At 36.6% G+C, this 72,089-nt stretch overlaps 5 protein-coding genes, 1 long non-coding RNA gene and 1 pseudogene across 11 annotated transcripts in view; 2 read left to right on the top strand and 5 right to left on the bottom strand.

The window, feature by feature from the left end:
• Positions 1-1,741, bottom strand: part of LOC126599961 (CDPK-related kinase 7-like) — a 6,242-nt gene extending 4,501 nt beyond the window's left edge. Inside the window, exons 1-2 of one of the 2 annotated variants that reach the window (XM_050266444.1) lie at positions 760-1,741; positions 10-137 (exon numbers count right to left, since the gene is read on the bottom strand). In XM_050266444.1, coding sequence (XP_050122401.1) covers positions 10-137; positions 760-1,248 — 617 coding nt within the window. In that variant the 5' untranslated portion in view covers positions 1,249-1,741. The remainder of the gene's footprint in view (positions 1-9; positions 138-759) is intronic. The other variant, XM_050266445.1, reaches the window with a different exon arrangement.
• A 20,646-nt stretch (positions 1,742-22,387) lies between these two features.
• On the bottom strand, positions 22,388-23,219 carry LOC126599025 (fruit protein pKIWI502-like; annotated as a pseudogene).
• A 4,688-nt stretch (positions 23,220-27,907) lies between these two features.
• Positions 27,908-32,084, top strand: LOC126600731 (cytochrome P450 714C2-like). 4 transcript variants are annotated; one of them, XM_050267372.1, is made up of 4 exons: positions 27,908-28,384; positions 28,495-29,976; positions 30,988-31,168; positions 31,458-32,084. In XM_050267372.1, the coding sequence occupies exons 3-4, from the start codon at positions 31,061-31,063 to the stop codon at positions 31,716-31,718; spliced, it is 369 nt and encodes a 122-aa protein (XP_050123329.1). In that variant the 5' UTR covers positions 27,908-28,384; positions 28,495-29,976; positions 30,988-31,060; the 3' UTR covers positions 31,719-32,084. The 4 variants fall into 4 exon arrangements, with proteins under 4 accessions (XP_050123329.1, XP_050123330.1, XP_050123331.1 ...); XM_050267373.1 differs by lacking the exon at positions 28,495-29,976 and having other exon boundaries at positions 27,908-28,356; XM_050267374.1 differs by lacking the exon at positions 28,495-29,976.
• An 894-nt stretch (positions 32,085-32,978) lies between these two features.
• LOC126598820 (transcription factor bHLH106-like) lies at positions 32,979-34,925 on the bottom strand. Its single transcript, XM_050265184.1, has 2 exons — positions 34,421-34,925; positions 32,979-33,706 (listed from the first exon to the last, which is right to left on the bottom strand). The coding sequence occupies exons 1-2, from the start codon at positions 34,715-34,717 to the stop codon at positions 33,281-33,283; spliced, it is 723 nt and encodes a 240-aa protein (XP_050121141.1). The 5' UTR covers positions 34,718-34,925; the 3' UTR covers positions 32,979-33,280.
• A 15,349-nt stretch (positions 34,926-50,274) lies between these two features.
• LOC126600307 (uncharacterized) lies at positions 50,275-51,537 on the bottom strand. The gene is made up of 2 exons (XR_007615414.1): positions 51,327-51,537; positions 50,275-50,879 (listed from the first exon to the last, which is right to left on the bottom strand). It is a non-coding gene; the product is annotated as an uncharacterized LOC126600307 (long non-coding RNA).
• Positions 51,538-61,385: 9,848 nt separating this feature from the next.
• LOC126599024 (uncharacterized) lies at positions 61,386-62,444 on the top strand. The gene is made up of 2 exons (XM_050265411.1): positions 61,386-61,866; positions 61,978-62,444. The coding sequence occupies exons 1-2, from the start codon at positions 61,386-61,388 to the stop codon at positions 62,442-62,444; spliced, it is 948 nt and encodes a 315-aa protein (XP_050121368.1).
• A 6,170-nt stretch (positions 62,445-68,614) lies between these two features.
• Positions 68,615-72,089, bottom strand: LOC126600258 (probable auxin efflux carrier component 1b). Of its 2 annotated transcripts, XM_050266844.1 has the most exons (7): positions 70,413-72,089; positions 69,902-70,178; positions 69,730-69,815; positions 69,470-69,627; positions 69,288-69,364; positions 69,069-69,173; positions 68,615-68,750 (listed from the first exon to the last, which is right to left on the bottom strand). In XM_050266844.1, exons 1-6 carry the CDS (start codon positions 71,539-71,541, stop codon positions 69,107-69,109), a joined length of 1,794 nt encoding a protein of 597 aa, XP_050122801.1. In that variant the 5' UTR covers positions 71,542-72,089; the 3' UTR covers positions 68,615-68,750; positions 69,069-69,106. The 2 variants fall into 2 exon arrangements, with proteins under 2 accessions (XP_050122801.1, XP_050122800.1); XM_050266843.1 differs by having other exon boundaries at positions 68,615-69,173; positions 70,413-72,087.

Raw genomic sequence — 72,089 nt, 5'->3', positions numbered from 1 at the left:
ACAACTTACTCCATCGCTACATAAACATTGTCATCGTCTTCATAGGCTTCATAGAACTGCACTAGGTTCTTATGAGTTAGAGCCCTTAGGATCTTCACTTCTCTTCTTACATCCTCTATACTAATTGCCGTGGTCATCTGCAGAAACATAACTCATTAGGCTAATGAAGTGGAAGGAAACATGGGTCCCCTAGAGATCCTCACATTGTAAGAAAATGACTATAGCAATAGAAAAAAGAAAAATTTATAAAGATTTTGTCTGCGTTGAAGTTTTGATAAAATGTCATTACCATTACTACATACTTACAACTTTCCTTCACATCAAGCCAAACAATATAATGGTCCTTCGCTAAGAAAAAGTACTAAAGCTATTAGGCACAATACTGCGAAGCTGCACTGGCTTCACTACGAGTGAGCACCAATTATACATTCTATATCATACTCAACGGACAAACAAGTAGAAAACATGCAACAGTTCTGATATTTCCAGCACAAAGCAACACAGTCAAAACTTAATCAAAGCCTGAGATGTTAAAGATAGCGACAGAGTTCGATAAATTTGTAATATAGGATTAGGAGGTATGGCCTAAAAAACATTAACAACAGGAAATTAAGGTCATATACATATTGGACAGAAGCAATACAATCAAACTCCTATCAGAACTAAGACAATTCAGTTATGAAACTGCATTTGAAACAATAACAGAAAACAGAAACGTAGTTATTCAATAACAAAAGACATAAGGCATGAAAATCCGACCTTTGACTTTGGAATAACCTTGACAGCCACATCCTGGCCCTTCAAGCTTCCCTTCTTGGCCTTGGCAGAGCAAGTATACCCGAAATGTCCTCGCCCCACCTCGTCACCAAGCTCATAATGGCTTCCAAACTGTTTTGAAAACCCGAAATTCTTGTCCAAGGCAACCTCACACTCACTTCCTTCAGGGATTGAGGCCTCATTGGGCTTCACAGAGCCGTGCCTCCGAGCAAGCAATGCCCGAATGTGTTTCGCCGGCGACGGAGGCGGGAATGGCCGCTTAAATAACCGCAGAGGCGTGGAGCTGACGCTGGAGTTGGCAGGAGAGTTCTTGAACAGACTTGGCAATGGACTTGGGCTGTAAAATGGGAAGTTGGAGGATTTTGAGGACTGGGAATTGGGTGCATCAAAAGCCTCGTTTTCGCCTGGAATTGTAAGGTCTTGAGAGTGGGGTTGTGGGTTTTCAGTGGGTTTTCCATGACAGAGTCCCATGGGTTAACAGCAGAGCTCCAAAAGTACAGTGAGTGAAAAAATATAATTTACAGAGAATATATTCAAGGGAAGGGAGAGAATTCTTAAAGCAGAAGGACTGAATTGATCAACAAAAACCCAGAAAGGATATCAATCAAACTCCCAAGGAATTTGTAGAGCAAAAGAGAGATGCCCAAGAAGATTAATCTGAGAAACTAAAGGGAAAAGCAATGCAACTTTTTTGTGATGATACAAACAATGACTGAGAGTCTGAGAGAGAGGTGATGGGTGAAAAAAAAACTGAACAGGAAGGAAATTGTAGGTGAGGAGGAAAGGGAACTGATGGTGGGAAGCACAAGCAAAGGGAAAGAAAACCCAATAAAAGAAAAATTGCAGGAGGAAGGAAGGAATAAGATGAGAGGGAAAAAAGAAAGTGGGGAAGAAGATGCTTGGCAGAGGCAGCAAGAAAAGAAAAGGTAGGAAAAAGGAAAAAACCGGATTCCTCCTTTTTCTGCTTTATGTAAGCTTTTACTGATATTGGTTTCTACGTGTATGTGGCAATGTCACTTTATTCTTAGTAAACTCTTGTACAACGGATTCACTTTTTTGTATTATGTTGCGTCTTGATCTAATACTTTTAATTTACATTTAATATTATGAAGAATTTTTTACAAGTTGAAGTCTCTACCACCTCACATGTTGATATTAATTTTCGTATCAACATCTTTTCTTTTTTTCTTCCTTTTTTTTTATCCCTCTCAACAACCCTCTATTGGTGTCTAATAATAATAATTAATAATAATGAATGATAATTATAGAGAGAAGTGGGGTTTGGGTTTGGGTTTAAGTTTGGATTCTGCCAGCCTGTCGTTTTCGATCCCTAAAAACGAAGATAGATATGTTACCTTGTAGTTTTCTGGGTAATATTTTTTACCCAGAAAATTTAAATTTTAACCCAAAAAACTGATGTTTAGCCAGAAATTACTAAAGAATGAATTTAAGATTTTTTTTTCTTAAAGTAACTATTTACAAATTAAAAATTATGTAGAATATTCTAATTTAATTTTATGAACATTTTAACCTAAAAATATTTAGATTCCAATAAATATTGAAAAATCATTAAACCGGGACCATAAAAGTTGTGGAACACTATGAGAAAAAATTAAACACATGAAAAAAAATTAATTATTTTAGCCATTGGATTTAAATTTGGACTTTTTACCATTGAATTTAATCATATTAGATTTTAGCTGTTGGATTCAATGATTTTATAAATATAAAACTAAAAAAAATACACATATATGGTGGGCTAGCCAGCCCACTAACTTAGGGGAATTCTAACCTAAATTTGCCTCATAATTGAATTTTTAGTTAAAATTTTAAAACCATATTTGGCTCAAGGGTTGAAGCAAGTAGGGGTAAGTTTAGAACCTAAAATTTGAGTTTTACTCTAAAGGTTGGAGTAGGTGGGGATTTACATTTCTAAATATAATGATTTTGAAGTACAAAATTATGGTTTTTATTTTTACAGACATCTAACATATTGTATGCCTCATACAAAATCCTCTTCATTTCTCTTAATATAAATATAAATTAGTGTAAGATACCGTCATATCAAAGGAAAAAAAAGAAGAAGCATGTCATACCATAGGAAAACTAATGAAAAATGCTTGAAAACTTTGAATTTTAATGATAAGAACAAAATAAAGGGTAAAGTGAATAGTACCAGGTTTGACTATTTAGTGTAAAAATGTAATTTTTCGTTAAAATGAACAATATTGTGAGCTTTTCATTAAAACTTCCATAATTGTTGTGGGGTTCATTGAAGTGAAGTGAAGTGAAAAAACTTGAAATAATTAATTAATATTTTCTAGTTTCTAGTCCTTCCAAATATAATCCCACACCAAGAAGAAACAAGCTAGTTTATTAGGTTACTCAATAGACTAAACACACCTAAAAGAAATCTTCATGGCCAATACGTACCACGCAGTGACGAATTCTGTCGTGATTATATTAAAGTCCAAATAACGACAAAGAATTTAAATAATCAGATTGGGAAGCTCTTTTTCCCAGGCAAATGGACAAAGAAGATGGATGAATATTTTGGATCTCCGAGATCACTTTATCGTGTTTGTTCATTGTACATTATCCGGTTAATTTTTATCTATTACTATTTGTATTTAATTTTAGATAAAAATTTTGAATAATTTCTAAATGAAAGATGACAAATGAATGTACACAATAAAATTAATTCTTGAGATTTTCTTAAAGAGAATCAGAATTGGATGATGCTATTATAAAGAAGATGATGTATTTTTGCTCCCTTTAGGCTTTATTGTACGGTGGAGCTCTGTGCAAAGACCAAAACAATTATTATTCCTTGATGCTCTCCTCTTTTACCCCTTCTTTTTCTATAGAATATAAACAAAGTTTGGTACATATAAAAACTCATGCTGGGTAGACTTGACAAATGGATCGGATTTGTTGAATTCGTGTTATTTTTATGTCATACTTGTTATTTTAACGAGTCATGTCGTATTAAATATATTATTTTTAATAAATTCTTAACATGTGATCCGATAGCGATCTGATTCGTTATCAACTCGTGTTATTTCATGTCGAGTCAAGGGATTGTGAAAAAAATTGTCTAAAGAATAAAAAGTTAGGAGAGAGAGAGTTGTTTGGTTGGTATAAAAATTGGATTATAAAATTGCATGTGGAACATGCAAGAACATGGAATGCAGATTTTTCCAAGCCATGCAGTGCTAGGATTGCTTGACTAAGAAGACAATGGTTGCCCATAATTTGGACAAATATTGATTGTTTTTTTAGAGCATCCAATACTTTATCTTATGTATGTGTACGTGTGTGTTGGTGGTCACCACAAGTCCAATGAGTTTTATTTGATTCTTAAAACTTTTTTATGCAATTATTATGTGAATTATGGCCATATGGCAACCTATCCATCTTGATTCTTGACAAACGAAAACTTGATTATGTTTGCAATGGACCTATAATTCGAGTAATTAACATCGTTTGTTCTGAATTACAAAACGGAGATATTTATTTAATAATTTCACTATCATACGGCCAAATGTGGTCAAATATAACATTTTTTTTATTGCGTATATAAAATCGTGGGATGATAAATGCATTAAAAACGCCTATACTGTAACCGATCTCTAAATCTAAAGTCTAGCAATGGATTTATTTTTCTTTTTACAAAACAAGTATTTGTCGGTTTGCCTCTTGAACTTGTATAGAGCTACCAATTTCTCTCTTAAACTTAAATTTTAGCCGATTACCCCTTATCAACTTTTATAATTGGCAAATTTCTCCCCTAAACTTCAACTTTAGCCGATTACCCTCTAAAATTTTATAAATAGCCAATTTCTGCTATCGTTTTTAGATTTTAAAAATTTTCATCCAATTTTCGTCCATCCTATTTTTCTTTCTTTTTACCCCCATACAGTTCTCATGTGTTGTCTGCGTTCTCAAAATAGATGAAAAATTCGATGAAATTTATTAAAATCTAGCGTCAGGGGGAGAATTGGCTATTTACAAAAGTTTAAAGGATAATCAGTTAAAATTTAAATTCAATAGAGAAATTAGCTAATTATACAAAATCAAAGAAGTAATTGACTAAAATTAAAATCCATTAAAAAATATAGATCCATACAAATTGGGGAGCAAATCGATAAATATCCCTTTACAAAAAGGTGTAATAATAACAAGGTATTGGAAATTTTGTTAATGGCTTGAGAAATGTCACTGTTATCCTCACAATGTTAATTTGGTAGACCCCACTTTATCTTGAATACATGATTAATATTGAAATGTTAGGTCTTAGGTGACCCCCTACTACAAGCCAAGTCAGTTTTTATTTGGGAGTTTCTAATCATTCATTCCTCTCTTGCATTGTATGACCGTTTCTTCTCCACAATTTCCTTTGCTTTGGGGAGGGTGGGCGGGATGAGCAATCATCGCTAGCCACGTGTAGAAATGGTGCAGGCCGGTTTCTTTGACTATTCTCTTGCTTACAAAGGTTGGAGAGAGTGTAACCGGAACATTGGATGATACATCACGTGTTATTATACGAATGGTGAGATATATGTGTTAAAAAGTTAATAACTTAAAATATAAAATGTCCCACCACTTATATAAAATCACATAGTGTACCACTTATGTTCTGGTGACAATGAAAATTTTCTCCAAAGGTTGTGCTTTGTTCGGCTTGGACATTCATTGGGATTGGAGATTCTTTGGCAATGTATTCCTCTGCCACTTATTTGGCTTAGAAAATTTAAGATGATTCTCAAAAGTGGAACTCTCTAGGGATTTTCTGTCACTCTATGTCCATAAACTTTTTGTCACTTTACGGTTTTGCACAATGTTTTACAGTGTTAACACGAAGATTGACATTAAACGGTAAAATGATAGAGAAAGCATAAAAAGTATCACTTTGAAACAGCCGCCTTAACATTTCTCGAAAAAGACATATATTGTATAATTTTAGGACGCATGTTTATATTGTAAGAGTATGACCTCTTAAATCAAAAAGTCGTACTCTCACCCCAAACATAAGTCCCTATGTTGCTTTACACAAAAGAACAAACATAAATAAAATTTAATTTTACATCAAGGAGTGCAACATAAATCAAGTCAACAATGGATCAATCACAATAAATTAAAACAGAATTTGTCATTAACAAGAATTTAATGTAAGACTTCTCACTTATAAAGGATAAAAAATATTACTCTACAATCACTTAGAAGTTTATAGTAGGATCAACTTTTACGTCAAAGCACAAAAATTCAATAAATTTTAATATTCAAATTCCACCTAACATCGGTGATTTTGTGGTGAAGAATAGAAGGGAATACACAAAAATTGAACCATTCGAACTGCTGCTTTGCTTTCGTCAATTGATATTTGAAACGAGAACGTCAATATAATGTTATTAATATGGTGATTTATAGTTGCAATATCATTGTTCACGTCATCCTAGTCACTTCGTGTATTGTAGTGGGTCACCTTCAACCCGCTTCTATACATTTCATCTGTCTGATTAAAATCAGACTCCACCTACAACCTCTGTATTAATCTCCTTCAAAAAGCGCACTCATTGTAGAAACGTCCAAATGGAAAACAAATTAGTGACAAGCTCTTTGAACACCCTAATTTGAGTCCGATTCACACTAATTCTCCTTTCTCCTAATAAAAAAGTTTAATCCACTAACAATATCGTTTTACTTGACAGTGACAAGCTGCCTTGGGCTAGTCTGGATCTTATTGGCCTTTTCTATACAAAGGCTTTAAGACAAATGTTAATGGGCTCTTTAGTGTAGTTTTGTCCAAATCTGAATAAATATGGGCCATAAACTAATGAGGGGCCTTTATGCGTCTTTTATTATATATTAGTATGTTATATGAGCCCGTTTGATATGGTTGGAATTCTGAGTTTTGGGATTTTGGATCTTACAAAATATTAAATTGGTTTATGCCCATTTTAACTATAATTTGGGCTCTAATGGTTTTAATTTAAATATGCAGTTTCACTTCAAATTCTTTTTTAACAAACGATATTATCTATACTAAGGAGGAGGGGAGGAGTTTTGTCTCACAATGGGCTAGCAATAATGTGGTTCAAATTCGCTTTTGGCGAGAATCAAACCTAAAACCTCTTATTTACAAGTGGAGGAATCCACTAGACCATAGTACTAAATGGTCACTTCAAATCTTAGATGAGTTATTTGTGGATATCTCTTTTATAAGGACCTTTAGATTCATATAGTGTAGGCCCCTTGTACAAAGGGATCCCCATTTTTTGAAAAAAAAAATGGGGATTAGGTGTGGGGCCCACTTCACATCGAATTTCAACAATCCAAACCGTTTATTTTGTTAGTCTCGATTCGTAGATTATCCTTACAAAAATTCAATTCAATACGAAACAATTTGCCTATTTATTTATCAAGATCAAATTTCATTGTTTCTTATATAACATATTATTTATTTGTTTGTACTATACCCAAATTTACATTAGCTACTTTGATTATAATTATTTCTTCTCTTGCATTGTGTAGACACTTCAAGCACAAGCTTGGTATAATGCCAAAACCAAAAACAAAAACAAATCATTCACCCGGTGGGCATGTTGAAATATTGTCAAAGATTGTCCTAAATTCAGAGTTGTGCTTATCGGTCCAGAAGTTGTCATGAACAGCACCCCTCTACACTCTTCACCCAATCATAACTCTATGCCTGATCATGACTCACATGTTCATGAAAGCGACACAGAACAAGTGCCGAAAGCAACCCCTGAACAAGGGTTGAGATCGACCTGTTATCTAATTAGGCTTACCTGATCCACGAAATTTTCCCCACTTCAAATATTACTACTAGCTTGTGCCAAGGTGTCTCTCCATGACTAAACGATTGGTTGAGTATTCTCCAACGACTGGACATTGATTCTTTGGTTCTTTTCCCACCAATTTTCTCAAGAAAAAGGGTATGAATAAGATTCTACATTTATTGCAACTGCATCTCATTACCCGTAATTGGATTATGCGTAAGTTCAACCCAGCTAGAACACAACGTAACATCCTTCAATAAGCATCCAATTCGTACCTGCATCATTAGTCATTTTGTTGGAAACCAATTGGTTGAAACTTTGAGAGAAATATTGGAATGTGGTTGAAAGTATTTGAGAAAATATGAAATTGTGGTGTAAGGTAGAAGATAATGAGAATGTTTTTATAGAAAAGTAAAATCATTTTTTTTCAGATTTTTTATTAATTTTTTACATTTTTTATTAACTTAATTAATTTTTGCAGTTGGATTAAAAAAAATTGAAATCCAACCCTTCAGATTGTGCCACGTGGCACAACGGTAATATATCTATTTCTTTTTTCTTTTTTCCTTATTTTTAAAGGCAAATAATGTGGATCATTGATCTAAAATCCAACGGATAATATTATGCCATGTCATCTAGCCATTAGGGGGGGAGGTTTGAATTTTTTTTTATCGTCGCAAATCCAACGGTCCAAAAAATGTATCCGTTGAAATCCAACGGACGAGAATGTGCCACGTGCCCCTATAAACGGTAACATTTCAGACCTCTGGACCGCGGGCCCCATCGACTGACAAGCTGTCGGTGACGCGCCCCCACGCACATGTGTACGACATGAGCCTGATGCAAATTTTTTAATACGTGGCTGACGTCACCCTGGTCAGCCTTGCATCATCTGGCCTCAGGCACTCAGGCCTGCGATTCAAGCCCACCCTCCTACTCGGGCCCTCCCTTAGCCTAATCGCCAGCATGGGTTGGAGCAATGAGCTAGGGTAATTGGGTAGGAAATTCTGCCAGTCAACCGGGCTATTGAATACAGTGGAGTTGCTTTTATCCTCGTAGCCTTTTTTTCCCAACCCCTTCGTCTCAAGTAAACTAAAATAAAATTTTACTTCTTTCTCTCTCTTCCCCCTTTCTTTCCCCTTTCTTTCCTCAGTACGTAATATCCACTATTTTACTTTTTTTTCTCTCTCTTCCCCCTTTCTTCCCCCTTTCTTTCTTCATTACACAATATCCACACCCTACCATCCAATCTTAATAGGAACCACGAGGCCACAACCCACCCCATCAACAAAAACAAAATCTAATTTTGGGTGAAATTGATAAAAGTTGTTTCCTTCTCTTCTATTTGGGTCTGCAAATTGCAATTTCCTTGAGGATTTGGGCGTTCATTGTTCCAGATCATGTTCATCGTTATGGCGTCGTTTCAAACCCCGGGCAATTATTGTTTCAAATCGCAGCACTTGTCGTTCAGTGCTATAACATCATTTCATATTGCCAAGGTGGTGTGGTCTGTGCTTTGAGAGAAACAAATACAGAGGGGATTGATCGATGAAGGTATGAGTTATTTTAGGAATATACATGGGTATTTTGGGTAGAAAACTTTGATTAGTGATGGAGCCCTCTACTCGGATTACAATTAACACCTCTTCAGAGGTAATCCAATTACGGTACCAATTCCGATGAATCATGAATTGCACTCCTAAAATTGGGTGGACCCCACATAAAATATGATTCCCCAATTGCTGGTAAACGGCAAATTGCTTCGGGAGGAATTCAATTCCGCTTCTTTCCATTCCACTCCCGATTGGTAAATACGCCATAATATTGGAGATAGCCTAATGCACATTCTAAATTTGTTAAAGTTTATGTGGGGAAGTAATTCCACACAAGCATAGAATTGCTTTGGAATTTCTATAACTAAAAATGAAAAGACAAGTAAGACCATGTCGCTTCAATTTGGTGTGAACCAAAAGCTCTCCGATCCTGCGTCGGGCTTAGAAGAGGAGATGAAAACTAAGTGCTTTTTCTTGGAGTAGGATTCTCTCCCCTCTTTTTCCCCTCCCCTTCCCTCCCCTCCTATTTGAATGGTCACGATTAATCCACGTCAACATCTTATATTAATTTTTTATAGAAAGAGAAAGATAAAATAGATAATGTGAGAGGAGTGAGGGGATGGAAGGGGATGGAAAGAGGAGGGGAGAGAATCCTAGTCCCTTTTTCTTTGGGCAAGAAGACCAAGCTCTACATTTCATGGCCAAGGAAAATTACTAATCATTGATGGGTGACATGCCTTTGGCAAGTTTGAGATTAAAGATCATTCATTAGTGTAAATTTTATAGGCTCAATGTGGCCTACCATTATTATCACCAATATTTTTTCAACTTAATCACCTATTACTAGGTGTTGTTTAATCACAAAAGGTATTAGATATATTAGGATTGGAATCTCCCATGTATTAATTGTATATTATTTTGTTGTATGACCGATGGGAGATCCTATTCTCCACCAATTAAAGCATGCATGTCGCTTCTTAAGTGGTTGGTTTGAACTCCAAGTTATCCCACCCATTTTAGTTTGTAACATTTTACTAATGAAGACATGATGAGGGACACCAATTAAGAGGCTCGTTTATACAAGACAATTAACTTCATCCCATGTCATGTATGACTTATGTCTGGCCCATGATAATAGGGATTGTTATACCTCAGTGATCCAATGGATATTTTCATATCGAGCCTTGCTAGGTTAAGTCTCATGCATCTCCAAGCCAATTTGCACTTGTAAATGCTAGCTATGTGTTTAAAAATTATATTATTCTTCCAATAAACAATTAACATGTAGTAAAATAGTTTTCTTACCATGCACAATAAACAAACTAAATGATTTTTTTAAGAACAAACATGTACTGTAGTGGTGGTGGTGCTCCAATATTCGGGAATGTGTTACTTGCAAAGAAGGTTTTCACATCATGAATATGTGACTAGGTACGTACGTGTGTGTACCTAAACTACATACTAATAAAACACCATTTGTCAACCAAAAACTAATAAAATTATTATTTTACCCTTTAATACAAAATTGAAAGGAGATATTAGAAAAGAAAACAATGTGGGCATTAAAGTAATTTTGTACAAACAAGTTTTTACTGTTTGTTTTCTAAACCTCATAACTGCCAACATGTTAAAAACAAATAACTCCTCTCATAAATAAATTAAAAAACAAATATTAATAATATAAAAAATATATTTCTCAACACACAAAATGTGCGATCTTTGCTAGTATATATATATTAGAAGCCTTTAAGGGAAGATATCTCCATATTTTATAAGGATGATCTATGAGGTGCAACTTGTAAAATATATGGTTCGGATTGATGAAGTTCGATGTGGAATGGATCTCACAACTAATCCCCATTTTTTTTCAAAAAGGGGGAAAATGGTGATTAGTTACCGGACCCACACCACATCGAACTTTAACGATCTGAACCGTTTATATTTCTAGTTGCACCTCATTGATCATCCTTACAAAATATTAGCCAAATTGAAAATATTTGAGACATATAATTGAGTTTAAAGAAATTGATGAACATTTTGTTCTCCAAGAAACATTAAAATTTCATCGTGATAATTAAATAGACAAATGGTTTCAGATTGAATTGAATTTTTGTAAGGATGATTTATGAATCGAGACTTACAAAATAAATGGTTCAAGTCATTGAAATTCGATGTGAAGTGGGCCCAATAACTAATCCCTATTTTTTTGAAAAAAATGGGAATCCATTCCTTTAAAGGGCTTGTGTGTGTGTGTGTAGGGGTGGATTTTTTTGCCAAATTACTGTGCCAACCGAATTGCCAACCGTGCCATACCGATTTTGTGCCAAATTTTTTGTACCAATCAGTAATGGTACGATATTGTACCGTACCGAAATTTCATGGTATGGTATTGGTAATGGATATCATTACCATGGTATTACCGTACCATACCAAAAATACAATATAATTTATAATTTATAAATTATATAATAGATAATTATATAACACAATTTTATAATATTCCAATAATTTGAAAATAAAACTCTACTCACATTAGCATTGTTGTTGGTGACTTTGATGATTGATCTCTTAAAATTGTGGAAATCAAACACAAAAGAGTTCCTAATTCTTTCACAAATAGCCAAAATATCTTTGTAACCCCCACTTCTAATGTTGCTAGTGAAAATGCATTTAGCTTAGGGATGAGGGTTGTGGACCATTTTAGGGTATCCTTGACTCCTAAAATAATGGAGGCACTAGTGCGTACTAATGGTTGGCTTAGGGCAGATGAAGTAAACTTCCACAATGAACCAACATAAGATATGCTTCAATTTTACAAGGAAATGGAAGAAGAGAAAACAAGAAAGATATGCTTTAATTTTTTTGGTAAATTTGTTATTAAATGGTTTTCAACTTTAATTCTTCTTGCTACTAATTAATATGTTTTCTTTGTTTGTAATGTAGGCTTGACACAAACTCAATCTTCTACAAATTCAATGCCTCCTCCAAAAGCTTCGACATCTCAAGCTTGAATAACTAATCAATGAATTCTCCTTTTTGAAGTTTACTTCCAATTTTCATTTGGTTTGAAACTTTAATTTCTATTTGGATTGTTGACTTCTATTTGTTTCGGTTCGTAACTTCTATTTGGATTGTAAGCTTAATTTTCATGATGAATTTTGATGCATCATTTGAATTATTATGTGTGTGAATTGTGAATAATGAATAATAGATGAATTTAATCTATAATGTATGAGATAAAGGTACCAAAAAAAAAAGTTTTGCCCTTGAATTGGGTTAAAAAAAAACAAAAACAGATTTTGTCCCAAAACAAAATGGCAATTACCATTGTCTTACCATGCCAACCGAACTTTTGGCAATACCAAACTTTGGTATGCCGAAAGTTTGGTATGGTAATGGTAATAGATTTTACCAAACCGAAAGTTTGGTACGGTAATTGGTACAAGGGTTTTGGTACGGTAACCGTACCGAACTCACCCCTATGTGTGTGTGTGTAGGTCTTTTAAGGAAAGAGATACTTAACTTTTGAAAAAATAATGGGGATTAATTTGTGAGACTCACTCCATATTGAACTTCAAAATATATGAACCGTCTATTTTGTAAGTCTCTTTTCATAGATTATCCTTGGAAAAATTCAATTTAATCCGAAATATATGCCCATTTGGTTGTCACGATGAAATTTCATGAATATAGTGGTAATCAGTTTCTTTGAACTCAATTAGATGACTCAAATATTTCCGGTTTGACTAATATTTTACAAAAATGACCTATGCGGTTCAACTTGCAAAATAAACGATTTGAATCATTAAATTTGATGTTATGAGCCACACAACTAATCTTCATTTAGAAAAAGAGGGATCATTTTCCTAAAAGTCTACGTATCTATATATGCGCATCACTGTTGAGAAAGAGAGAGAGAGAGAGAGAGAGAAAGAGAAAGATTGTTACATACAAAAACACAGTCTCAAAGAGCATAGCTAAGCATTTGGAATAAGTGTTGAGTACCACATTGGTTATACAAAAAGAGAAATAATAGTTTAAATATCCTAACCCACTCCAACTAACACCGAGGCCTTTTGTGATAAAACCCCACGGACGGGCTTGTACTGCCAATTGATTAGGTGGGTCCCATTTGGCCCCGCGCGATGGGCGAGACCTGACATGGCTCCACGTAGGTTAAAGTTGCCACGTGATTAGGTGGGTCCCCATTTGGCCCCTCGTGTTGGGTGAGCCCCGACTTGGCTCTACGTGGCTGTTGATGTGTACATCTTCGCATGTGACCCACAAAATGGGGTCTCACGTGCGGAGGGCGTGTTGGAATCCCACATCGGCCAGAAGGAAAGGAAAGAAGCACTTTAAATAGAATTACCCCACTCTAACTAACACCGAGGCTCTTTGTGATAAAACTCCACACCTGACGGATTGTGCAGGTGGTAATTACCAAGTTGGGGACAATATCGGTGTTGTTGGAAGTGGGTCTTCGGCCCGTCTCTCTGATAATTCCACATGGTATCAGAACCAGGGAGTGGGCCCATATTGTACTGTCACATAATAGGTGGGTCCCCTTGGCCCTGCACGATGATGGGTGGGTCCTCTTGGCCCCGCGCTTAAGGTGAGTCCCCTTGACTCTACGTGGTTGCCGATTTTTTATCTCCACGTGTGACCCACAAAATGGGGTCTTACATGCGAGGGCGTGTTAGAATCCCACATTGGCCAGAAGGAAAAGAGAGAAGCACTTTAAATTAAATTACCCCACTCTAACTAACACCGAGGCTTTTTGTGATAAAACTCCACACCTGACGGATTAGACAGGTGGTAAAATATGGACAATATCGGTGTTGTTAGAGTGAGTTCTCAGCCCATCGACTTGAAAAATTCTATAATAAGAAGGCAAACAGTAGTAGCTAGGGTTTGTTGAGATCAGATTGAGAATAGAGAGAGAATTAAAACCTAGAGGACAAAGGGGTGGGAGTGGACTGTGGAGTGGGAGGGAGGGCAGAGACTGAAATCACGTCCCTGACAGGCGACAAGGCCACCCAAAGAACAACGCATTTATCTGTTGCTGCCATTTGTAAAAGGCCATTTCAACTTTGAATATGCAATCATCAGTCCCCCACTACACCAATATCTCTCCCTTCCTCCCAATAACCCATCATCATCATTGCCCTTTTTTTTCCTCTTATGTCAAAACTTAAAACTTAATAGATCTTTGGTGCTTTTTGCCAGCCTCATTTTTGCACACTTTTCTACCCTTCTCTCTCTCTCTCTCTCTCTCTCTCTCTCTCTTTCTCTCTCTCTCATTTTCCAGCGTGATGAACATTATATTTGTATGGCAAGTAGTGTTGTTTTGCGCTTATAACAATTTGTTCCATATGGTCACTCCATGCATGCAATTCGAGTTAGATCATTGGTCCCTCCATTTGTCTAAGGGATAATACTTGCATTCCTTTTAGGGATGAGCTTGTTCTCCCTTTGCGAATAACGTTTATTGACCGTACAAATTTTATAATTGGAATTATTCAATTTCACAATCTTCTTTTGACTTCCACCAATACAAAAACTCATTTCAATAAAAAATCATTTAGTCATTCAATATATAAAACAAATTAACGGTGTAAGTACCAAGTAATATATTCATGATGAACTGCAGATTATTTTAAACGTTTGGATGATTAAACGATCTCTGATTCGACTGATTTTTTGTAGGATTAAGCTTCAAATGAAATTAATAAATTGAATGGTTCCGATCTTTGATTTAATTCAGTCAAAATACGCTATTCACAAATGGTAGAATTTATCCTTCTCTAAGTATCAAAAAATCTTACTGCAAAATGTTACAATATTAGCCTCTTTATCTACCCCTAAATATCGTTATAGCCATAATTTTTTTACATGCCACTCTGTGGGCTGGTCTTTTTCTTACTCAAACGCCATATCGATGTCACATGGGATGTTAAAACATAATTTCTTTAGGATAATGTTTGCATTCCCCCCTTGGGATGAGCTCATTCCCTACTTGCAAATAATGTATCTTCACTACATAAATTGCATAGTCGAAACCACTCAATCTTTTAATCTTGGATTGAAGACCATCACTATAAAAACTCATTCGAATCGGAGATTGTTTAGTCTCACTTTTTTTAATATAGTACGAGATCGCATACAACTAAAAATCACCTAAAACAAACGTTCAGGGATTAGGCAATAAGATAAAATTCTTCAACAATTAGAAACGTATCATCACGATTTAGCGGTTATTTTAGCTCTAATTTTGATGATTTTTTGCAATTACATTGCTCGACCGTAGAATAATATAATGAACTAATCCGATCATTAATAAAATATTTACACTAGTGGTTATCTCAAAAATATTAATAGAAGGAGAGATAAACTCTAAGTGTTTGTTGAATCTTTTGTGTTGATGGAATACATACTCTACTAAGCTAATTTCAAGTTTCAACAACCCAACTGTCACACCTTTTTTTTAATATAGTACGCGATTGTTATGCCAAAAATCATCTAATATGATGTGATATAAACTAACACACAAATTAAACCCTCTTTTAGATAATTGTAGTATGCGTAAGTAGGGATCGTTCTAGGCCCGGGATTAGGAGGGACTACTAATCTACTCAAATTAGACTTAATTATACTTAACTAGACTTAAAAATACTAAACTAGACTCTTATGACTCAAAACTGACTCAAACTACTCAAAACTACACAAAACAAATAAATTGACTCAAAACTAACACTAAGGATGACTTTGGACGAAAATTGAACTAAAAAGACTCAAAACATTAAAAAGACACCAATTGGACAGATTCTAACCTAAGAACATGAAATATAAAAGGGGGTTTTGTTTTCGACAAATTTAAAGCTTAAACTAAGTTACTTGCAGAAAACAAACTAATTGCTATGAATTTAGGGTGTTTTAAGGGTGAATGGCTAGCTAGAGGGTCCTTCTCCACACATGACACATATACATACGAATCGATTTCCAGTTATTCTTCCTATAAACCATGAATGACAATGCCCCATATTAACCGTGAACAACACTAATTAACCTTCAGATTTTCCTAAGTTCATTGAATTGGACTCAGCGTCGCAACCAAATTATTCTTATCAAGTTCCCTACATGAACAGCATGATAGAGATACATATCAAAGAGCATTAAGTTCTATGAAAATCATAAGCATTGACAAGGCATTCGTAACTATGAACAACATGATACTCCTGCCAGGAATTCACTTAACACGATCATGACCAGTGACCTCCATTACTTGTAAATATAAGTTCATAACTATTAGGTGAAACTCACTTATATTTTAGCATCAAATTCATGCATGCAAACTAAATAGGCCTCCTTAATCAACATACAAGAATAAGTTCTGAATTAAACAGTTAAGCAAATTGCATTCATGATTCATGAAATCATAATTGAACGTAATCAATTCATATGCAATATATGTTCATGGCTTTGAATTCGCCTCTAGCCAAAATGAGTTTAGTTCCTCATGTTCGCACTTAAACAAAGATAATTTAAATTAAACATTGAAAACAAAAGATAGAATACACCTAAGAATGCTCCAGCAATCCAAAGGTCTTGAATGGTAGGGCACGACAAAGGGTCTCCTCTCATTTATCCTTGCAAAGTTGCAGCACAAGAGGGATTTTCTGTGTATGATGGATGTGTGGTGTTTGGTGCAAAATTGTGGTGAGAGATGGGTAAATTCTTAGTGTTGCGGCAATTGTATTTATAGGGAGAAGGGAAGGCAAGGCATAAGCTGAGAAGGAAAGGAATTAGGACTCCAAATTAGCAAGGATAAAGGACACTTCTCATCAGATTCCAGGGAGAAAAAGGAATAGTCCTTGCAACAGGAAATATAGCTTCTAGAAGGGCTAGGTGCAGCACCAATTTAGGGATAGGGTCTTGGCTTCTAGAAACCTGATATTTAGGTTATTTAATGTGAAATTGATGCCTCATTGCAGCTGGAATTAAAGTAGGATAAGATTAGGATAGGATAAGATAAGATAAGGTTAATTTGGATAAGATAAGGTTGGATAAGGTTGGATAAGATTTTGGATAATGTTCCTTCCTTCTAGCTGATTCCTTATCTTCTTTGTCTTGAATTTATTTTCTTCATCTCTTCGGCATATTCCTAGCCTCTTGAACTTCAAAAATGTCCATCCACCTTGCTCCATTCATATGCTACCATTCTTGGCCCAAAACTACTCCAAATTGCACTTTCTTACCAACTTTGTCGTTTGAACCTAAAAACACATGAAAATAGCTTAAATCACCATAATAAATAGAAACTAGCTATGAAAAAGCAAGAAAACAAGCTAACTAAGTCGCATAAATATGCTCCTATCATAATACAAACTTTTAGAGATTAGGTAACGGGATGAACTCCTTTGAAAGTTAGAAACGTATCACCACGATTTAACGGTTATTTTAACTCCAATTTTGATGATTTTTGCAAGGATGCTAATTGAAGGTCTTTTAACCATTTTAAAATAAATAAATAAAAGGGGAAAATTGAAATTTGGTATTTGCGCTACAAAATTTACAACTATCATCGGCAAACTTACCTAATTTCCTCGGGATCAGTACTAAATATCTTAGGCATGCCCTCAAAATTCCCTATTTTTCCCAAAAAATTAAACTTTTCTCTAGATTAAAGGGTTTGCTCGACAAAATATTGTAAACATTCGTCGGGCAAAAGTCTTTTCCCACCATTTTTAAATAAGGCAGTCATTCCTGTGTAATCTTTGCCCCGACAAATTAGTTAGTTTGCCCAACGAATGTTTTAGGTTAGATATACGTGTCAAATTTTTAAAATCTTTGCCTAATTAACAAACCAATTCATCGAGCAAAGGTGACATGTCTTGATCTAAAATATCCATATGTATACCTGAGTTGAGATGTGTTGGTCGATACCTGAAGAGTGACGTAGCCATAAAGTATAATTGATATGTAAAAGTACGAGTAATTTTGAACTTGAATTAAGTAAAACAGGGGTGCACAATGTGAACGGGTAAGAACCCTTATTACACAATATTAATGTCTTGGAAGGGTAGTTATTAATGCAAAAAGTAAAAGAAGCCTACTTTGACCGTAGCACAACTCATCTAAAATCTGAAGTATCCTTAAGTAGCTCAGTTTCTATGTCTTAAAAGGGGAAAAAAGCAAAGGTGAGTGAGTCTATACAATGAATTTTGGTAAAATCGTTTTCGAAAAGTGTAACCCCTTGCTATATTAATCTTTATGAATTTTAATGGCTTTTGATAATTTAGAGGAAAAACATATTATAGTAAAACAGTTCATAATAATTAATTTACAAGTTTGAAAAATGTGAAAAAAATATGCAAACGTTCGTGATTACATCATTTACGCTTTGACGATAGTACATCATCGTTTGAATTTTTTAAACTCTCAATTTGACGATAGTCACATTGTCGTTTGGATTTTAAGGGTTCTAGGATTTAGAGTTTTAGGGTTTAGGGTATGTTGATACTAATTTAATATAATGTTTTTCATTTGATTATTGAAGTAAAATATATTTCCTTTAACGGATAATGAGTCCGATCATATTACCTGTTAATTTTAACGAGTCGGGTCCTATTAACTGTTAATTTTAACAGGTCAAGTTCGGGTGGGATCAAATTACCGTTCATTATAATGGGTTTGACACCACATGATCCGTTAAGATATCTAGAACGTCACAAAAATGATATACAGACATGACAAATACGACACAATCGCCATGTCTACTTTTGTCCAACGAATTCTTTCGTCAAGCTTGTATTTTGTATTTTTTTTTTACTTTGAATTTATTGCCCAAGACTGTTCTGTCGAGAGAAATATTTTTAAATTTGTTTTTATTTTTGGAAATGCGACGAAATAATTGCGTCGGGCCAATTTGGTTCGTCAGGCCAAGTTGGCCAATGCACTTTACTCGAAGAAATACCTTCATCTGTCAAACCATATTTGCCCGATGAGTTTTAAATATTCGTTAGGCAAAAGTTTGAGTGATGACTTTTGTCTGACTAAAATTGCCCAGCGATTTTTCATCCAGCAAAAAACTAGGCTATGGAACCTTATTTGGCTCGACAAAATAATTTCGTCCGGAAAGGTTTTGTTTTTTTGTCTTTATTTTCAACTATTTGAAGTCAATTAGTGAAATTTTTCTACTTGCCCTTAAATTGTTAACTTATAATTTATACAAGTTTTATAACTCTGCCCATAAGCTCGACCGCTCAAATGAGTTGGCTAAGATGCCGTAGGATAAAGTTCTCCCAAAGTAAAAGCCTCACTTCAACCATGGACATAAAACTACTAGCTTTTTCGAATGAGAGCTCTTTTGGGTTTTGTGATCAGAAAGGAGCTAGCTCGGATCTCGCACATCGAATCAACCCATTTGATGAACAAATTATTTCAAAAGCCATAAATATTGCAGTGAGTTTAGAATAGAGTCTACTTCCATGATTCCATCGTTTTATCTTTCTACTAAAGAAATTAAAGCTTTGCAACTTTTGATTATCTTCTGGTGTTCCCTTGCGAAGGAACCAAAACCAATCCATAATAGAGCACTGCGATTACATCATATAAATTAGCAAAAGGCCACACATTTTGTGTGAGAAACATTTTTTTTTCCTCAAATATTGTTTTTAAAATAGAAGGATAAAGAAAGAGAGTGAGAGAGAACGTGAGCATGTGGAGAAAGGGGAGAGAGTTTACTTTTTTTTTTTGTTATTATTAGAATATGTTAGAATGACATGTAGATGAGGTTTTGAAAAAAAAAGTTAAATTTTGATTGTGTGAAATTACATTTCTGCCCATATTTCTTATTCTTGTTCATCTTTAATTGGAGGGTTATTTCATAGAATTTTGGTTGACAATTAGGATTCTATTACTATGTAGTTTATATAAACAAAAATCCAGAACTAATTTTCTTTTTTCTTTGTTCTACAATGAATCAAGCAATTTGTAGATAAAAAAGTACTCATAAAAGAATTTTGAAGTAAGTAATAAAAAAATGCATGCTTTGGTTCCTTTGTCGTGGACTTAGACGTGGACAAAAATAGTTGAATCTCCAGTACATGTTGTTAGTGGATGAGAGCAATTTAATTACACTAATACTAGAGAGACTAAATTTGTAAACAAAATTTTGGAAACTAAAGGATATGGATATTGATGATTGATTTTGTTGATGCACAAAACCGGAGGTCTTGGAACAACGTAAATCCGACCGTGAATCTACATGTAATGTAAATAACACAAGATGTATCGTGGTTCACCCCAAGGTTTAGGCTACGTCCACACTGATTATTTATTTATTTGAGGGAGAGAGAGCTCTAAGAGTGAGAGCTTTGAGCGAGGAGATGAGCTTTAGGAATTGGCCTCCTCTACTTGTGAAGGTGAGGGGTCCTTTTATAGAATAAGGAATCCTCACTTATTACATATTTGCCCATTCCTTTATCACATAATTACATTTAAGTCCCCCGAGTATTTGTACGAGATCTAAATACGAGGCCCTAAATATGGTATAAACAGTAGTCCCCCAAGTCTTCAGTCAATAGAGTCTTTTGGCTGGAGACTTGAAATTCAGTCCATGTGTGGGCCGAAGTAACTAGATGTTGTCTTAAACTGATGCTCGATGTGAGGTGGTGCTCAATCTGAAATGATGCTCAACTAGAAGTAGCACACGCTGCGAGGCTGCTCGGCTCGTGGCTTATGTTGCCTTGGTTGGCTCGGCTTGTGGCGTTTAAAGGTGAGGGAGTCCCTTTTATAAAATAAGGGCTCACTCCTCAATACATGAATGATGGGCTAGAGTTGATGCTCTCTAATGATGGTGAAGGAGTCCCTTTTATAGAATAAGGGCCCGCTCCTCAATACATAAGTGATGGGTTAGAAGTGATGTTGGCGGCGATGCGGTTGCTCAGCTGGCGGCGATGCTCTCTAATAAAAGTGAGGGAGTCCCTTTTATAGAATAAGGGCTCGCTCCTCAGTACATAGATAATGGGCTAAGTCCCCCAAGTATTTTTTTATGAGGCCTAGTTGAGGCCCAATATATGGTACATAATGTAGTCCCCCAAGTCTTCGGTCAATAGAGTCTGTTGGCTGGAGACTTCAAATTGAATCCATGTATAGGCCGAAGTGGCGGTTGTTCGGAGGCGGTATTTGTATACCTTGCACTGAAGCTTTGTAAGTGAAGTTTTGAAGTTGGAGCTCTATAAATGAAGCTTTTAAAGCAAGAGCTTTTGTAAATGAAGCTTTTGAAGCTGTTTGACTTAAGTGATGCTCATGAATGTTTGATTGACATAAGTGATGCTCATGGATGTTGACATGAGTGATGTTCATGAATGTTTATGTATGATTGATATGAGTGATGCTCATGAATGTTTGTGTATGATTGACATGAGTAATGCTCATGTATAATATGAAGTACTGGGCGTACTTTTGATCACCTGGTTGGTGGCATGAAGGAGAGTACGGGTTGTACATTTCATCACCTGGTTGGTGGCATGAATGGCTAGTTGCCAAATGATATTAAAGTACGGGTTGTACATTTCATCACCTGGTTGGTGGCATGAGTAGCTAGTTGCCAAATGATTTTAGAGTACATGTTGTACATTTCATCACCTGATTGGTGGTAATAGCGGCAGGTTGCTGAATAACTGTGGAGTATTGAGCGTACTTTTAATCACCTGGTTGGTGGTAATAGAGGGCCTGGGTCTTTTGGGCATATGGGCCTTCACCCATGACATTGTAGCCCATTATTTTTGGCTTTTTTTCTTTTTTAATTACCCTCTGATAGGGTTTATACATATTACCCTCTGATGAGGTTTATACAGATGTCTCCGAAAGATAATAAAAATAAATTACATCATTCTGGTGGGGTGTTTATTCCTTGCTTTTACAGTGTCCCCATGTGTCTTCCTTTTGCTTTCTCTTTTGCTTTCTGCTTTTCTCGTAATTTTCTCAGAAAAGTGGGTTTCTTCACAGTTGTGCTGGGGGTGGAGCTGAGTTGGTTGATGATTATCCCGTCACTTCACCCATCATTAGTGGCTGTCTTTTTTCTTTTTATTATTTATTTATTATTTATTTATTGCAGATGGCAGACATCATCATGGAGAATAATAGGAATATTGTAAAGAAAAACTTATCTTCTTTTCCGCGGGAGAGGGAACCACCACATGCATTTGCAGCAGCCACCGCCATTTTCTTTGTTGCTTTTCTTAGTTTTGATTATGCAATGGACGGTTCAGTCATTTGCTTTTGCCCGCATAGAACAGCAGCTGTGGAGAGAGGATTATCAATTTGCTTTGCTCTGGAAAAAGCAGCATGCACATAACTAGTTTGTCCCGTCCAACCATCATATGGTTGTGCTAATACTAGCACAATCTCAACACCTGAAGATTCCCAATCCTTAAATCTATCCTGATACACCATTCTGTCAAGGTTTCTAGCGCCATAAAATAGCTTCACGGCGGATCTCTTACCGACGCAAAACCCCAATTCGATCAGAGATCAGATTGGGCTGATTCCAGATCCTGTGGCGAATATGAGATATGTAAGGTAATTCTCTGGCGGTTCGATCTGATCAATGTCGAAGCTTTTCCCCATAACTTGGCTGAGCTCCACCACGTCCCTTCTCTTGAGCCTGCACAAAAGCTCTGTCGTGGAACCTGCTTCACCAAAAATTAAACATGCCTTTTACGAACACCAACGATGGAGGCGACGCGATGGCCGGAAACGAGGGCTTCGATTCGTTAGGGACGCGAAGCTGGAGGTACTGGTCGGCTCGCATGTGGGACGAAGCGAGGTCGGGGGCGTCGGACAGGTCGACGTGGACGTGGAAGAATGACTCTGCTAATCTTGTGATGCAATGGATGGCTCTATCTCGGAGAGAGGGGTCGGGGACCAGAGCGCGGTGTCTTGGCGTACGATGGCGGCAACGCTGGCAGCGAAGTTTTAGGTGGTGGGGGTTAAAGACTTTGAGAGAGCTACTTGAATCTCTTGGAAATGGCGGGATGAGGGAGGCGGGTGGCGTTGTGTCTGAGAATTGTTCGTTTTCCATCTCCTGCCCCCAATATATGATTGAGCTTCTGGTATCTTTCTTTACAGACTGGAAATTGGTTGGCAGCAGCTAAAACAATAAAGGCAGGAACAGAAGCAGAAGCAGTAGTAAATCTATGAGCCCTTCATCCAACCCGTATAGCTCGATCAACAATGCTTTTTGTATTTTTCTGTCGTACTAGATAGAAAGTAAGATTTCTATAATTTTGCACTGGGAAAGCTTTGGGTTGTTTGGGTTTTTGCAGATTTTGATTTTGTAGATTTTGCAGATTTTGTAGATTCACAGTGGAGGTGAAAAAATGAAAGAGAACCGACACAACTTTTCGTATTGATTCCCACAGACGGCGCCGAATGTTGATGCACAAAATCGGAGGTCTTGGAACAACGTAAATCCGACCGTGAATCTGCATGTAATGTAAATAACACAAGATGTATCGTGGTTCACCCCAAGGTTTGGGCTACGTCCACATTGATTATGTATTTATTTGAGGGAGAGAGAGCTCTGAGAGTGAGAGCTTTGAGAGGGGAGAGGAGCCTTAGGAATTGGCCTCCTTTACTTGTGAAGGTGAGGGGTCCTTTTATAGAATAAGGACTCCTCATTTATTACATATTTGCCCCTTCCTTTATCACATAATTACATTTAAGTCTCCAGAGTATTTGTACAAGATCTAAACACGAGGCCCTAAATATGGTATAAACAGATTTATTAGTTAAGCATTGATCAACGTGCTTATTTCTATCGGTGACACATCATTACGTTTGCAAATTTGGTCTCCTGATTTAGTTTATCTAGCATTACCCATTTAATTATAAATCTTTTACATAGATAAAAAAATAGTTAGTGTGGATAATTCAGAAACTTAAGGCAAGTTGTTAGGCACTAGTACAAAAACATATTTGCACGATGACAATTTGCGTGACGTAGCAAATTGCATCACACAAAGTGTGTTTGCACAATGGTGACAACAAAACGTTATGCAAAGACATTTTGCGCAAAGAAATTTTGCGCGACGAAGACTGTCGTCGCGCAAAACAGCTTTGTGCGATGAAGGTGTACATTCGTTGCTCAAAATAACTTTGCGTGACGGAGGTCCACCTTCATCGCGCAAAGTCACTTTTTGTAGACCTTAATGAATGGTTCCAAAACTAAATTATTTCTTCCTTAAGATTTTGTGGTATCCATTAGTGTAAATATTTTAAATCGAAGATCGAATTCATTCATTGTAGTCATATAGGATCAAGGAGTGTAGATCAAAATCGGAATTAAAATAACCATTAAATCGTGATTTTTGTTTATAACCATCGAAATTTTTTGTCCCGTTACTTGATCTCTGAATGTTTGTTTTTTGCGAGTTTTGGCATATACGATCTCGAAGCATAGACAAACAAGTTTGACGGTTGGATCGTTGAAACTAATTTCGTAGAAAGCGTATCCCATCAAAATGATAGATTCACTAACACTTAAGAGTTTATTTATACTTTCATTATGTATAACATAAGATTTTGTGGTATCCACTTGTGTAAATATTAAATTGGCGATCGAATTAGTTCATTGTATTCATATATGATTAAGGATTGTAGCTGTAAAAATTCATCAAAATCGGAGTTAAAATAACCGTTAAATCGTGATTTTTCGTTTATAACTGTTGATAGGGCTTTTTACCACCTGCAAAAGTAGGGATAAAAACACTTAAAAATACTTGCAAGAGTACAAGGTTATCGTAGTATAGTAGCTCAAGCAAAATCGATCTCCACAGGGATTGAATGAATAATTTATGTTAAAACCAAATCTTACTTAATTATTTGAAAACAAAGTTTAGAAGAGGTTGATTTTATGACCTAAAATATAAAAAACGAATTTAATTATTATTTGAAAAAAAAAGTTTGGAAGAGGTTGATTTTATGACCTAAAATATTAAAAATAATTTAATTAAAAATAATTATATAAATTGACAACGTAAATAAAACAAAAGAAAATAAATTTGAGCACTAGGGTTCCGCCGTCATCTTAACAATCCTACGTAGTTATTCTAATTACTTATGAATTACACATGCATATTTTGAAGGTTAAGTTTTTCTAAAGTATGTCCTACTTGGAATCTCCAACATGGAACGTATATCAACATGCAATCCGTTCGTGGCGTCCAAATCGAATGTGAACATGCAAGACTCATTAAGTTTTGTGAAAACCTTTTGAAAAACCATACAACCCTTAAGACGTGTCGTCCATCCTAAGAAGTTACACATTTTAACCACAAGAAGCTAGCGCCAATTTCAGGAACAACCCTCCGCCAAAATTACATCAAATTACTTTTCTAAATACCTTAATGGTGACCAATCACTAAGACAAATAGATAGTTTAAAGCACAATGATTAACCATTCAAAACCTGCATGCATAATATCATAAGTAAATTGAAAAGAAACTACATATTCTTACTAAGGCTCATGGCCTCGCCCTAACAAATGAAACTAGTTACGAATAATCATAAAATAAAATATTATTAGAAACATGGATAGAAAACACTTTGAAAATAAACTTGAATCGTCAAATCTCTCTAAAGCCAAAGTGCGTGTGCTTGCACCTCATTCTCTTCTCCCCCCTCTCTTCCCTAATGGCTAAAAAAGCCTTATTTATACTACTACAAAATAAAATCCTTTCTAAAAAAGGTCTTAGAATAAAACTAGGAAACATAATAAAATAATAAAACAGAAAATAAAAGGTTTCCTATTTAAACTAAAATTCGGACTTATCAGAAAATCACACTTTTGACTGACCAAATAAACTCTGATTTGGTCCCAAAAGGTATAACATCCCACATCGTCCAGGGGAGTGGATCCTATAAGCCTTATATGTATATTCTCATCTCTACCTAGCACGAGGTTTTTTGGAAGCTCACTGGCTTTGGAGTTCATCGAAACTCGAAAGTTAAGCGAGTAGCGCACGAGAGCACTTCCATGATAGGTGACTCACTGGGAAGTTTTCGTGTGAGTTTCCAGAAACAAAATCATGAGGGCGTGGTCGGGACCCAAATCGGACAATATCGTGCTATGATGGTGGAGCGAGCCCGGTATGTGGTGGACCTCGGGCGGGGATGTGACAAAATGTCTCTTTTTAAAGCTGAAGACGCCTCCTACCAATTCTCAGAAGGAATCTTCCTAAAAATACATCATCGTGACCTTCAAAATACCCAAAACGTCCAAAAACGTCAATCTAGAAAAGCTGCGTGCTGGGCATTCTTTTCTTCATCACGGTCAAATGGCTTGGTAGAAAAATATGAAATTTTGACACAATCATATTGAAAGGCACGTGAACATCCTCCAATTAGAATTACTCCAAAATTCATCCGTTTGATCACTTTTTGCTCCAGAGAAAGTCAAATGTCCTACATTGTAAATACATAACAAAGTATCAAAATTCTACCAAAATGACTAATAAATTAATATTAAGAATAGGGTCAAATATATAGTATAATATCGCCTCATCAACTATCGAAAAGTTTTGTTCCGTTACTTGATCTCTGAAAGTTTGTTTTTTGCGATTTTTTGCGTATACAATCTCATAGTATATACAAACAAGTTTGATGGTTGGATAGTTGAAATTAGTTTTGTAGAATGCTTATCCCATCAAAATGATAGATTTACTAACACTTAGAGTTTATTTATACTTTCATTATGTACATAAGATTTTGTGGTATCCACTTGTGTAAATATTTTAATTGACGATCAAATTAGTTCATTGTATTTATATAGGATCAAGGAGTTTAGCTGTAAAAAATCATCAAAATCGGAGTTAAAATAATCGTTAAATCATGATTTTTTGTTTATAACCGTCGAAAAGTTTTGTATCGTTACTTTGATCTCTGAAAGTTTGTTTTTTTTTGCAATTTTTGGCTTATGCAATCTTGAAGTATATACAAACAACTTTGACGGTTGAATTGTTGAAATTAGTTTCGTAGAATGCGTATCCCATCAAAATGATAGATTCACCAACACTTAGAGTTTATTTATACTTTCATTAAGTATAACATAAAATTTTGTGGTATCCATTGGTGTAAATATTTTAAATTGAAGATCGAATTCATTCATTGTATTCATATAGGATCAATGAGTGTAGCTATAAAAAAAATCTTCAAAATCGGATTAAAACTACTGTTAAATTGTGATTTTTTGTTTATAACCGTCAAAAAGTTTTGTTCCGTTACATGATATCTGAAAGTTTGTTTTTTGCGATTTTTGGCTTATGCAATCTCAAAGTATATACAAACAAGTTTGATGGTTAGATCGTTAAAACTAGTTTTGTGGAATGCGTATCCCATCAAGTTCAATGATATATGTATTTATAAAGTAGCTTTAATTTTATTTATTTTGTTAAAACACTTAAGAAATTGAATGATATATATATTTATTAAGTGGTTTTAAATTTAGGGTAAATTACATAATACCCCTCAGGTTTGAGGTTTATTATAACCCCATACAACATCTTTAAAACATTCTACTTTCATACCTCATGTACTATTTTATTTCAAAATAATACATTCGTTAGATTTTTCATCTATTGGTATGTTAAATGCTGACATGGCTGCCACATTTGTGCTGATATGGCTACTACGTGGCAAATAAGAATAATTTTTTATACATTAAAAATATTATAATATTAACCTTATTTTAAAAAAAAAAAAAAAAAAAACAAGAACAACCAGAAAAATCCAAACCCAGAAATCCTTCCTCGTCGACATCAGACCACCCTTTCCCCTTCAACAACTCCATCTCTCGCCCTTCAACGTCTGAGCATCTTTCTTCAAATCTTCCTCGATCTCCTTTTTGATGAGTGTTGATAAGAACTCAGGGGTTTCTCCTTCTCCTTCTTATTCTCCGGACCCGAACCTAAAGCCCCTCTCCTCTTACCAGCTTTGGCGAGTTCATGCCATTATTACGCTCACTCCTCAACGCGGACTAATTCGCCTTCTTCTCCTCGATTCTCACCCTCTTAGCACCATCGCCGTCGCCGATTGGAGTCCTCTTCGTCCTTAGACTCCACGACTTCGTCTTTGGCGGCTCTAGTGTGAGCGATGGCACGATCAGCTGCATATTCGTTTGATGGTGGAGCTCATTGAGATCGGAGGAAAAGAGGGAAAGGGTAAGTGTACAGGATGTTAGGTGGAAAGGTAGGTTGAAGGCTGTAATTGAAGATCTGCAATTACAGATCTACTTTTTGCTTTTTACATCTTGTTTTTCATTTTAAAAATTTTAATTTGGTTTAATTGATTATTTCCAGTATTGAAAACTGGAAACGAGAGAGCTCTGCGGTGGTGATGGGGGTGGTGGCTAGGTGGGAAGATATGGGTTTTTTTTTTTTTTTTTAAGTTTTCTTTAAATAGAAGAGAGGGGAGATGTGGGCGATGATGATTTGAGTAATTTGGGGGGAAATTAGGAAAATCGAAAAATAAGCAAAACCTAGTTTGCAGAATCGAAAAATGAGTAGAACCTAGATGGGGATTTGAGTAATTTGGGGAAAATAATTAGGGTTCTTACCTTTGAACTTCATGTGCAACTACATCAGTTTTTGGGTGTGATGTGGTTTTATATAATGATTAAATTAATGGGAAAGCTTAATTGCAATAATTAAATTTGGGAAAAATGTTGTAACTTTTGTGCTAGGGTTTGAAAAGATGGAAGATTGGTTGTTGCGGTTGGCTGTGATAATGACAGTCGTGGAGGCCATCGAAGGAGGAGTATGAAAGAGTGGGAAACTCTCTCTCTCTAGGTTCTGCCTGGCAGACTCTTTCTTGGAGCTTTATGGCATAGCTCAAATTGGGTGGTAGTGTGGGGGAGGAGAGATGTTGGAGAATGAGGGCGGAGGGGCAACCATGGAGTTTGGGCTCTGCATTTGCAGCAGGTTGGGGTGGAAATGGTTGTAGCAGCAGAAGTCAGGGGGGAAGATTTTTGGGTTTGTTTGCACAGGGGGGGGGATGCGTGGAGGTGGGTTTCAATTTGGTTTTTATTTTTTATTTTTTTAAGGATAAATTATTATACTATTTTTTAAATGAATAAAAAAAAAATTGCCACGTGGCACATATTTGGTAGTCAAGTTAGTTTTTTAAAAGATTAATGGATGGAAAATGTAACGAATGTAATATATTGAAATAAAATAGTAGTTGAGGTATGAAAGTGAAATGTTTTGAAGATGTTGTATGCGATTATAATAGATTCCAAACCTGAGGAGGTACAGTGTAATTTACCTTTAAATTTATTATTGTAGTTCGGATCGGGTTTTTGTTAGAAAAATATATTATTATGTTTTATATAAAAAATGAATTTGAAAGGAGTAAAGTCACATTTTCAGTAAATTTTATAATATTTAAAAAAAAATATATAACTTGCATGACGTCGTTGCGCGACGCACCAACCAATTTGTTACGCAAAGACTGTTTGTGTGATGCACCAACAAATGCGTCACGCAAAGGTTATTTGCATGACGTCGTCATAATGTGTACTTGCGTCGCGCAATTTGTTAAAATTTTGGTGGTGCAACTGTAAAAAATAGATGGTTTTTTTAAATTTTCCCAAATTTGGAAAAAAATTTCCCAGATAGCAAAAACGCTTTCACAGACGTCTCTCTTCACTGTCTCACACTTGGTCTCTCTCTTCCCTCTCGCTCATCTCGCCCTCTCTCTCTCACTCCGTCTCTTTTGTTTTCTTTTCCGTAGCCTTCCTCCTCATCTTCTTTCCATCCCTCTCGACCGCACCCAGACAGCAGGTAACTATATTTTCTTAATTCTTAATTTTTCTTCTTTCTAAGGTCAAAATCACGCTTTAATCCCTTAATTTGAAGATTTTGGTATTGTAATTAGATTCAATTTGGAAAATTAAATTAGAAAATCGAATATTAAGATGTTGATGGTGTTGTGAGAGGAGGGCACGGCAATTCGAGTCGGAGAGAAGGCTACCAGCGTTGAAAAACCCGATTCGGTTCGAGTTCCGTCGGTTGTCGGTGGCTGGTGGTGGTGTGTTTTGTTGGTATATATAAATATGTGTATGTCTCTGTTTTGCTATTTTTGTTGTTGTTGGTTGTGTGGTTTTAGGGGAGAGGTGAGAGAGTTGGAGTTCTTTTGTTTGAAGAAATTTCTTTGTAGTAGGATTCATAAGGTTAGAATTTAACTAGCTTTGGGTGTCTGGAACAAGAAGAAGACGAAGAAGAAGAATAAGGATTTGTGCAAATTTGTGAATTTTAAGCAATGTATCAATGCAATTCAAATTAGGGGTTCAAATTGTATGTAGGATTTGGGAGGGTTTTGATGGAGGAGGAGAGAGAATGAAGGAGAAGAAGAAGAAGAAGAATTAGGGTTTTAGTTGGAGGTTTTTCTGTTGTAACTGGAAAGGGCTTTCCAGAATTTCAATTTTATGATGAAAATATTTATTCCAATCGTCGTTCTATCTCCCGACTAATCCATCCTCGTGCTTCATATCCAATTATGTGACATTTTGTTATATTTTCTTCCTACATTACATTGCTAGGTTTCGTGATTGTTCGGGTTATGAATTTTGTACTTATGCATAATATTTTTCTGGTATTGGTAAATCATCTTTCGACTACTTTGCTAGTCGTGAGGTGTGTTCCAACTATTGAGGTGTCGTTCTATTAGGGGATTGGATGCATTTGTTTGCACCATTTATTTTTCTCATCACACTACTCCTAAAATGGTTTCCAGATTTTTTCTACTTTACCTATTACTTTTTAACTTTTAATTTGAATGGAAAAAAAAAACAGACCGCTTCATCGTTGATAACTGCAAGAACATACCGGGTATGAAACCACAGCAGTTTCAGCCACATGGTGCCTCATGCTGTTGGCTTCAAACCAAGAATGGCAAGAACATGTGAGAGCAGAGGCCCTTCAAGTTTGCCAGGGCCACATTCCAGATGCCAAAATGGTTCGCAACATGAAACAGGTATACGATCTTAATAAACGTGTGTGGGAGGTGAAAAAGGGTGTGTGAATAGCACTACCCATGTTTTATTATTAAGACATAGTACAATATAACTCCCTGATTAAGATATACGTTTTACATGATCAACGTCTAGAATTTTCCATGTTCGAAAACTACATGTTTTGAGATAATCTCAAGAAAGTCTTGCATAGTAGTATACAACGCCCAGTCTTTAATCTCATTTACATTTAAATTTTTGGGTTGCACGTATCAGTTACCATAAACTTGACTGTTTGAATGATGTGTGCAGCTAACAATGGTGATTCATGAATCATTGCGCCTATATCCCCCGGTTAGTGTGGTGTCAAGGGAGGATTTCAAGGACATGAAGTTCGGGGACATTCAGGTTCCAAAGGTTATCAATGTTTGGATAATGGTGATAACATTGCACACTGATCCGGAATTATGGGGACCAGATTCGTATGCATTCAACCCCAACAGGTTTGCGAATGGGATCACAGGCGCTTGCAAGCTTCCACACCTGTACATGCCATTCGGAGTTGGTCCTTGAGTGTGTCTCGGACAGAACTTTGCCATGGTTGAACTCATAGTATCCAACTTCCCCTTCTCGCTTTCTCCCAAGTACCGCCATGCGCCTACTCTTAGATTGGTCGAAGAGCCAGAACATGGTGACGATCTCTTGGTGAAGAAGTTATGACAAGGAGCAGCTAAAATTTTGCTGGAAAATAAGAGGAGTTACTTGGGTTCCCTGCTCTCTAGAGTTTTAGTTTGTTCACTTGTAAGCTTTTTATTTATATCGCTGGTTCCAATTCGGCTTGTTTATTTGTACTGCTTCTTGTAGTTTTTACTTTTATGTTCGAACATCTTGTGTGTAAATTTTCATATATTTTATAATTAAATATTTTTTCTTGGTTTATTAATTATTGTTTATAATTTATTATAATATTTATAAAAAAATAAATAAAAAGTATTTTTGCCAAAAAAGAAAAAGAAAAAAAAGACTTTGCGCGACACAGGTTCTCTCGTCGCGCAAAGGCCTTTTGCGTGACGCAAGTGCTGTCGTCGGGCAAAAGGACTTTGCCGACACAGGTACTGTTGTCGCGTAAAGGCCTTTTGCACGACACATGTTATCTTTTCATTGTGCAAGCCCTGTTTTTGCAGACTTTGCACGACGGTTTGTGCACGATGAAGATGTCGTTGGGCTAATTATCAAGCAACGTTTTTTGACTTTGCGCGACGAAGGTACATGCGTCGCGCAAACTGTTTTTTGTACTAGTGAAAGGTCCTCCTTGGTTGGTGTGAGAATGTTTACTCTTTCTCAGTGTCAACATATCATCTCTCATTGAAATCCATATATATGTACCAAAAATTTCACAACCCCTTACATGCTTTCTTGAGAATCAGTTTATATAAGGTCAGAATCCAGATTTCAGAGGAGCTCAGCTAGCTCTCATATACATGCAGCAGAGACAGCTAGCTAATACTCTAGTCAAATGTATATAATTGTTTTACGTATGTAATTTCCAATTTTGAGCTTGTAGACTTACATAAGCATTTATATATCTTACCGAAAGACTTACATGTCACGCATATACTGGTATCATTGTGTTCCATGCTAACAATACAATGATGTGTAAGTTTTTTTTTTTTTTTTTTTTTTTTTTTTCTATTTAGTATTGTACTATTAACACGGGACACTGCAATACTGCAATACCAATATGCATGTGCATATAAGTTGTTCGCAATAAGCATTGTATTCAACATTAGGTGCACTAATATCTATCTACTTCATGATCATAAACTCGTCAGATTCTTATAATTCATCAAATATATTTCTGCAAACTTACATGAATACAAATATCACATGCATGCATTGCAAAAGCGGTACTTTCAAAATCCAAAACCCTAAATCAACAAATTGAACCCCGTTGATTACTTTCATTTCCCATCGATGTTTCTCATGGGAATTAATTAAAAACAAACCCACACAACTAATTCCAAATAATATTACATATATATATATATATATATATATATATATATATAAGAAAATACATATATAGAATAGTAGCCAAAGTTTATATTGAAATTAGGAATAAGTACTACTACTAATTATAGGACTATTGTGCCGTCTAATACGCGTCTTCTTTTCGATCTTTCACTAGAGTTGGAGCGTTCAAGTAATGACTTCAACGCATTCTGCAAGAAGTTGACTGATTCAATCGTGTGATCTTTATCTGCGGCAACAATAAGCACGTTGCGAATTCTTCCCCCAAGAGTGGCAATTTCAGCTTTGATTGTCTTCAAATGGAGGGATTTTAGAATTTCAATTAGGTCAGGTAGGAGGTCGGAGCGGTCCTCGCAGCACAAAGAGGCCTTGAAAACAATTCTTCCGTCGTTTGTATAATCATTAGAAGAAAGTACAGTGATTTCATCAGTTTCAGAAGGGAAGGTCTCGAGCTCTGCGATCTCTGACGTTTGTTGTTTCAGCTCTTTTACTCTCTGGACCACCTTGGCCAACAGGGAGGCTTTGTCTGTCTGAAAATTTTGTTTAAAATAAAAAAAAAAATTAAAGGAGGAAGAAGAAAGATAAGAAACCCTAGTTGTGAAAAGCTCAGCAACTTTCCCAGATAAGCATTTACCCTAAAGACCAGAGTCTGACTACAACACCATATTGATCCCTTTTTCTTTTTCAGAAACGGAATGTGCCACCGTACTTACAATTTGAACAATCAAAAGCTTCAAAAGACTGAATATATCCCAGACTTAGATTCTCAATTGTAATTTGTAAAAGCAATTCGTGACCATAAATTCATAGGATTCTTGTTGGTATTGAGTACGTAAGAATGAATTAATTAATATCTAAATTAATTAGTACAAAAAGAAAACTGTACATTAAGTCAATGAATGTAAAATCTATGCTTCCTTGGTCAAAAGTAACATAAAGTAGGATTCCAGGTCCAGTAGTAGTCTCTTTTCTCGCCAACTTTTTTGGTTCTCACCAACAAAACAGTAGTCAACAAAGAGAAAAAAATGATTGTGGAAGTGAAAAATGATCGATCTAGCGGAAAAGAAAAGTAAACTAGGAGGCGTCAAAGCTCAAAATTTCAAACTTCAAAGCGAAACCAATAGTAAATTAAACAACAACAATATTATAACCGGTTAACTTTGCAAAAACAAATTTGATAAATATTACCACAAAAATAAGAACAACAAATTTGATAATAATCGAGTATGTATATAGATAGGTACCTTGGAATTGCAAGGAAGAAGGCCTCGAAGCTTATCCAGGTGGGAGTTGATTCGCTCTCTCCTTCTTTTCTCGGCCTCCTTGTGATTCTTGAGAGCAGCAAGGGCTCTATCCTGAGGCGAGGCGTCATGTTCAGTACTAACCCCAGACAACTCCAAAGGGTAATAACTATAATTATTAGAAGAAGAGCTGCAAAAGCTCTGCATAGCTGACAACTGATGATCATTATTCACGCTGATTAAGCCGTTTTGGGCAAGAAATCGGTAGAGTTCTTGGCTTTGATGATTACCCGGCTGCATGTTTGTGTGTGTGAGGAATTAGGGTTCTTTCTTGTGGTTCTGATGAGTCTTCTCTCTGACTGGTTTCTGTTGTTGTGTAATTTGGACCAACCAAGTGATAGCTATATAAATGAGTGATGTATATGATATGAGTAGTGCTGAAATGAGTGTTGAAGACTTTCGGTGGTTTACTCTTTTCTCTTTAGGGTTTTTTATATATCCGTGAATTTTGGGGTGCAAATGGGTTCCAATTGATTTCTTTACTTTGTCCTTTATTGGGGAAAAAGTGAACTTCTTATATGATATGAGTGAGGAAAAATGCTAGTTGGGTATTCTATATTTTTCTTAAAATAATATTGGCTACTCAAAGAATGAGTTGGAGTTCTTTCTCAAAATTGTTCGCCGATTCATAGAACTTCATACTTATAATCAGAATCGTTCATATTATAAATCATTCTATAAATATCGCCTCTACAAAAAATCAATTAAAGCTGAGGTCATTTAGTCATCGAACTATACAACAGATGAACGGAATTTGTAAAAGTATTACGAACCGGTTACATATTTGTTGGAATACACTGAATAAACGACCTTATTTTTAGTTCATTATTTGCAGAGATGATCTTTATAGAATGATTTATAATATGGACGGCTTTGATCATTAGCACAAAGTTTTATGATTTGAACACAAAGAGTCTTGAGTAGAAGTTCTTACTCATCCTAAATAGCCAAGCATTGTTTTTTTTTTTTTTGTATCACAAACGACAATACTACTTTAATCTATACTAAAGAGATTATCATATTCATCAAAACAATCTATCACTTGCAATCCCATATTTTTATTTCTTCATGACATTTGCCATATAATATTATTAATTAGCACATCGTTGCTTTTTACAAATAAATTGATGTCTATAGCATTCTATATTTTTATTGTATATTGATAAACTTGTCGCAACCCAGCATTCCAGCAAGACCAAGCTTCGCATTTTCAATGTTACAATGTGTACAACATGACCCACCTACTATTTTACCATATTAATTTCAAATTAATGGCACCTACCTTGGATCCAAGGTGAGCGTGTGGTGCGGGAGGTGAACGATCACGTGAATGCTAGGTCCTGTCCTTGGGCAGAGCACTAACACCGGGGTGTAGATTTATGAACTATAAATGCATCTAATATGGCATATACTACTCATAGGCAACCTGTATGACAATGTCGGATTTGCTTAAAACATAAATGTAGTCATGCCATAACTCAATCATTTCAACAATACCATAAACTCACCTGAACTTACCTGTGCGTCCTGCGTTCACCTTCGCACTTCAAAGCATTCACAATAATTATGTGCAGGTAATATACCTATGGATATGGCATAATGCAATATGAAATTCAACCATATCATAACATTTCCATATATATATATATGATAGGAGCATATTTATGCGACTTAGTTGGCTTGTTCTTAAGCATTTATGTTGTTTTTCTTTAGTTATTTTAGTGTTTAAAGTCATTTTCGTGCAATTTCAGGTTTAGAGACGAAGTATGCAAAGAAGTGCAAAATGGAGCATTTTAGAGCAAAATTGAGCTGGAATGGAGTGTATGCTAATGGAGCACAAGGAATGGACGAGTTTGAAGGTCAAAGGAGCTTAAGAAATGAAGAAATGAAAGTGAAGAACAAAGAATTCAGATTTGGAAACCAAAGTTTCTAAAGTTGGAAGTTTCTATTCTTGGAGGTTTCCATTTTCGAGAGTTTCTATTCTTGGCTTTGGGCTTTTAGATGACCTAAACCCTAATTCCTTGTGGACCCTAACCCTAGCCGCACCTAGGCATCTAGAATATCTGATTTCCTTGCCTTGCAAGGCATTCTAGAAGGCCCATCTCTAAACCCTAACCCTAGCCGCACCTTAGGCCTTATTCCCACTAAAAATCTGATTGTTTTAACCTAATTTCTGGTGGATTTGGGCTTCTAGAAACCCTAATCTGATTGCTAGGGTTTTGAAGTGCCTATATATACTCATTAAACCCTTTTGGCCGGATATATCACCTCCCATATACATGATTCACGTCAGAAACAAAGAGGCTCTCTTTGCCGCACCTTTCCACCACCATATTCCATATTTTATGCCCAAAATCATCCCTAGCCGCACCACCCATCAACCCTACACCTTTCCATACCATTCCCCATCCATTCTACACCATAAATACCACCCAAAACCTGTTCTAAAGTTCTCTGCCGTAGCAAGGAGGAAGGAGAATTCTTGGATGCGCTTGCTGCCAAGTTGGAGCGTTCTAGGTGTTTTCTTTCTTTGGATTTTAATTTCTAAATTTATGTATCTTTGCTTTGCGAGTATGAGGAACTAAACCCCCCTTGGCTAGGGGGGATTCGAAACCATGTTTATGCTTGCTATATGATTTGATTACTTCTAATTGCGTTTCATAAGTTGTGAATTCAATTTACTTATCTACAAGAATTAAAACTGATTTGTGTATGTTGGTTGAGGGTCGACACTTAATTTGCATGCATGAATTTGATGCTAGGATATAAGGAAATTTCACCTAATCGTTATGGACTTATATTCATAAGTAGTAAAGGTTGATGATCTCAATCGCGTTAAGTAAATTCTTGGCATAAGTTTCATGCAATCATAGTAACAAGTGCTTCGTCAATGCTTATGGTTTTCATAGAACTTAATGATTCTTGCTTGTATCTCTATTATGCAATCATGTAGGGGACTTGTGGGGAATGCTTTGGGTTGTCGTATGCAATCATCCAATTCAATAACGTTAGGAAAATCTGAAGGTTAATTTAAGCGGACCTAATTAACTTGGGGCGTTGAGAATTCATGGGTTATTGAAAAGCAATTGGAAATCGTTTTGAATGCAAGTATAACATGTGTGGAGATGAACCCCTTAGCTAGCTTTCTATCCATTCACTTTCACCAAATTCGTTTTAAAATCTGTTTTGATTTACAAGTTTATGTTTTGTTTTCAATTTCGTAAAAAACAAATCCCCCTTTGTTTTCAAGTGTCAAATTAGTTAGAGAGTGTGTTAGTTTGTGTTTTTAAGTGTTTTGAGTCAAGTTAAAACCTATTTTCGTCAAAATCTTGTTTAGAGTTCAAAACTACCCAGAAAGTGGTTTTAAGGCAGTTTTGAGTGTTTTTGTGTTATTTTGAGTCTTTTGGTTTGTTTTGGTGTTTTAAGTTATAGTTTTACATTATTTGAGTCTAGTTTAGTGTTTTAAACTTTGTTTTTACGTTTTTGAGTCAGTTTTCAAGTGATGTAGCAATCCCTCCTAATCCCCGGCCTAGAACGATCCCTACTTACATACTTACTACAATTGATAAAAAGAGGGTTAATTTGAGTGCTAGTTAATATCATATCAATATATATATATATAATATGGCATAAAACGCATAAGCTGTAACGCCCCACTCTCGAACTATTACTTCAGGGAATAATTATCGGTGATAAACCCAACTAAACACTAGTTTAATTAACTATCATTACTTACTATTTTTCACTTCAATTTCTCGATTCCTCACACATTGATTTATGACCAAAATTTAACCACCAAAACGGAAGGTTAAATCTCACACTTTCCACCAATGTCCTTCACTTTGCTCAATTCCCCAAATAAGGCTTTTGTCTCGATTATTTAATCTCACTTATTGTATGACTGCATCTAACGTCTCGTTAGACTGCCTACGTACCCTAAATAGGGATCAAGCCATTCGTAGTTTGCATTTCTAAAATTCAAACCAAAACCGAATATCTTCATTTAATCCAACATCTACTACAATCATACTAATGTTCAAACCACAGCAGTTAGGTCTCAAAAACATAATTAGAATAACGAAATTCGTATAAAAACACAATGTCGACTCCTTGGCTGTGCGCCGCCGCACCAGCCGCCATGGGCGGCGGTCGGCAGTCCCGGCTTATTCAAAAAACTCAACTATTTTTAAAAATTCTCAAAAATTACAGAAATGAAGATCTCAAAGAGTAGAGCAACCTTTATATCTGCGGCCAAGGCCAATTTGGCCGGAAAACACCTCAAACTGGCCACGAACCACCGGAAACCCTTGTTTTGGATGTTCTTGATTCGTCTCTAAAACAAATCAGACGCACCAATCAATGAATGGGCTTTGTTCCAGACCTCAAGAGGAGTCTAATGGTGGTATTAATTGGATGGAATCACTTCAGAATTGGGGGAATCGAAGACATGGATTCATCGCACCCACCTGTGCGGTTTTCCCAAATTCAAGGCCAAATTTCATGATTTTTGGGGTGTAATAGGGAGAGGGAAGGTCATGGAGGGTTTCAAAATGGTGGTTTGAAGTGATTTGCCGGAAAAAAGGGCTAAAATTCGTCGAAAATGGCAAGAAAACCCGATCGGGTCGGGTCGCCCACTCACGGGTCAGGCCGCACCCCCTTCTCTCATTTTCTCTCCTTTCCTTTCTCTCCCATTCGTCCAATCCTCATCTCCTTCTTCTTGATAGGGCAGCAGCCCTCTCCACTTCTCTCATCCGATTAGGCAGCTCTACCCAATCTCTTCATCCCCCCTTCCACCAGCTACACACATATATCAATAAAATCATTTTTTGTAATAATAATAAAATATAGTGTAAGATAATTAAAATAGTGATTCATTCCAAATACTTTCAGGTTTGTAACTCAACAAAACTTTTACCATAACTCCAATTTCACTTTTACGTGTACCTACGCGTCCGTAAGATCGAGCTCTATCCAAATATGTCAAGAAACATGACAAAATATACGAGAATCACATACGTCCTCGAAAAACATGCTTTGTCGCTAGGGTATTTTCGTAATTTTACAAATTAAAATTATAAAACCATAACTTTCAGGGATGGGCTGTTACATTATGTCTTACCTCAAAGATCATTTATATTTCTTCACTTTCATCCTTACTTGGTGTATGATCCATTAGGCTCCAATTAGCGAGGCAGTGGGCGATTGTTACTCTTAATGATCGATTGTGAATTGAAACAACATTTCAATTCTCCCTTTGTTGAAGATTAGTGTTTGCTAATCTTCAGGGCTTCCACAAACCATGAGTGAAACCTAGCAGTATGTCATGGCTACCCAAGCTAAGTAGAAGTGGTTGGAGAACCTATCCAGTTACAATTACAATGCAATATGGTCATTCTCTAATACAATACTCTTAATCACATTGTTTGAGTGATAGTTTGTTTCATGTCTACTATCCAATGTGATACTTATTTATATGATTCAATTGAATATGATTTGGAACATACTTCCTAAGTCATATTCGTATGCTTTGGCCAAAGACTCCCGAATCATATCTTAGAGTATTCTCCTTCCACCATGGAAGGTTAGAGATCCCTTGTTGTGCATTCATATGCCTACATGACTAGATAGCTTGACCCCAACAATGCCATGGACACTCTTGATGGAATGCCTTTGACATGATCAAAGATCAAGGACCTAACCATTAGATATCTATGATGTCTCAGGTCAAATGACTACTTTGCATATTGCAACTAACGAGTTCTTACATGACATGTATGTTCGAACTATCTTTTTATCGTTGTTCAGTGTACTCGATTACTCTTTCGAGCACCTATGTGTTCGTCTTAGTGTCCAACACTAAATGACTTGAGATTAGTCATACTCACGCTTGAGTTGACATAACACATACTAACCTTAGCAGATTGTCAATGCCCAATTGGCAATCCTATGGCTATGAACTTTTTAGGAATGAACATAAGAGAAATGTCTCGTTAATCTAACTTACTTAAATCTCTTATCTCTTAGATCAAATACATTCCTTGGATTCCCTTATTGCTTAAACACATGATACAATAAATAGTGATTAACAATAAGCTTTGCCCTTTATTAAACATATAATAATTTAATACAATAAGTATTCCAAAAGCTATTACATCAAATGAGTGGCTTTGTGGGCATACTTCCAACAATCTCCCACTTGCACTCAAAGCCACCTTCCCATGTATCTAATACCCATCTTTTCCATATGGCGGTCAAGTTGGATTTGAGACATTGGCTTTGTCAGTGGATCTGCTACGTTATCGGCTGAGGCAACCTTGAGGATGTTGACTTTCCCCTCGGCAGCATATCTTCTAATGATATTAAAGCGCCTGTCAAAATGCTTGTTTTTTTATGAGCCCTGGGTTCCTTGGCTTGAGCTATCACCCCACTATTATCACAGTACAAAGTTACTGGTGATGTAATGGTTGGAACCACTCCAAGTTCAGTAATGAACTTCTTCATCCAGAACGCTTCTTTGCCGGCTTCAGCTGCAGCGACATATTCTGCCTCCGTTGTGGAATCAGCAATTACATCTTGTTTCTTGCTTTTCCAGCTAACAACCCTACCATTTAGAGTGAATACATATCCGGAGTTGGAACTTCTATCATCGACGTCAGATTGGAAATTTGCATCTATATAGGCTTCCACTCGCAACTCTGTTGCTCCTCCATAAACGAGGAACATGTCCTTAGTTCTTCTTAAGTACTTAAGGACCGTCTTGACAGCTACCCAGTGTTTTGATCCTGGGTTAGATTGATATCGACTAGTAATGCTCATAGAATATGCGATATCAGGCCTTGTGCATATCATGGCATACATGAGACTTCCTATGGCGGAAGCATAAGGAATATCACTCATCTACCGTATCTCTTCAGGAGTCTTAGGTCCCATGGACTTAGAAAGGTGAATTCCATGTCTCACAGGAAGAAGACCTTTCTTAGATTGTTTCATCTGGAACCTACTTAGCACCTTATCTATGTACATAGATTGGGATAATCCGATTAATTTTCTGGATCTATCATGATAGAGCTTTATCCCAAGTACATAAGATGCATCTCCTAAATCTTTCATGTGGAAGGTTTTGGACAACGACATTTTTACAGAAGAAAGTACTGCAGTGTCATTCCCGAATAGTAATATGTCATCTACATATAACACTAGGAATACAACTGCATCCCCAACGACCTTTTGATAAACACAATTGTCGTTTTCGTTTTGAGAAAAACCAAACGATTTGATTTCAGTATCAAAACGAATGTTCCAGCTCTTGGAGGCTTGCTTAAGTCCATAAATGGACCTCTGAAGCTTGCATACCTTAGTCCTTTCAGACTTGGACACGAAACCTTCGGGTTGAGTCATATAGAGCTCTTCCTCTAGGTAGCCATTCAGAAAGGCCGTCTTCACGTCCATTTGCCATATCTCATAATCATGGTACGCAGCTATAGCAAGCAAAATCCAAATGGACTTAATCATGGCTACAGGAGAGAAGGTTTCTTCATAGTCAATCCCTTCTCGTTGCTTATAACCCTTGGCTACTAGTCTAGCCTTATAAGTCTCCACATTCCCATCAGCGCCTAGCTTCCTCTTGAAGACCCATTTGTTTCCAACATGTACTATACCTTCTGGAGGGTTTACAAGAGTCCAGACCTGATTTTGATACATGGAATCCATCTCAGATTTCATGGCCTCTTGCCATCTCTTTGAGTCAATGTTGGACATTGCTTCAGTGTAGTCCCTAGGGTCCTCCTTTGTGTCATTGTCACCTAGAAGGTGCAATTCCCCAAAGTCATTATCTAAGCCATACCTCTTAGGTGGCTTGCTAACCCTTGCAGATCTACGTGGAGCTAGGGGTTCAAGAACAGGGTTGTCAACTTGTCGAGTGCTTGTTTGTGGTTCATCATTAATCTCATTAATTTCCATCGTTTTACTTATAGTTCCTTTGAGAACAAATTCGTCCTCTAGAAACTTAGCAGGTCTGGCGACAAAGACTTTTTGGTCGTCAGGATGGTAGAACTCATATCCCATAGTTTCTCTAGGATATCCTACAAAATAGCACCTAACTGATATTGCTTCAAGCTTCTTGACATATGCTTCACAACCCTAAATCTTAATGTGATTAAGACTTGGCTTTCTTCCGTGCCATATCTCATAGGGCGTCTGTGAAACTGACTTGGAAGGTACTCTATTAAGCAAGTAAGCTGTTGTATATAGAGCGTATCCCCAGAATGTTACTGGTAGATCGGTGGAACTCATCATAGAACGAACCATGTTCATCAAGGTTCAATTTCTCCTTTCAGAAACTCCATTAAGTTGTGGAGTTCCCGGTGGAGTCCACTGTGATATTATTCCACTATTTGAGATAATCTAGGAACTCGCTACTTAGATACTTTCCCCCTCGATCTAATCTTAGGATCTTTATCTGTTTCCCAGTTTGCTTCTCAACTTCATTCTTGAATTCTTTAAACCTTTCAAAGGATTCTGACTTGTACTTCATAAGATACACAAAGCCAAACCGAGAGTGATCGTCGGTGAATGTGATATAGTAGGAGAAGCCTCTTCTCGACGTAGTAGACATAGGTCCACATACGTCAGTGTGGATTAACCCTAGAATTTCAGTGGCACGCTCTCCTTTCCCAGTGAATGGAGATTTTGTCATCTTCCCTTTTAAGCAACATTCACAAGTACCCATTTGGTCATTACCTAATGGGCAGAAATATCCGTCTTTCGACATCTTGCGAATCTTATCAAGGTTCACATGTCCAAGTTTAAGATGCCACATCTTTTCTTGGTTAACTTCTTCTCTAGCCCTTTTGGGTTTTGAGGTATTCCCGCTTTCAATACAATGCATCCCACTACTTGTCTCTAGGTGAAAAAGTTCCTCTATCATATTACCATGAGAGATAATACGACCGTTCAAGTATAAAGTGCAACTCATTTTGTCAAACAATATTGAGTGCCCATCTCGCAAAAGCTTAGAGATAGAAATCAAATTCTTTATACATGAAGGAAAATATAAACAATTTTTAAGTTCCAGGACTTCCCTAGAGGGTAGTTTAAGCATGTAGGTGCTTATTGCTTTTGCAGAGATCTTAGTGCCGTTCCCAACTCGCACAATCATCTCCCTATTGCTCAGTATCCTGCTCCCTGTTAGTCCCTGCAACGAATTGCAGATATGTTGACTAGCGCCTGAATCAAATATCTAGGAATTAGAGCTCACTGTAAAAGCACTCTCTATGACAGAAATAGTCACTTCTAAAGTTCGTGTCATAAGGCTCGCAATGCGCACCCTGTATTTCTTCTTCCAACGTTCATCCTTTCCATAATAAAAGCATGTTCCTTTGGATTTTATTGCCTTCTTCTTATGTAACCTTTTCCTTGTGATTGAATTCTCACTTCCACTGTCCTTTTTGAAACCTTGTTCAAACTTACAGTACATGTCAATCATCTCGGTAAAAGTATGATCAAATCTATTCACTTTATAGTTTACAATAAACTTAGTGAAATCATCCGAGAGAGATGCAAGGAAAAAGTCTTGGGCCATTTTCCCATCGATGGAAGTTCCTAAACTCTCAAGATCTTGAAAGATCATTTCCATCTTTTGTCCATGTTTATGAACCGATGTCCCCTTTGCCATTTTGGCATTCAATAGACTACAAACATTTGAGAATCGTACATTACTAGTCTCAATGTCATGCATCTTATGCAAAATTTCAATCATGGCACAAGAAGTGTCCATGTGCTTATGTAGCTTCATAAGCTCCTCGCTAAGTGAAGTGAGGATTAAGAATTTGGCTTGTAAGTCATCCTCACAGTGTCTATCATAATTTTGACACTCCTCCTTTGAAGCTAGTTTCGTAGGAGGTACATGAGGAGGGGATTGCTTAAGCACATACAATATGTCTTTCACCTTTGAGACATTCTCAATGTGGCGATACCAAGCAAGGAAACGTTGGCTCCTAAGGCCTCTTTTGTTAAGTATAATGGTGGGTGTAATTTTAGGCATGTCATTAACTACATAACATAACAGAAATCGTATTAGATTGTTGATTTTAAAACTACTTGATTGGGTCTTAAATCAAATAGTACCACCCACTATTTTTGGCAAATTCCACATCCCTCAATGGAATTCGAGAGTTATGTTGAACTCTTAGCGGGGTATGAAAGGCTCACCATTACCAAGCCCACCTCACGATGATACAATGTTGGTTAGCAAAAATAATGATGAGAGAATAACACTTTAATCATTTACAACTCTTGTAATTACCCATCTAATTTGGCCTATAGAGAATGATGCCTCACAATGATATGATGTTGGCACCATTGCACTTAGTTAAGTTATTCCCACCATGGGGTTCAAGAATAGCCTCACAATGATATGATGTCGGCCATCCTCGTTGCCTACCTCACCACATCATGTATGTACATATGGACTCCTCCTGAATGTAAGCGCATACTTTGAACTTCCCCATGATAGGGTGAAGCCGATGTAGGAGTCACAAACGATTGGAGCCCACCATGGTGGAAGGCCTCTGAAGAGATGTTCAAAGCATCTCTCGCTTATCAACTTAATATTCGTTTGGTTGAGGGAGTAGTGTTGGGCTACATCAATTTTATTTTAATCTTATTAAAAGAACTTGGGCCTATCACAACCATTGGTCCAAGTTAATATGAATTAGTAGTATATAATACTCCCACTATTTCGATGAAACAAGCGAGACTATATGGAACTACTAACAAATGCATTGCATCCTCATATGGACTATATAGTCATATTAGGTCTTAGGATGATTATGAACCGTTTGATTTGATCCAACACGAGCCTTGTGTTGGACCTTGGGTCTAAGGTAGGTAGTTGTTGATTTTAGTTACGCGTTTAATCTAATTAAACCGTTATTTCTTATTGGGCGTTGGACCCAACTATTCCAATTTGCATACAAATAAACAAATAGGAATACTTGAAATAAAGAGAAAGACTTATGCCCTTTTACAACACATTAGATGGACTTATGTCCATTTACAACAAATTTGAACTAATCAAATTACATTCAAATCTAAACTACTTAACCCAAGCATTCATAATGTAAAGCGGCCAATCACATAGCTCAATTATCAAGGCCTTTGGTTCATAATCATCCTTTTCTTAATCAATCATATTAACTAAGAAAGCAACTTAAACAATTGGTTTTCGGATTCATATAATTGATTTAAATGGAACTAAATGAAATGAAAATCCAATTCTCATTCAAGAGACAAAACCATTTTGTTCTCATCATCTTTTGGGCCGAAAAACAATGACCACAACTATTGGGCCATAAATTTAAAACATAAACTTTTGGGGTCACTTTGTAAAAACATAAGAGTCCACAACTTCATGTAATTACAACTAGAACCCAAAAAATTCAACAATAATAAAAACTTCATTAAAGGAGCAAAACAATTTGTCCTTTAGCGTTTTTGGGCCTTAACGTAAAAACGCAAACTTTTGGGTCAAAGTGCAAATACACAGAAGTATCAAAACTTTATGTAATTGCATGAAAGCCCCAAAAGTACCCCCACTAAGGGGTGGCCGGTTTTGGTAGTGAAAAAGGAGGGGGGGGGGAAAGGTTTTTGGTGAAAAATTCAAAATTTGAAAGTGTTTGGTGCAAGTGGATTGGTAGGTGAGGAAAAGTTGATTAGGATGGGTTGTAAGAAAAATGTTTTGTCAAACAATAAAAGCATAAATCATCCATCACCAATCATCCATCATCTATCAATAATAAACCAAAACTTTATTCAAAGCAACAAACATATTGAATCAAAACACCAAAACTTTTTGTTCTTGGTAAGAACATCAAGAACATTGAAGACACACATGAAAACTCATAAGAGCTCCATGAGTGTTTTCACTAAATAAAACTCAAATTTTCACTACACAAAAGAGAGTTAACATCCTAGGGTACTTAGGGGTTCCAAAAGTCACTTTAAAACTCTTTTAACAAGACAAACATGAACCCGAAAATCCACCCTTTGGATTTGGCCGAATCTCCCCACATACATGGCACCGAATTTTAGTTCCAATATTCATGCTTATATGAACTACATCTACAACATTTGAGATGCTAAATTTTCAAGCAAAATTTATATTCAAAAGCAAGAACAAAGCTTGTAACATTTACAACATTTAAATCACAAACCATGAAAAACACAAAACCCAAAAGGATTCACCATAAACTAGACCTAGGCTCTTGATACCACTTGAAGGAAAACTTTTGTCCTCGCTAAGAACATGTGAGAATATTTGAACACATAGGCAAACTATTAACAAATTAAAGTAGGCATGCATTCAAAAACAATTCTAAAACCCATGACTTTCAAAGCCTAGTGAATAGTGAACCATGAGACTCTTTAACAACATTAAAGAGAAGGAAGGATTTAGAGATTCATTACCCTTGAAGCTCATCCTTGTTTACACAAGGGATTCACCCAAGTGGAGGGTCTTCAAGTCACCTCCTAGCTCCTTGGATCTTCCTTGTGATTTTCTTCCTTATGATGCTCCTTTGCTCCTTGAGGATGTGTGGAAAGGATCTCCAAAAACACCAAAGATTTGGTGTCTCTAAGTCTCCACACCAAGGATGAGGTGTGAAGATGAAATTGATGACTTAGAGAAGAAAAGATTGCTAGCTATCTCTTCCCTAAGTGGCTGGCCTCTTTTAGAGAAAAAGAGAGAAAGTGTTTCTCATCTTTGTCTCAAGAAAACCCTAATGAGGTAAAAGCTATAAAGATGCTTTTATATCTCTTTTCTTAGGTGAGTGGCAAACTTGCAATTAAGCAAAATTCCCACTACCCTTGCTATGGCCGGCCGTCTTAAGTGATTGGGCTATTTGCCCATATTTGTTTTAGTTGTCATACAACGTAAACATAATGGGCCTAGTGGACCAAACCCTTTTGGACCCCGAAGCCCAAAACTAACTTAAAAACCCAATACGAACCTTTCGTAAAATTAATTAACTAATTAATTAATCTTGACCATTCTCAATTAAACCATTTAATTGCTTATCCATCTCATTTATGTTTCTTCACTTTCATCCTTACTCGGTGTACGATCCATTAGGTTCCAATTAGCGAGGCAGTGGGCGATTGTTACTCTTAACGATCGATTGTGAATTGAAACAACATTTCAATTCTCCCTTTGTTGAAGATTAGTGTTTGCTAATCTTCAGGGCTTCCACAAACCATGAGTGACACCTAGCAGTATGTCATGGCTACCCAAGCTAAGTAGAAGTGGTTGGAGAACCTATCCAATTACAATTACAATGCAATACGGTCCTTCTCTAATACAATACTCTTAATCACATTGTTTGAGTGATAGTTTGTTTCATGTCAACTATCCAATGTGATACTTCTTTATATGATTCAATTGAATATGATTTGGAACATACTTCCTAAGTCATATTCGTATGCTTTGGCCAAAGACTCCCGAATCATATCTTAGAGTATTCTCCTTCCACCATGGAAGGTTAGAGATCCCTTGTTGTGCATTCATATGCCTACATGACTAGATAGCTTGACCCCAACAATGTCATGGACACTTTCGATGGAATGCCTTTGACATGATCAAAGATCAAGGACCTAACCATTAGACATCTATGATGTCTCAGGTCAAAGGACTACTTTGCATATTGCAACTAACGAGTTCTTACATGACATGTATGTTCGAACTCTCTTTTGATCGTTGTTCAGTGTACTCGATTACTCTTTCGAGCACCTATGTGTTTGTCTTAGTGTCCAACACTAAATGACTTGAGACTAGTCATACTCACGCTTGAGTTGACATAACACATACTAACCTTAGCGGATTGTCAATGCCCAATTGGCAATCCTATGGCTAGGAACGTTTTAGGAATGAACATAAGAGAAAGGTCTCGTTAATCTAACTTACTTAAATCTCTTATCTCTTAGATCAAATACATTCCTTGGATTCCCTTATTGCTTAAACACATGATACAACAAATAGTGATTAACAATAAGCTTTGCCCTTTATTAAACATATAATAGTTTAATACAATAAGTATTCCAAAAGCTATTACATCAAATGAGTGGCTTTGTGGGCATACTTCCAACAAAAATTACCCAAATTCGGAACCATATGACCATTGGACTAAATTTTTTCTAATTTTTTTTGCAAAAATGATCTATGAATGATGTACTAAACTATAAAGGGTTCGGATCATGGAAATACAATACAAGCGGACCCTAGAAAAATGGGTGTCAAAATATGTTTCAAAAGCATGTGTCCTTGAATCTCAAGCCTAGATATTATATATATTTATTTTCTACACACATTTTCTTAATTATGACCCTTGATTATTTATTGATTATTCAATGGGTAATGCTATGTTTACTAAATCTACAAACTAAATGATGTGTTGCATTAGGAAATAAGCAAGTTAATAAACACTTAAGTAATAATCTAATTATCAACAAGCACATAATTTGGTTAACAAAACTTAGTTTCAAAACTTGATCTCCCTAGATTAATGATTGGAAATAATGAAAAAAAAAAAAAATACTGTGCGTACAAATCATTTAAAAAAATTAGAAATTCTTTTATTTTGGTTAAGAAATGGGCTGGGCCTCAAATATGAAACTAAATATTAGCTTGAACAAGAAAATCAAATTTTTTTTGGTACGTCAATATATTTTTACAATAAGGAGAAGTAGTTCGGTTAAGTCACACAATAAGTAGCTTAATTTGGTATCGAATTCACCATCCATGAGATTCGAATGTAAGACCTTTTACTTCCAAGTGAAGAGAAATACCATCAGACAGTAGTACTGAGTGACAGCTTGAACCAAAAAATCTAATCGAAATCCTGGACTGGACCGTCATAGACATCAAAGCTAGGGCTAGCCTAAGGTTACCATTTTGCTTACTTTGCTTGCTTTTCTGTTATCATCAAGTGTTTAGCTTTTCTCATATTTGAGTTTAAATATAAAGTAAAACATCTCCAATGCACATCAGACCTAAAATTTATATTTGAGTTTTGAGCTAAAGTAAGACCCAAATTTGAATTTCAATATGAGATTTGAGTTCAAGGTGGAGCCTATGTCAACAAGAAAACATGTCATTAACCAAAAAATAAAAAATATTGAGTTTGTGTCTTGAGTTTTGAATCCAATATTTTCTCCTCCAATGCAAGACTCAAATCTTATAACTCATAATCTAGGATTATGAGTCTAAAAATATAAGTCTTTGCATTGGAGGAGAAAATCAAAATACTTAAACCCATAACTTTTTTTGGACCCAAATATAAGAAATAAGTCTAAAATTTGAGTCCACATATAAGACAAAACATCTCCAAGGCGTATGAGGCTTAAAAAGTATATTTGAGTTTTGAGTCAAAATGAGACCTAATTAGGCCACCCATTATGTGGCTTGCCGAGCTCCCTCTCCCCTTAGTGTAAAAATATCGATGTACTCAAAAAAAAAAAAAACATGATAGAGTTTTTAGTCCAACCACTTCTAATGCACATACCTAAATTGTCAAAGCTCCAATTTGAGTTTTGAATCCAACAGTTTCTCCTCCAATTGAAAAAACTCAAATTTTAGGAATATAAGTCTAAGAATATAAGTCTTTGCATTGGAGAAGAAAATCAAAATATTCAAACCCACCACCTTTTTTGACCACATATAAGAATACGGGTCTCATATTTGATTTTTAGGTTGGAGACAGTGGCGAAGCCAGGAATTGACGGGGGGAGGGGCGAAGTTAAAAGAGTGCAAGGTTCAAAAGTTACAATTGTTGCCGACGACGTTTCATACCATGAAAACGTCGCATAATAGGCTCATTATCAATAAAAGCAAATACATCTCTCTCTATGTAAACAAGCATGCTATCACTCAACCATTGATCTCCCATTTTGTTACGCAATGGTGTTTTCACAATCTTCATAGCAGAAAAAGCTCTCTCCACCGAAGCGGTTGCAACCGGTAACACCAAAGCCAATGTAAGAAGCTTATACACTAATATATAGCTTGCACACCTCCCAGTCCACCAACTCCTTTGCAAGATCACCAATTCCTCTCAGTGATGAAAACTCACTATGCATCTTCATATCGTGAATGTAATTGTCAAGTTGAATTGGAGGATTCATGAGGTCCATACGATCAAAATCTTGAGGATAAAGTTGAGCTAGACGAACAATTTTTGCTTTGTCAAAAGATGCAAAATTATTCACCGGACTCAAACATGCCATACAAAGAAGCAACTCGGTGTTTACCTCATTGAAGCGATCATTCAATTCCTTTAATTGTGTATCAAGGACTTGAAAATAGAGGTCCACACGATAGTAATGGAAGTTTGTGAGTCTTGGAGCTTTACGCCTTGATTTTCCAGGCGGATGACTACTTGGAATATTTGAAGGAGGATTTAAGCATTGTTTCTTATAGTACCGTTCCATTACGTAACTGTAAAATGGAAAGAAAAAAAAATCTTAGACTCTTAATCCTATAGTCTATACTAATATGCATAATAACCCAACCAACAATTCAATTAATCAATACCAGTAAGCATATAAATTATTAAATAAATAAAAAATTCATTCAACTAATCATATGAATACAACTAATCAAAAATTCAAATTTTAATTTTCACCCTAAAAAATAATTTCATAATTTCATATCAATCAATAATCATAGAATCATATCAATAATCAATAATCAATAACCATACTAGTGCATTACCATATGATTCTATATTAATTAAACAAAATTCGTATTAAATAATTAATTAGGGTTAGGGATTATAAATTTAGGAATTAAAAAATTTACCTTTGAAATTGAAGGCTAGAAGTCGGCTTAGCGGCTGGAGTGGCTAGTGTTAGCAGCAAAAAGCCAACAGAAATCAGCCAATGGGGATTTATTTTCCGTTTCGTTGGGGTTGGGCGTTGGCTGCAGGCTCAAGCTGCTGAGATTTTGGGAGAAGCTTTGCACTCTCTCTCTCTGATTGGGAAGGGAGAATTTTGGAATGGTAAAGCATGCGGGCTGACTAAGTGAAGGAATGAGGGACATGCGGTCCCCCCAATACATTATACATATATATTTTTTTGGTTTTTTTCAAACATTGAAAGTTTCACGTGGAGAGGGCACTAATTTGAAAGACATGGAGGGGCTAACTTTGGGACATGTGGGCCAGATTTTAAAATTTTTATTAATTTAAAAGGAAAAAACAGAACCAGTGCTGCTGCACGCAGCAGCAAAACCAGTTCACCTGTGCCAAAACAGAGATGGAGGGGCTGGGTTTTCTGGTGAGGGGAGGGGCGAAACCTCGGCTTCAGCTGTGTTTTCCGGCGAGGGGAGGGGCGGTCGCCACTCCTCGTCCTCACGTGGCTTCGCCACTTTGGAGATACTCTTTAGACATCTAATTGCAGCCAAGAAAATAGATTAGCATGATATTGACTTGAGTTGTTAAACAATTTTAGATTTTAGTGAGTTACTTTAAGGAAAATCTTTAAGAAAAGTCCTAAAAGTAGATAGTGTTGGGCTATGATTTTCTAGTGCCGGAGTTAGACAGATCCGAATACATATAACTCAGAAGTCTGGAAAGATTCATGTTTGGCTTGGGAAGGGATCGTGGAAGTGGCCAACCTGACAAATAGACATCCACATGAATTAGCTTATCAACTCCTGAGATATTGAAGGTGGCCATAGGAATGGGCTCATCATGATGAAAGGGCAAATTTGCTATTTTTTTCTTTAATCTCAGGCGAAATACGATCGGAGTTTTCGAATCATTGACTCAAACTCTTTGTCGAACCCCACTCAATAAATTTAATTAAACTTTGATTTTTTTTATTTTTTATTAATTCTTTCTTGATTTGTTTCAAGATGGATCTAAAGTTTTGAAGATGAAGATGGGGTGGGTGCAAAATGATTGAAGTTTTTCTATTTGGAGGACACACATTTTGACACAATTTTGTATGGCTCACTTCGTAGTGAATTTCAACGATCCAAACGTCTATCTTTTAGGTCTTTCTTCAAAGATCATATCTACCAAAAGTCACCAAAATCCGAAAACCATATGACCGTTGGATTAAATTATAACCATTTTAGTGTTTGTTTGCAAAATCGTATTTGTTCATTTTCTTCATTATAAATGAATGTCATTTGTCTAATTTTTTTTTGCAAGAATGATCTATGAAAGATGAATTAAAATATGGATGGTTCAGATCGTTGAAATACAAATTATACGGTTAGGATCCAAGGACACACATTTTGACATGTTTTTTGGGCTCCAATTCCATTACTATTTTCAAGGATCCGAACTATCTATATTTCAACTCATTATTCATAAATCAACATTGCAAAAAATTAGACAAATTCAAAATCATTAAGACATTCGTTTGTAGTGAAGAAAATGAACGAATACAGTTTTACAAAGAAACATTGACATTTAATCCAACAGCTATATGCTTTTAGACTATTGGATATTTTTGGTAGACATAAATGATTATTTTGTTAAAATACATTAAAAAGTTAGCACTACAAAAATATGTGGGAAAATGTCTGTTCCGGATCCTATCATATATACATATACTATAATAATATACACCACATACAAGTATTGGGGTGAATCATTAACAGATGAATCCAAAGTACACAAGCACTTTAGTATTAAACCGTGGAAAATAGAATAAAACGTCGAAAGGGGGGAATTGTGATCCTAAGTGTCACACGTGCTGCACATTCTTTGGAAAGATGATTAAAAATAGGGTACAAAGCAAAGGTGGCTGATGGGTTTCATCATCATATTCTGTACAATCATCGCACTCATTGCTCTCTAAATTGTAATGCTCCTACTCATACAGACCTTTTCCTACTTCAATTAGGTTGCCATGAAAAGGAAGAGAAAAAGGTGGAAGCACTAGCGGCTTAATAAACATAAGATATTATGCAAACAACGCAGAGTCCCTTCGTTGAGATTGGTGTCTCTTACAAATAAAAGAATATATATGAGAACAACATTTGATATGAGAATAACTTCCAAGATCCAAATTTACCGTCATTCAAATTTAGCAAACGGATAGAATTTGGAAGGGCAGTGGGTTAGGGTGGGACCTTGTTGACTGGGCTTGAAGGTTGCATCGATAACTTGGACAATAAAAAATCTCGTCTTCCAGAATTAGCTTGTACATGGGTCCGTGTGGCTGCCAATAAAATACAGCATATGAACAAAATTTATATATGTTTTTATTTTATTAGCACAAAACGTTATTATAGCAGTATATTTATGTAAATCCTTCTCATTTGGTAGATCACATATGAACCACCATATGAACCACATCTCTAATAGATGTAAGATGAACCACCATATGAACCACATTTCTAAAGATTATCTTTGCAAAAATCAATAAAATGTGATATCATTTAGTCGCCGAACTATATAAAAACAAATAGTTAAGATTGATAAAAGCATTATGAACTGTATATTAATCTACTATAGTTAATTGATTAAAAGACTGTAGTTTCAATTGATTTTTAATTTGCATACAAATGATTCTTTCACAATAATTTATAAAATGAACGGTTCTAATCATAAAGATGATTTTTTTTTTGAATTAGTCATGAATTACTAAGACTATCTCCAACCCATGGGTTAAAACATAAAATTTTTAGTCCAAAAAATTTAGGTACCCAGAAACAGTTTTTCTGCTCCAACCCTTTTATGTTAAATTTTTAGCCCCAGATTATTAAAGAATGAATTTAGGCTATTTTTTTAAATAACTTTGAAAAAAAAAATTATGTAGACTATCCTAAATTAATTTTACAAACATTTTAACCTAAAAATATTTAAATTCTGATAAATATTAAAAAAATACTAAATCGACACATGAAACTCATGAAACACTATGGAAGAATATGAAATATATGAGTTAAATTGGAAGAAATGATTTTTGAAGATGGTAAATTGGAAGAATTGTAGCAGAAATGTGAATTTTGTGTGGATGTTTGAACAAATACATAAGTATTTATAGAGTTTTTTTGGTGAATTTGAAGTTAAATAATTTTTTAATTATTTTAGCTGTTAGACTTAAACTTGGACCGTGTGATCTTTTTCTTTTACTATTAGATTTGATCATATTCGATATCAGCCGTTTGATTTAATAAATTTATAAATATAAAACAAATGCATTAACTAAATCAAATACGGATTATTGGATAACCAACATCCCATTTAAATGTGAGCCGTTGATGACAAAAAGAGCGGTTGGGCTGAACTTTATTGCCAAACAAGTGGCTGGCACAACCCATGTGGGTGGGGTCGCCAGGCACAACCCATGTGGGTGGGGTCGCCAGCCACAACCTTGCACGTATTGATGGGTGTGGCGTGCATCCTTTGCACGATTGTTGTTCAATTGCTAGTCTTCCACTCGCACAAGTGGGCTAGCCACTAATCCAAACCTAAACTTTGGCCGGAATTTGCTCCATTTTTGAGTTTTAACCCATAACCCTATTTTAAGCAAAAAATTAGAGTGTTTTTAGGGGAAGGAAATAAAAGCTAAATTTTGAAACTTACTCCAAAATTTGGAGTTGGTCTAAAAGTGGAGTCCCCTCAAATACTTGAGGGCCCAAGCTTTATCCATAAATTCAGCTTTTGCTTGAACTGAAAATATGGCTATTGATGAACTGAAATGATGGAACATGATTATGATGGTTGCAGTGACAATGTGACATTTTGTTTGACAACTAGTCTACATCTTCAAGATTCTCTCTCTCTCTCTCTCTCTCTCTCGGAAATTGGAATGGAGAAGGAAATATTTCTCGAAGTAGAATTCTCTCCCCTCTTTTTTTCCCTTCCCTTCCTTCCCCTTCTATTTGAACAGTCACGGTTAAGTCATGTTAACGTCTTATATTAATTTTTTTTATTGAGAGAGAAAGACAAAATAAAGAATGTGAGAGGAGGAAATGGAAGGAAATGAAAAAAGAAGGCGAGAGAATCCTAGTCCATATTTCTCTTATGTTTCAAACCAGATTGAAAAGTGAAACCACAACATCAACATTAGATGGTTAAGTGTTGTCCCAAGATTTTAAAAATTTATTTTCGAAAAACTATGTTGGTAAATATGTTAGGTCGGACGTGGCCCACCGTCAAGATTATTGATATTAACATTGTTTATAATTTTTTTAGGGGTGTGCTATCCACACACCCCATTTTACTTCTCATACACCTTTGATAATTTCTATCCGTTGATCTTCTTCAATTCATTTGATCCGACGGCCGAAAATTAAAGAGGTGTGTGAGAAGTAAAATGTGATGTGTGGATATCACACCCCTTTTTTTAAGAGAGACCATAGCGGTATATTGTTTGTAATTTTTTTTTTTAACAAACGGTATTATCCTTAGTAAGGAGAAGGAAGCAGCTTTAGCTTCATGATGGATTAACAATAATGTGATTCATGATGGATTAGCAATAATGTATATTGGTTGTACTATTAAATATATTAATACACATTCTATAACAGTAACACTAAAAAAAATTCCAGGAAAATGAACTAATAATAATTTGTTGTCGCTTAATTAGCAAGGAAGTAATTTTCCCACACTTATATTTATTTTAACTTTCCAATTAAATAAATTTAAAAAAAAAAAAGAAAAAGAAAACCAAAAATGTGCATAAGAAAAAGAGGTATTATTTATGATTAGTATACACTCGTGTTGTTGACGTTGTCACTCTATTAGAGGATCTTTAAAGAGTTAGCAAAAAATTTCTTTAAAAGTGTCATTTGCTAACAGTGGCAGAGCCACATGGAGGCCAGTGTGACAACCCGTCCCTACTTTTATGATTTTATTAATTTTTAAAAGCATGAATTGACGAAAATGTCCTAGAAGCAAGATCGTTGACTTTTGTTGACCGTCATTTTATGACGTGTATGAAGTCCTATTTTACCATATTCTCAAAGTACTTAACTATACAAACGCGTAGTCTCAGAAAAAATCAAAATCGGAATCACAATGAAGATTTTACGAAACTACGAATCTGAAATATACTTTTGTAAATTTTTTTATTTTATATATTTATTCAAAATTTTATATTATTATATCTTTATTTTAATATTTTATAAAGGATATTTTATTGTTTTATTAATTTATTTTGGCCATGGGACCACACATCTCAAACCCTCCACTTTCTTCCTGCCGCGTCTGTCTCCCTCACTCTCCCGGATCTCTCTCCTTTCCCTCTCTTTCTTGCTTGTTTTACCACATAAAAACTGATTCTTTTTTTGTTCAGTTTATATAAACCTTATAATTAGCCTTCTATTTTATCATATAAAAATTAATTCTTTTTTTGTTCAGTTCATATAAAACAAGATTTAGAAGAAAGATTCAATTATGTTGAAGGGAAAATTTCATGATAATAGTTTTGAATTATGAACTTTATTTTTTTTCGAATTTTTTCTTTTTATTAAAGCTTGTAAACAAATTATGTTCTTATGATATAATCATCTCAATAGTAATTTTTTCATACAAAGTTTAACATTTCATCACTCTTTTTTTTTGTCAAATAATCACTCTTGTTTGATAAATATTTCATGCCAATAAAAAAAGAAACCTTAAATCTTTCTCCGATTAATTATATTGCTATAATTAGTTTAATTTCTTTTATATGTCTTAAAAGGTCCATCTTAAGAGCGATTTCTGACTCCACCACTGTTTGCTAACGCATTTTACACTTTTATGCTATTTTAAATTTTTTTCACTCTAACCACCTGTTCAACCATCTCTTATCATTTGGGGCATAAATTTTATTTTCAAACTCTTTACTCAACAACACTTTTAAATAAATGGTAATGTTAGGGAGACTAAATGTATAGACTAAATTTTGTAAACTAAATGACATGGAAGTTAATGATTAAATTATTACTTAAGCGTTGATTAACATGTTTATTTTTTATTGGTGACACCATTGGCAGAGCAACACCAAAGGCTATGATGGGCTGCAACCCAGGGAGAGTTTGTGGTAATATGTATGCTTTAGTGTATGGCCTAAATATAATACACAAAAAAAAATTGCAATAAGAATGATTTTTTTAATGAAACTAGCTTATTGAGTATTTAGCACAACTAAAAATATAAATATTATCATGGAAATTGTGATGTCATTTTCTTCAAGATTATCTTGCTTTGATTCAGTGGACTTTATATTATTTTCAAACAATTTTTTTTTAAAGATTACCTTTACTTCTACTTTCATTGGTTTGTTGTGTGCTAGTTGTCTAGTTGTACTAGTCTATGTATTAAGTCTACTATCTTCTTCTTGTGTTTGCATCTAGAATATGTGAAACTAGATGATTTATTGAAATTTTGGAATTTGTAATTGCGAAGCTGATTGAGTTCATGCCAAACAAAATTTATAGTATAGAAAATTTAACTTTACTACCTTCCTTGAAGATGCTCTTATACATGTTGTGTCACAGCCCGTCCCTGATTTTAAGAGTTTTTAAAGTGTTAATAAAGGATTTTACAAAAATGCCCTTTGAGGCACGCACATTATTCGAGGTTAATTGTTGTGTTGTGCCATCTAAGATTTGTTTTCTTGTCATATCCTCATAGTACTCGTCGCTACGGAAGCGTGGGTGCTGACGGTTCGTGATTTGGAGTTTCAGTTAAAGTTTTACGGAACTCTAACCTGAGAAGTACTTTTACTTTGGTTAATATATACATATATAAATTTATATGTTATTATTTTTATTAGTTGTTATTAGAAATGGGAAAAGAAAGAGGAAGGCATCGGGAGGAAAGGAAAACAGAGGAAATAGAGAAAAAAGAGAGATTGGGCAAAGTTGCCCGATCGGAGAAGAAGAAGAAGAGGCCGAATGGGGAGAGGAGAGAGAGGGGCTAGACCAATCAGAAAGGAGGGAAAGGAGGGAAAGGAGAAGGGAGAGAAACGGGGGAAAAAAAGGAAGAAACGGGTTTTCCCCAACCCGTGTACCCGCGCACCCATATCTATTTTTCCGACGATTTTCACCGGATTTCTCACAAATTGGATCAAGGTACCACTCCCAATCAACACCTAGACCTTCCCTCTTCATGTTTCACCCAAAAAAATCATGAAATTTGATGGTGGTTTGGTGAAGAACGCACTTGTGGGTGCTGGGATTCTTGTTCAAATTCCACCAAAACCCGAAACAATTTCTTCCAATAACCACCACCCATAGCATCCCCTTGAGGCCTAGAACAAAGCCCAAGCATTGATTGGGACGGCGGAGTTGATTTGAGGACGAATTGGAACTCACCCATTTCTTGGGTTCTTCACGGTTTTGGAAACATTGGAGCTTTTACAGGCCAAATTGGTCTTGGCCACAGGTATAAAGTTTACTCTACTCATTGAGATCTTTATTTCTGTAAATTTTGGTAATTTTTGGAAATAGTTGGATTTTCCTGCGAGCCGAGGCGGCCGACAGCCACCCGCGGTGGCCCGTGCGGTGGTGCGTGGCTAGTGGCCCGCCACTATCATTCTTAGCATGTGTTTAATGTTCTAGGTTTCAGTTTTGATAATTGATTGATGTAAATTGAGTAATTGAACCTAAGTTCTTTACGATTCGTGGTTAGGTGAAAATGTGAATTGACGATCCGACCGTTGGATCGTCACCAAACTTTGATACATTGTAATACGTAATATTTAAGGATTATACGAACTTACGTATTGAGAATCTGATTTACGGATCTTCCGGAATTGGAGTTGTAAGTTCATAAAATAGAATGTTAACTGTCACTTGGTGTTGACAATTGACGGAGATCCGATTGTTGGATGGTAAGGAAATTTTAGGGTGTTGTTCTAGAGATATATTGTGGACCTCTGGAAGTTATGGATTGGAAATCTGAGTTGCAGATCTTCCGGATCGAACTACTTAGTGACGTGTTTTATATAAGTTATATATTATATCGATATGATTTCTGAGGTTTGATTTGATGATTGTTCTAGGCGCCGATGGTCATGGTGCCTTGATGTGTTGTTCTAGGGAGTTGTAGGGCGAACTCCAGGTGAGTGGGCAGTTTTGTTTTCCGTATATACCTATATAAATGGGATTTTTCCCAGGAAATCAATTTAAGTGAAATGTGATATGAAATGCCATGCAAAATATATGCCTAATTAATTATGCATTAGTAATTGCATACATGCATAATTGGTGTTACGGACGCACAGGTAAGTGCCAAGTAAGTTCATAAATTAAATTATGTAATTGTTGAGTTGATATGATTGAAAGCTCATAAACCTGCACTAGGGTGATTGTGATTTAGTAGAGATGATTCAGGCCTGTATATATATAGTCGCCCCCGCACCATATACTCACAATTGGATCCAATTTAGGTGCATGTCGTACAGATCATTAGAGGTGGTTCCGACTCGTAGGTGACTAGCGATTTATCGCATAGCTATTAGGAGAGGATAGTGTGAGCATAACTATATTTCACCCAATTTAGTCGCACAGACCTTTTCAGGGGTTTCGACTCGTGTGCAGTGTAGTACCGTACAGGTCACTTGCGATGACTCCGGCTAGATAAGATTGATGAGATTGATTATGAGTTATAGATTCAGCCGTACAGGCCACTATAGGTGGATCTGGTTGACATATTGTTTGGCATGAGTTACTTATATGATTTGATGAGATATATATATATATATATATATGTTGTAAATAGTATAATATGTATGCCCACATGCATACAGTGAACATGTCATATGTTTAACAGTGTTTTTGTTTGTTTCCATGGTGATGCTCTATAAATAGAGCTTTACGAATGTTCAACAAAGCAGAGAGAAAAGGAAGAGAAAAATATCTAATAGTAATAATATACATTACTTCCTCTGCAACAGCTTGTGTTGGTATAATACTTTGCAACTGCTTCGTTCCTGTCCCGAATAAAGGTTATCTCTCTATAACTTTTACATTTTTATAACACGTTATCAGCACGAGTCTCTAAGTATAACCATGTCTCATTTACATTCACTAAACAATAAAGGAAATTATTATCTCATTTCTCTCCGCCGAACGAAAAAAAAAAAAATGTTTCCTCTAAGGTTTTTCCTGTTCATCTTCTTCATCTGCCTCAACTGCGCGGTATATCCTCGCGACGAACTATTTGCTCCATGCCTGCTCGTAGTTCTCCAACTAGCGGTTACATACATCTTTGATTACTTGTTTGGTTTGGATATTGATTACTAACATAGTATTTATATTGATTTTACTGCAATCCAAGATGGTGCGGTACAATCGCCCATCTTGAACTGCAAATTTCATCTCACTGCGATCCAAGATGGTGCGGTATCATCGCCTATCTTGGACTGCAGATTTAATTTTACTGCAAATTTCAGGTGGAGCGGTATAATCGCCCTCCTTGCTCTTCAAATTTAAATTTACCTGTTATTTAATTTCATTGCAATTTTAGGTGGTGCGGTATAATCGCCCTCCTTGTTCTCCAAATTTAAATTTACCTGTTATTTAATTTCATTGCAATTTTAGGTGGTGCGGTATAATCGCCCTCCTTGTTCTCCAAATTTAAATTTACCTGTTGTTTAATTTCATTGCAATTTTAGGTGGTGCAGTATAATCGCCCACCCTGCTCTGCGTATTTCAATTTTCTTGCTACTTGAGTGGTGCGGACTAATCGCCCATTCCATGTTACATTCTTTCAATGAGAATGGTGCGGTACAATCGCCCTTCTCATTCACCCTGAAAATCTCGAGCCAGAAGTTTCGAGTGCTTATCATTTTAGCCTGAAGATCAAAATGAAAAATTTGTAAGAACCAGAAGTTCTAACATCACATTCCTCTAGGAATACATATTACTGCAAGTTCTTACACATCTCATTTTCTTTCAGAAAAGAAAATGACGAACTTGGCTAAGCTTGAATATGCTGCCCTGGACATTACTGGGAAGAATTACCTTACTTGGGTACTTGATACCAAGATCCATCTGGAAGCAGGGAATCTTGGAGATACCATCAGGGAAGAAAGCAGCTCATCTTCTCAAAATCGGGCGAAGGCTATGATCTTTATTCGCCGCCATCTTGATAAGGCACTAAAGAGTAAGTACTTAACGGTTGAAGATCCGTTAGCTCTCTGGGAGGCCTTGCGAAGCAGATATAATCACCAGACAACGGTGATTCTTCCAAAAGCTCGCTATGAGTGGTCTCACCTGAGAATTCAGGATTTCAAATCAGTGGCGGAGTACAATTCTGCGTTGTTCAGGATTACCTCTCAGATGAAGCTCTGTGGGGATACCATTACTGATGAAATATTGCTGGAAAAGACTTACAGCACATTTCATGCCAATAACGTGCTCCTGCAGCAGCAGTATAGAGTGCGAGGCTACACTGAATACAACCAGCTGATATCTGTGCTCCTGGTAGCTGAACAGAACAATGAGCTCCTGATGAAAAACCATAATTCCCGACCTACTGGATCTGCACCATTCCTAGAAGTAAATGCTACTTCCCTCGAAGTGAACGCCACATCCTCTGGTGGTAATTATCATAAACAAGGACGTGGCCACAAACGAGGTCGATGGAATAGGAAAAGCAAGAACCATGGTGGTCAGTTTCACAACCAGGTTCAGAGGCATAATTCTGGCCCGAGCTTTAAGAATGTGAATCGTCACAAAGGCAAAGCTAACATGACCAATGCTCCCAGGAACTCTGAAGGAGCCTGCCATAGGTGTGGTGGCAATGGGCATTGGGTGCGAACTTGTCGTACCCCAAAACATCTGGTGGAGTTGTATAAAGCCTCCCTCAAGAAGAAGGGTGTCGAGACCAATTTTCTCGACCAGGCTAAACCAATGGATATACCTGATCCAGTGTTTGATTTATCAAGGCAATTTGACGCAACTCACCTAGATGTTTCAGACTTCATTATGGAAAGGGGGAATGAAGTATATCGGTCCGACTAAATCGTTTATGTTTGATGTACTTTTATTATGCTGAACTTGTTGTCTAAAACTAGTTTTTCAAATTCAATAAAAATGGCATGTAAATTTCCTGTTATAAATTGTTTGTTAACTGTGATTCCATTTACTCAGAAAGCATGGATAAAAACTGTGGTTATTCTCAGAACATGAGAAATGGCGGAGATATTTGTCTTGCAGACAGTGCAACCACACATACAATACTTCGTGATCGAAAGTATTTCTCAAGCTTAATGCTTACAAAAATAGAGGTAACAACAATATCAGGACCTTCAGATGTGATTGAAGGCTCAGGGAAAGCCCAGATTATGTTACCAAATGGAACAATATTGTCCATACAAAATGCATTGTATGCTACTCGATCTACTCGAAATTTGTTGAGTTTCAAAGACATACGTCTAAATGGATACCACATTGAAACAAAAAGTGCAAAAAATGTGGAGTATCTATGCATTACCTCCAATGATACCCAGAAGCGTATATTGGTGAAGTTGCGTGGTTTTTCGAGTGGATTATATTATACATACATAAGGACAGTTGAATCATATACTATCATGAACCAGAAGTTCATTGATTTAAAGGTTTACATGCTTTGGCATGACCGTCTGGGTCATCCAGGATCCACCATGATGCGTAGGATCATTACCAACTCTAATGGACATCCATTATTAAGCAGAGACATTGCTATCTCAAATGATAACCCTTGCAAGGCTTGTTCTCAAGGGAAGTTGGTAATTAAACCATCACAACTAAAGGTTGATGTTGAATCCCCATCATTTCTACAAAGAATTCAAGGGGATATCTGTGGACTTATTCAACCATCTTGTGGACCATTTCGATATTTTATGGTTTTGGTTTATGCATCCACCAGATGGTCACATGTTTGTCTCTTGTCTACTCGGAATGTAGCTTTTGCGAGACTTCTTGCTCAGATAACTAAGTTACGAGCACAATTCCCAGATTATCCCATTAAATCAATCCGACTTGATAACGCTGGTGAATTTACGTCTCAAACCTTTGATGATTACTGCATGACATTGGGCATTGATGTTGAACACCCTGTTCCTCATGTCCATACTCAAAATGGTTTAGCAGAAGCATTGATCAAGCGGCTTCAGTTAATAGCCCGCACTCTGCTTATGAAAACCAAATTGCCAGTTTCTGCATGGGGACATGCCATTCTACATGCTGCATCATTGGTTCGATTGAGACCTATAGCCAACCACCAATACTCCTCAATACAACTCGTGTTTGGACATCAGCCAAACATTTCACATTTACGAGTTTTTGGTTGTGCTGTTTATGTGCCTATTGCACCCCCGCAACGCACTAAAATGGGACCTCAGCGTAAACTGGGAATTTATGTGGGTTTTGATTCACCATCTATTATTAGATATTTGGAACCCTTGACAGGTGATATGTTTACAGCTCGTTTTGCTGATTGTCATTTTGATGAGACAGTCTTCCCATCGTTAGGGGGAGAAAAGACCGTTCCAGAAGAACGGAAAGAGCTGACATGGGTTGTTCCCACCTTGTCTCATTTTGATCCTCGAACCCTTCAATGTGAAAATGAAGTGAAAAGGATCGTTCAAAGCATTGCCAATCAAATGCCAGATGCATTTAATGACGCTATGAAAGTGACAAAATCGCATATACCAACTGCAAATGCACCTGCCAGAATTGATGTCCCTGTTGGACAAAATAAAGTGGCAGCGAATGATTCATCTGGTGCACGCCTGAAGCGTGGTAGACCACCAGGTTCAAAAGATTCAGCCCCTCGGAGGAGAAAGACGAGGGCACAACTGAATCCAAATGAAATCATTCAGGAAGAGAGAGTAAATGACGAATCCACAATTCATGACTCTGGACTTCCAGAAGAAGAAAATGGCCCTGAAGAGACAGAAGTACATGAAAGCAAAGAAATCTCCATAAATTATGCATGTACTAATGAATTGTGGGATCGGAATGAAATAATCATTGACGATATGTTTGCATTCGCAGTAGCCACTGAAATCATATTAAGTGATGATATTGAGCCCCGCTCTGTTGATGAATGCAAATAGAGACAAGATTGGCCTAAGTGGAAAGATGCAATCCAGGCAGAATTAAATTCCTTGGAAAGGCGAAGTGTTTTTGGACCAGTAGTCCAAACCCCAACTGATGTAAACCCCGTAGGTTACAAATGGGTATTTACAAGGAAACGCAATGAGAAAAACGAGATTGCTAGATACAAAGCACGACTCGTTGCACAAGGCTTTTCACAAAGACCTGGAATTGATTATGAGGAGACATACTCTCCTGTAATGGACACAATTACGTTCCGTTACTTAATAAGTTTGGTGATTTCAGAAAAACTTGACATGCGACTTATGGATGTCATCACCGCGTATCTATATGGAGAATTAGATACTGACATATATATGAAAGTCCCAGAAGGACTTAAGTTGCCTGAAGCAACAAACAAACCACGGGGTATGTTCTCAATCAAATTAAGGCGATCACTATATGGGCTGAAACAATCTGGGCGAATGTGGTATAATCGTCTCAGTGAGTATTTGATTAAAGAAGGATATATCAACAATGTCATCTGCCCTTGTGTGTTCATTAAGAAATCCAACTCTGGATTTGCTATAGTGGCAGTATATGTTGATGATATGAACTTAGTTGGGACTCCTGAAGAGCTCCATAAAACGCTGAATATCTGAAAAGCGAATTTGAAATGAAAGACCTTGGGAAAACCAAATATTGTCTAGGCCTGCAGATCGAGCATTGTGTTAGTGGAATTTTGGTCCATCAATCAGCTTACATTGAAAAAATACTGAAGCGATTTGGCATGGACAAGGCTTATCCACTTAGCACCCCAATGGTCGTTCGTTCTTTAGACATTAAGAAAGATCCATTCCGTCCAAAGGAAGATGATGAACTGGTCCTTGGTCCAGAAGTACCATATTTGAGCGTAATAGGTGCTTTATTGTATTTAGCACAATGTACTAGACCAGATATAGCTTTTTCAGTTAACTTGTTAGCCAGGTATAACTCTGCTCCAACAATTCGTCATTGGAAGGGAGTCAAAGATGTTCTACGATACCTTCGTGGGACAACAGATATGGGTCTCTTCTACTCAGACAAGCCCACAAATGAACAGATCCTTGTTGGATACGCAGATGCTGGTTTTTTCTCCGATCCGCATAAAGCCCGTTCACAAAATGGATATGTGTTCACTAATGGAGATACTGCAATTTCATGGCGATCAACGAAGCAAACGCTAGTTGCAACATCTTCCAATCATTCGGAAATAATTGCTCTACATGAAGCAAGTCGTGAATGTTCTTGGTTAAGATCAATGATCCATCACATCCGGAATTCATGTGGTCTACCTTCAAAGACAGACACTCCAACTGTCATCCATGAAGATAATGCAGCCTGTGTCGCCCAGATGAAGGAAGGATTTATCAAAGGTGATAAGACTAAACACATATCTCCAAGATTTTTCAGCGCACATGGGCTTCAGAAGGCTAAAGTTATTGAAGTCAGACAAATCCGTTCCAATGAAAATTTAGCAGACTTGTTCACCAAATCTCTACCAAAGTGCATATTTCAGAAGCTGGTGCAGGGAATCGGATTACGTCGGCTTACAAATTTGAAGAATGCAGAATCAGGGGGAGATCCAATTCAGGGGGAGCATCCATGATACATGCATGTTGTACTCTTTTTCCTTCGCTTAGGATTTTTCCCACTGGGTTTTTCCTATCAAGGTTTTAACGAGGCAACATAAGCATGCTCAACACCATCCGGATAAAGTTGTACTCTTTTTCCTTCGCTATGTTTTTTTTCCCACAGGGTTTTTCCAAGCAAGGTTTTAATGAGGCAACTGATGTTGATATGTGGGCATCCAAGGGGGAGTGTTGTAAATAGTATAATATGTATGCCCACATGCATACAGTGAACATGTCATATGTTTAACAGTGTTTTTGTTTGTTTCCATGGTGATGCTCTACGGGTTTTACAGCGAGGGGTTAGCGTTTTGATAATGAGATGATTTTCGCAAAGCTTTGTTTTACTGACTCACTCAACTTTGTTTTGCGCCTCTCCAGGTTCAAGATAGCAGAGCTTTGGTGGCCACGAGGAATCCAACGGTGTTCTGACAGAATTCACAAAAGTAGGACTCACCCTCAGGTGTTACATCTTAGTAATTGTATCTTTAAAGCTTCCGAACTGTGTAAATGGTTACGTCACTCTCACGTGACGGCCAACATGCCCTCCTTCGGGACGGGGTGTGTCATGTTGGGCTTATAAACTTTCAGATAAGCATGAGCTCTTTAATTTTTGGTTTTTAAGACAAGTCACTTGAATGCAAACCCTAGACTTACGGTTTAGTGATATTAATTTTTATTTATAAGTGAGAAGTCTTAGTGATATTTCTACTAGGTGCACACCCAAAATTAAAGAGTCACTTAGTACAACGGTTTAGTGATATTCTTCTTTACTTGTAAGTGAGAGGTCTTAAGTTCGATTCTCGTCAAATGTTAATTTGAATCACATTATTGTTAGTTCATTTTGAGATTTAGCCTACTCTTCTACCTCTTTATTATAAATAATATTGTTTGTTAAGAAAAAGTAAAATAAAATAGAAGATAAATTGACTTCTTTTAGTTTTATTGGGAAAATTATATTATTATCGGAGGAATCAAACAAAATTAAGGATCAAAATTAAACAAAATGTCTAAGAGACTGAACATAGTGTCCAAAAGTCATTTCCTATAAAGCAAACTGCAATTGCATGCTACAGGATCAACTTGGTGTAAAAGAAACTAATTCTCTTACTCAGTCTGGGGGCGGTCCCTCGTGCTCCCCAATTCATAGACCAAAAGCAGACAACTTTACCATCGCTGCCAAACACACCCTTAAAGGGCGACTTAAAGAGAATAAATCAACCGACATGCATGCTTTTTCCTCCGTCCTCCCATCCCATCCATTCAGATTGAGATTATAGATAGAGTAAATTGCAGTAATAGTCCCTCAACTAAAAATTTATTATTATTGGTTCCTCAACTTATCAAAATGTGTAGCTATAATCATTTTCATCAGTTTCGTCAAAATCTTGTCAAAATAAGTTATGTTGGAATAACTATTTATATAATTAGAATCCCTCAACTCGTCAAAGTGTGTAATTATGGTTATTTTCGTTAACTACGTCAAAATTTTTGTCAAAACGAGTTATGTCGGAATGACCATTACTACAATTGAGTTAAATTTAAGGGATAATTTCTCTAGTTGAATTAAAGTTTAGAGACCAATGGTAATGAATTTTTTAGTTGAGGAATCATTGCTCCAATTGAGTTAAAGTTAAGGAACAATAGCTATAATTTACTCTTATAGATACACTGGGAAGGCATAGAGAGATGGAAAGGCATCGTCTCCAAATCCCTTCTACCTAATCCTACAAGTTCACAAATTTGGATCCTTAAAATTTGATCCAACGACTAAAAGCAAGGGACTCATAAAAAATTATAATAATTTTAACCGTAGGATCAAATTTTAAGAACACATATTTGTGGTCTTGGTGGGTTAGGTGGAAATGATCTAGATAGGATCCCTTTTCTAAAGAGATGATCTAACTTACTAAAGTAATGATTTATGTTATAAAACTTACACGTTATTATTTAAAAAAAAAAAAAAAAAAACAAGGTGACATAGTGATGATAAACTCGTTTCATATAAATTCAGAATATCACTAGCCTACAAAGCTTTGTTTGTCCTCCGTCTTGGACTTAGCAGTCATCATGACATTCCAGAACAATGATATAATTTGATGTTTTAAATTTTTTAGCCAACATTATTTTAGTGCAATGAGGTTTCACAGTGGCACAATAAAAGTATAAGAAACTTCTCCTTGAAATGTTTTTAGCAGTCACATGACTAAATTTAGGTCACACAACTTGTAAAAAAATTAATATAGGAGTACTATTAAAGAGATTAAATTTGTAAATAAAATTTGCAAATTAAATGACGTGTCATTAATAAGATCCAATAATCAATTTTCATATTATTTAGTTTACAAAATTTTAATCCCCTAATATTGCCCATAATATAAAGAAGGAAAAAACAAATATTTTTGAGTGTTTGTGTGCAAGTGAAATGAGTGGGAAACCAAGTGAAGTTCAAACAGCTGGTGAAAACATTAATGTGCTTGTTAAATGAGTGGGAAACAGATATTTTTAATACAAGTGCTTGCTTCTTTTTTCAAGCCATCCAGTCCACTGTTTGGTTGCAACGGCTTTAAATATCTTGCTGCAGTGCATTGCATAGAGATCCCAATCGAGTTAAAATCCCCTTCGATGAAAAGGTTAAACGTAGGGGGGAGAGAGAGAGAGAGCTAGAAACAAGCTTCACTTCATCAAAAGAGGCACAAAAGAAAGGAAGGGTTCATAGAAAAAGGCAAAGTTCCAACAAAAGTAGCCAAATTCTAAAACCTTGTGTGAAGAGAACCTGTTTCTCTCTCTCTCTCTCTCTCTCTCTCTCTCTCTCTACCTTTTGAAAATCTATGTTCTTCTTGTGTAAGGAGAGCCAAAAACAAAAAAACCTAATGCCAAAAGGGTAAACTCCTACATTATGTTTGCTCAACAAGTTAACAGAGGTTCTCCGTTTCAAAGCCCTAGCAAGATGTAGTAAACCAATGTGATCGGAAGAGCGATTAGCATTCCGAAGATAACCCTGCAAAACACAAAAAACAGACTCATATCAGATGAGTTCAGATAGAATACTACTAGTCTGATAACAAACGTGACGTTTAATCGAACTCAAGATGAAGATTGCTCGTGAGCGAACCCGGTGCTTAGTATGTCAGGATGAACATTGTATTCCTTGGCAAAGACAAACGGAACAATCCCTTGTGGAAGAGCTGCCTGAGAAATCAAACACAATACAAGGATTTTGTTATTCCTCTCAAAACTAACAAGGATATATATTCCCACATTCGATTTGTTATTGCATCGCTAAAACTCCCTTACCTGTACAATGGCAATGTGCAACAAAACACCTCGCAGTCCAACAGCAATTGAGGCCGCTGCCATGACAGCCGGCCCAGTGAGGAATCGAACTGCCATAGCAAAGGAAGCAACTGTATTTCCGCAAGCAATCATCCGTGGTTGTAAAGCCATGAACAAGCCTGCAATCCCATTACAAACAATATGCTCATTAACAATATACTTCAGGCTGTGGTCATGTATGACACAAAAGCTAAGGCATTAACGCTACAAGTTTAACATACCAAGACTAAACATGGCCATTCCAAGACCTGCATCAGACAGAATGGCTATCGAACGGGCTACAATTGCAGGCATAACAATGTGCCACCTGGAAAATCACAAACACAGATTATAAGCTTGGGAGTCTGATTTAAAATCCCCTTCGAAGTATTTGTACAATTCAATTACGCTTACTTGTAGGAGACCAGAGACCAGGTGAGGCCAATGAGGCTGGAGTAAGTGTTTGGGTTCCTAATCAGTTTTCGCCAAACCATAATAAGAATGAGTCGGGTCATAACGCTAGCAGGCGGCATGGCTGTGGTCTTTGATTCACCACCATTAGCTGTCTTGGGGTGGAGTTCAGAGGTGGAGCTCGAACCCAACTTGGAAAGCACCGGACCTTCCCGATCAGCCCCGTTTGAAGCCGGCCTGTTGTCGAAGCTGAACTCATCTCGGCCAAACTCATCATAATCTAATCAACACCAGTTGTGGATCAATATTCAAAGCAATAACAAACAAAAAGACTTCATCCACAAGCAGATAAACATTCAAACAAAAACCTGAAACATTCATCCAGACAAAAATACAAATACAGAAACATCCAAAATGGCACAATCATATCAAATAATTTACACACAACAATCTAATTTAATCTAATCTAACAGTAAATAAAGCCAAAACAGATTTCCAATTGCAAAAGCATTACCTTTGTGGAGAGCAGCAACCCCAGCAAGTTCATTGCCATATTCTCCTCTGAAAACATGAATGCCTCCTTCCGACACAGGCGAAGCGCTTGAGCTCCAAACAAACATGTGTAGGTCTTTGCCACCATCGGTGCCATTGGGTTGCTTCTTTGCCCCAGCGGCGGGTCCGGTCACCGGAGAGAATATCCCGGCACTGGGAGGCGCCGGATACCCCAAACTCCCCACATTTGCTGCTCCTCTGGGCCCCCCAACTCCTCTAGCCTCCTCATCAAACCCCACATTCCCGTAATTCGACTGCCTCGGACTCGCATTGCTCATGTTTTTCCCGTTCACCATGGAGTAGAAATCAGTGTGGTTAAAGCTGGAGCCTCTGGGAGTCGGGTTTCGCGAAGACTGAAGGCTGTAAATCTCAGCATTGGTGAGATTAGAAGGCCTTGGGGTTAAGGACACGCCGGAGTTGGGTCCGTGGGATCTTCTGGAGTATATTTCGGAGCGAGAGCTCGTCGATTTTCTGACAGTGACATGGAGCTTCCCGTCTTCTCCGACCTCGGCCTCTGTCTGCAACGGCTCTTTTCCGTCCAAGGAAATGATGTCGGAATCGACCCTGAAGGAAATGATGGAGCCGGCGGTGTCCGGGAACTGTTCACCAATGAGGAGGCGAGCGCCCCTGTACTCGAAGAGGAACAGCATAAGAGTGTACCAAATGATACACTGGAGGACGACGATTTGGACCATGAGGCTGCCGGAGGCGTCACCGTACATGCCCTTCAGAAGGGGTATCCCCATGACCAGAGTGTTGGGCAGAGTGGAGAGGGAGAAAAGAGTGATGGACCACTCGAGAGAGCCTCTGGCGCTGGTTCTCGACCACACGGCTAGGACCAACAGGACGATGACTTTCTGAAGCGTGTCAGCCGCTATGAACCTGTAGTTCATGGCATAGGGGTTGTTGGTGGAGATGAAGTGGAAGGAGAGCAGAGGAACTGCAAACAGAGCGACGAAGCGGTTGATGCCGGAGCATTGGTCGGGGCTGAAGATCTTCCACCATTTCACGGAGCCGTAGGCTAAGATCATGGCCACGTACAGCGGCACAACGGCGGTGAGGACGTGGTACAGGTCTGTGAAACTGATCATGTTTTCGTTTGGTTAAAGGTAGAGACTTTCTCTGTTTTTGATGGGTTTTTGTGGGATTTGAGCACTGCGAAGATGGGAAAATGGGGTTTGTATAAGAACCCAGTTGAGATTTTGCAGAAATCAGAAGGAGAATCAGGTTCTGTGGGTGAGTTTGAAAGCAAAATATCAACCTATATTCGTGGAGAGAGTCGATGACAGAGGTGAGTAAAGTGGCGAGATGAAAGCAATTGCCGGAAAATGACCGGAGTGTTGATTCTCTCTCTAACTACAGTCTAGAGAGAGAGAGAGTGAGAGGGAGGGTGGAGGTGTCAAGTGGGGATATGGGAGAAAAGCAAGTAAAGTGGGTTATATTTATGGCATTCTAATGGCAGACAAAGAAATAAAAGCTGAGGGCTTTTGTGAAGCTTTATTTAAGTCTTTTGGGAAGGGACTTGGGAACAGGCATCTCTCTGTGGACAAAGGGAAAGTGAGTAATTCAGTTTTTGAGAGGGAAAAAGACCAAACAGCATCGAAAGAGAAAAGGTTTGCAGAACAAAGAAAAGCTAGAG

The sequence above is a fragment of the Malus sylvestris genome, chromosome 14 (assembly GCF_916048215.2).
Source record: "Malus sylvestris chromosome 14, drMalSylv7.2, whole genome shotgun sequence".
In the NCBI taxonomy this organism is placed as follows: Eukaryota; Viridiplantae; Streptophyta; class Magnoliopsida; order Rosales; family Rosaceae; genus Malus; species Malus sylvestris.
The sequence above is the reverse complement of the archived record's forward strand: the minus strand, read 5'-3'. Positions and strand labels throughout refer to the sequence as shown.

Coding starts and splice junctions, on each gene's coding strand:
- LOC126600731 (XM_050267373.1), top strand. CDS start 31,061: ATGCTGTTGGCTTCAAACCAAGAATGGCAAGAACATGTGAGAGCAGAG. Junction 31,169..31,457: donor TGGTTCGCAACATGAAACAG/GTATACGATCTT, acceptor TGATGTGTGCAG/CTAACAATGGTGATTCATGA.
- LOC126598820 (XM_050265184.1), bottom strand. CDS start 34,717: ATGCAGCCGGGTAATCATCAAAGCCAAGAACTCTACCGATTTCTTGCC. Junction 33,707..34,420: donor TTCTTCCTTGCAATTCCAAG/GTACCTATCTAT, acceptor CAAAATTTTCAG/ACAGACAAAGCCTCCCTGTT.
- LOC126599024 (XM_050265411.1), top strand. CDS start 61,386: ATGACGAACTTGGCTAAGCTTGAATATGCTGCCCTGGACATTACTGGG. Junction 61,867..61,977: donor GCAGCAGTATAGAGTGCGAG/GCTACACTGAAT, acceptor CACCATTCCTAG/AAGTAAATGCTACTTCCCTC.
- LOC126600258 (XM_050266844.1), bottom strand. CDS start 71,541: ATGATCAGTTTCACAGACCTGTACCACGTCCTCACCGCCGTTGTGCCG. Junction 70,179..70,412: donor GGTTGCTGCTCTCCACAAAG/GTAATGCTTTTG, acceptor GGTGTTGATTAG/ATTATGATGAGTTTGGCCGA. Junction 69,628..69,729: donor AATGGCCATGTTTAGTCTTG/GTATGTTAAACT, acceptor ATGGGATTGCAG/GCTTGTTCATGGCTTTACAA.